The sequence below is a fragment of the Ylistrum balloti genome, unplaced genomic scaffold (genome assembly GCF_031769215.1).
Source record: "Ylistrum balloti isolate Yb309-2 unplaced genomic scaffold, AGI_CSIRO_Ybal_v1 Utg369616, whole genome shotgun sequence".
In the NCBI taxonomy this organism is placed as follows: Eukaryota; Metazoa; Mollusca; class Bivalvia; order Pectinida; family Pectinidae; genus Ylistrum; species Ylistrum balloti.
In genome coordinates this window covers 1,675,013-1,747,101 of record NW_026781889.1, presented here as the reverse complement: position 1 = coordinate 1,747,101, position 72,089 = coordinate 1,675,013, and the positions used below count along the sequence as shown (strand labels likewise).

Here is a 72,089-nt window from a genome sequence, read left to right as displayed (position 1 = left end):
AGAGGTGACTTTTATAGAGATGTGTTTGTTATACAGAGGTGACTTTTATAGAGATGTGTTTGTTATACAGAGGTGACTTTTATAGAGATGTGTTTGTTATACAGAGGTGACTTTTATAGAGATGTGTTTGTTATACAGAGGTGACTTTTATAGAGATGTGTTTGTTATACAGAGGTGACTTTTATAGAGATGTGTTTGTTATACAGAGGTGACTTTTATAGAGATGTGTTTGTTATACAGAGGTGACTTTTATAGAGATGTGTTTGTTATACAGAGGTGACTTTTATAGAGATGTGTTTGTTATACAGAGGTGACTTTTATAGAGATGTGTTTGTTATACAGAGGTGACTTTTATAGAGATGTGTTTGTTATACAGAGGTGACTTTTATAGAGATGTGTTTGTTATACAGAGGTGACTTTTATAGAGATGTGTTTGTTATACAGAGGTGACTTTTATAGAGATGTGTTTGTTATACAGAGGTGACTTTTATAGAGATGTGTTTGTTATACAGAGGTGACTTTTATAGAGATGTGTTTGTTATACAGAGGTGACTTTTATAGAGATGTGTTTGTTATACAGAGGTGACTTTTATAGAGATGTGTTTGTTATACAGAGGTGACTTTTATAGAGATGTGTTTGTTATACAGAGGTGACTTTTATAGAGATGTGTTTGTTATACAGAGGTGACTTTTATAGAGATGTGTTTGTTATACAGAGGTGACTTTTATAGAGATGTGTTTGTTATACAGAGGTGACTTTTATATATAGATGTTTGTTATACAGAGGTGACTTTTATAGAGATAGTGTTTGTTATACAGAGGTGACTTTTATAGAGATGTGTTTGTTATACAGAGGTGACTTTTATAGAGATGTGTTTGTTATACAGAGGTGACTTTTATAGAGATGTGTTTGTTATACAGAGGTGACTTTTATTGTGTTTGTTATACAGAGGTGACTTTTATAGAGATGTGTTTGTTATACAGAGGTGACTTTTATAGAGATGTGTTTGTTATACAGAGGTGACTTTTATAGAGATGTGTTTGTTATACAGAGGTGACTTTTATAGAGACGTGTTTGTTATACAGAGGTGACTTTTATAGAGATGTGTTTGTTATACAGAGGTGACTTTTATAGAGATGTGTTTGTTATACAGAGGTGACTTTTATAGAGATGTGTTTGTTATACAGAGGTGACTTTTATAGAGATAGATGTTTGTTATACAGAGGTGACTTTTATAGATAGGTGTTTGTTATACAGAGGTGACTTTTATAGAGATGAGATGTGTTTGTTATACAGAGGTGACTTTTATAGAGATGTGTTTGTTATACAGAGGTGACTTTTATAGAGATGTGTTTGTTATACAGAGGTGACTTTTATAGAGATGTGTTTGTTATACAGAGGTGACTTTTATAGAGATGTGTTTGTTATACAGAGGTGACTTTTATAGAGATGTGTTTGTTATACAGAGGTGACTTTTATAGAGATGTGTTTGTTATACAGAGGTGACTTTTATAGAGTTTGTTATACAGAGGTGACTTTTATAGAGACATGTTTGTTATACAGAGGTGACTTTTATAGAGATGTGTTTGTTATACAGAGGTGACTTTTATAAATAGATGTTTGTTATACAGAGGTGACTTTTATAGAGATGTGTTTGTTATACAGAGGTGACTTTTATAGAGACGTGTTTGTTATACAGAGGTGACTTTTATAGAGATGTGTTTGTTATACAGAGGTGACTTTTATAGAGATGTGTTTGTTATACAGAGGTGACTTTTATAGAGATGTGTTTGTTATACAGAGGTGACTTTTATAGAGATGTGTTTGTTATACAGAGGTGACTTTTATAAATAGATGTTTGTTATACAGAGGTGACTTTTATAGAGACGTGTTTGTTATACAGAGGTGACTTTTATAAATAGATGTTTGTTATACAGAGGTGACTTTTATAAATAGATGTTTGTTATACAGAGGTGACTTTTATAGAGATGTGTTTGTTATACAGAGGTGACTTTTATAGAGATGTGTTTGTTATACAGAGGTGACTTTTATAGAGAGGTGTTTGTTATACAGAGGTGACTTTTATAGATTGTTTGTTATACAGAGGTGACTTTTATAGAGATGTGTTTGTTATACAGAGGTGACTTTTATAGAGATGTGTTTGTTATACAGAGGTGACTTTTATAGAGATGTGTTTGTTATACAGAGGTGACTTTTATAGAGATGTGTTTGTTATACAGAGGTGACTTTTATAGATGAGGTGTGTTTGTTATACAGTTATACAGAGGTGACTTTTATAGAGATGTGTTTGTTATACAGAGGTAACTTTTATAGAGATGTGTTTGTTATACAGAGGTGACTTTTATAGAGATGTGTTTGTTATACAGAGGTGACTTTTATAGAGATGTGTTTGTTATACAGAGGTGACTTTTATAGAGAGGTGTTTGTTATACAAAGGTGACATTTATAGAGACATGTTTGTTATACAGAGGTGACTTTTATAGAGTGATTGTTATACAGACAGAGAGGTGTTTGTTATACAGATAGAGAGGTGTTTGTTATACAGAGAGAGAGGTGTTTGTTATACAGTAGAGGAGGTGTTTGTAATACAGAGAGAGAGGTGTTTGTTATACAGATATCGAGGTGTTTGTTATACAGATAGAGAGGTGTTTGTTATACAGTTATACAGATGTTTGTTAGTTATACAGAGGTGTTTGTTATACAGACAGAGAGGTGTTTGTTATACAGATAGAGAGGTGTTTGTTATACAGAGAGAGGTGTTTGTTATACAGACAGAGAGGTGTTTGTTATACAGATAGAGAGGTGTTTGTTATACAGACAGCGAGGTGTTTGTTATACAGATAGAGAGGTGTTTGTTATACAGACAGCGAGGTGTTTGTTATACAGACAGAGAGGTGTTTGTTATACAGACAGAGAGGTGTTTGTTATACAGACAGCGAGGTGTTTGTTATACAGACATAGAGGTGTTTGTAATACAGATAAGGAGGTGTTTGTTATACAGATAGAGAGGTGTTTGTTATACAGATAGAGAGGTGTTTGTAATACAGATAAGGAGGTGTTTGTTATACAGACAGAGAGGTGTTTGTTATACAGATAGAGAGGTGTTTGTTATACAGATAGAGAGGTGTTTGTTATACAGACAGAGAGGTGTTTGTTATTGTTATACAGATAGAGAGGTGTTTGTTATACAGATAGAGAGGTGTTTGTTATACAGATAGAGAGGTGTTTGTTATACAGATAGAGAGGTGTTTGTTATACAGACAGCGAGGTGTTTGTTATACAGACAGAGAGGTGTTTGTTATACAGACAGAGAGGTGTTTGTTATACAGATAGAGAGGTGTTTGTTATACAGATAGAGAGGTGTTTGTTATACAGATAGAGAGGTGTTTGTTATACAGACAGAGAGGTGTTTGTTATACAGATAGAGAGGTGTTTGTTATACAGATAGAGAGGTGTTTGTTATTGTTATACAGATAGAGAGGTGTTTGTTATACAGAGAGAGAGGTGTTTGTTATACAGACAGAGAGGTGTTTGTTATACAGATAGAGAGGTGTTTGTTATACAGATAGAGAGGTGTTTGTTATACAGAGATAGAGAGGTGTTTGTTATACAGATAGAGAGGTGTTTGTTATACAGATAGAGAGGTGTTTGTTATACAGACAGAGAGGTGTTTGTTATACAGACAGAGAGGTGTTTGTTATACAGACAGAGAGGTGTTTGTTATTGTTATACAGACAGAGAGGTGTTTGTTATACAGACAGAGAGGTGTTTGTTATTGTTATACAGATAGAGAGGTGTTTGTTATACAGATAGAGAGGTGTTTGTTATACAGACAGAGAGGTGTTTGTTATACAGATAGAGAGGTGTTTGTTATTGTTATACAGATAGAGAGGTGTTTGTTATACAGACAGAGAGGTGTTTGTTATACAGACAGCCAGGTGTTTGTAATACAGATAAGGAGGTGCTTGTTATACAGACAGAGAGGTTTTTGTTATACAGATAGAGAGGTGTTTGTTATACAGACAGAGAGGTGTTTGTTATACAGTCAGCGAGGTGTTTGTTATACAGACAGAGAGGTGTTTGTTATACAGATAGAGAGGTGTTTGTTATACAGACAGAGAGGTGTTTGTTATACAGACAGAGAGGTGTTTGTTATACAGATAGAGAGGTGTTTGTTATACAGACAGAGAGGTGTTTGTTATACAGACAGAGAGGTGTTTGTTATACAGACAGAGAGGTGTTTGTTATACAGACAGAGAGGTGTTTGTTATACAGACAGAGAGGTGTTTGTTATACAGATAGAGAGGTGTTTGTTATACAGACAGAGAGGTGTTTGTTATACAGATAAGGAGGTGTTTGTTATACAGACAGAGAGGTGTTTGTTATACAGACAGAGAGGTGTTTGTTATATACAGATAGAGAGGTGTTTGTTATACAGACAGCCAGGTGTTTGTTATACAGACAGCGAGGTGTTTGTTATACAGACAGAGAGGTATTTGTTATACAGATAGAGAGATGTTTGTTATACAGACAGAGAGGTGTTTGTTATACAGATAGAGAGGTGTTTGTTATAGAGATAGAGAGGTGTTTGTAATACAGTTAGATAGGTGTTTGTTATTGTTATACAGATAGAGAGATGTTTGTTATACAGATAGAGAGGTGTTTGTTATACAGATATAGAGGTGTTTGTTATACAGATAGAGAGGTGTTTGTTATACAGATAGAGAGGTGTTTGTTATACAGATAGAGAGGTGTTTGTTATACAGATAGAGAGGTGTTTGTTATACAGACAGAGAGGTGTTTGTTATTGTTATACAGACAGAGAGGTGTTTGTTATACAGACAGAGAGGTGTTTGTTATACAGATAGAGAGGTGTTTGTTATACAGACAGAGAGCTGTTTGTTATACAGACAGAGAGGTGTTTATTATACAGATAGAGAGGTGTTTGTTATACAGATAGAGAGGTGTTTGTTATACAGTCAGCGAGGTGTTTGTTATACAGACAGAGAGGTGTTTGTTATACAGATAGAGAGGTGTTTGTTATACAGATAGAGAGGTGTTTGTTATACAGATAGAGAGGTGTTTGTTATACAGACAGAGAGGTGTTTGTTATACAGACAGAGAGGTGTTTGTTATACAGATAGAGAGGTGTTTGTTATACAGACAGAGAGGTGTTTGTTATACAGATAGAGAGGTGTTTGTCATACAGATAGAGAGGTGTTTGTTATACATACAGAGAGGTGTTTGTTATACAGATAGAGAGGTGTTTGTTATACAGACAGAGAGGTGTTTGTTATACAGATAGAGAGGTGTTTGTTATACCGACAGAGAGGTGTTTATTATTGTTATACAGACAGAGAGGTGTTTGTTATTGTTATACAGTCAGCGAGGTGTTTGTTATACAGACAGAGAGGTGTTTGTTATACAGATAGAGAGGTGTTTGTTATACAGATAGAGAGGTGTTTGTTATACAGATAGAGAGGTGTTTGTTATACAGATAGAGAGGTGTTTGTTATACAGACAGAGAGGTGTTTGTTATACAGATAGAGAGGTGTTTGTTATACAGACAGAGAGGTGTTTGTTATACAGATAGAGAGGTGTTTGTTATACAGACAGAGAGGTGTTTGTTATACAGATAGAGAGGTGTTTGTTATACAGACAGAGAGGTGTTTGTTATTGTTATACAGACAGAGAGGTGTTTGTTATTGTTATACAGACAGAGAGGTGTTTGTTATACAGACAGAGAGGTGTTTGTTATACAGATAGAGAGGTGCTTGTTATACAGTCAGCGAGGTGTTTGTTATACAGACAGAGAGGTGTTTCTTATACAGTCAGAGAGGTGTTTGTTATTGTTATACAGATAGAGAGGTGCTTGTTATACAGTCAGAGAGGTGTTTGTTATTGTTATACAGATAGAGAGGTGTTTGTTATACAGACAGAGAGGTGTTTGTTATACAGACAGAGAGGTGTTTGTTATACAGACAGAGAGGTGTTTGTTATACAGACAGCGAGGTCTTTGTTATACAGACATAGAGGTGTTTGTTATTGTTATACAGATAGAGAGGTGTTTGTTATACAGATAGAGAGGTGTTTGTTATACAGTCAGCGAGGTGTTTGTTATACAGACAGAGAGGTGTTTGTTATACAGATAGAGAGGTGTTTGTTATACAGATAGAGAGGTGTTTGTTATACAGATAGAGAGGTGTTTGTTATACAGATAGAGAGGTGTTTGTTATACAGATAGAGAGGTGTTTGTTATACAGATAGAGAGGTGTTTGTTATACCGACAGAGAGGTGTTTGTTATTGTTATACAGTCAGAGAGGTGTTTGTTCTTGTTATACAGATAGAGAGGTGCTTGTTATACAGACAAAGAGGTGTTTGTTATACAGATAGAGAGGTGTTTGTTATACCGACAGAGAGGTGTTTGTTATACAGACAGAGAGGTTTTGTTATACAGACAGAGAGGTGTTTGTTATACAGATAGAGAGGTGTTTGTTATACAGACAGAGAGGTGTTTGTTATACAGACAGAGAGGTGTTTGTTATACAGATAGAGAGGTGCTTGTTATACAGTCAGAGAGGTGTTTGTTATTGTTATACAGTCAGCGAGGTGCTTGTTATACAGACAGAGAGGTGTTTGTTATACAGATAGAGAGGTGTTTGTTATACCGACAGAGAGGTGTTTGTTATTGTTATACAGACAGAGAGGTGTTTGTTATACAGACAGAGAGGTGTTTGTTATACAGACAGAGAGGTGTTTGTTATACAGATAGAGAGGTGTTTGTTATACAGATAGAGAGGTGTTTGTTATACAGTCAGCGAGGTGTTTGTTATACAGATAGAGAGGTGCTTGTTATACAGACAGAGAGGTGTTTGTTATACAGATAGAGAGGTGTTTGTTATACAGACAGAGAGGTGTTTGTTATACAGATAGAGAGGTGTTTGTTATACAGACAGAGAGGTGTTTGTTATTGTTATACAGACAGAGAGGTGTTTGTTATACAGACAGAGAGGTGTTTGTTATACAGACAGAGAGGTGTTTGTTATTGTTATACAGACAGAGAGGTGTTTGTTATACAGATAGAGAGGTGTTTGTTATACAGATAGAGAGGTGTTTGTTATACAGACAGAGAGGTGTTTGTTATACAGATAGAGAGGTGTTTGTTATTGTGACATAGAGGTTTGTGTTTGTTATACAGATAGAGAGGTGTTTGTTATACAGACAGAGAGCTGTTTGTTATACAGACAGAGAGGTGTTTATTATACAGATAAGGAGGTGTTTGTTATACAGACAGAGAGCTGTTTGTTATACAGACAGAGAGGTGTTTATTATACAGACAGAGAGCTGTTTGTTATACAGACAGAGAGGTGTTTGTTATACAGATAGAGAGATGTTTGTTATTGTTATACAGATAGAGAGGTGTTTGTTATACAGACACAGAGCTGTTTGTTATACAGACAGAGAGGTGTTTATTATACAGATAGAGAGGTGTTTGTTATACAGATAGAGAGGTGTTTGTTATACAGATAAGGAGGTGTTTGTTATACAGACAGAGAGGTGTTTGTTTAGAGAGAGGTGTGTTTATCATACAGAGGCGACCTTTATAGAGAGGTGTTTACCATATAGAGGTGACATTTATAGAGAGGTGTTTATCATATAGAGGTGACCTTTATAAAGAGGTGTTAATCATATAGAGGTGACCTTTCTTGAGAGGTGTTTATCATATAAAGGTGACCATTATAGAGAGGTGTTAATCATATAGAGGTGACCTTTATTGAGAGGTGTTTATCATATAAAGGTGACCTTTATTGAGAGGTGTTTATCATATAGAGGTGACCTTTATAGAGAGGTGTTTATCATATAGAGGTGACCTTTATAGAGAGGTGTTAATCATATAGAGGTGACTTTTATTGAGAGGTGTTTATCATATATAGGTGACCTTTATAAAGAGGTGTTTATCATATAGATGTGACCTTTATATAGAGAGGTGTTTATCATATAGAGGTGACCTTTATTGAGAGGTGTTATCATATAGAGGTGACCTTTATTGAGAGGTGTTTATAATATAGAGGTGACTTTTATTGAGAGGTGTTAATCATATAGAGGTGACCTTTATTGAGAGGTGTTTATCATATAGAGGTGACTTTTATTGAGAGGTGTTTATCATATATAGGTGACCTTTATATAGAGTGGTGTTTATCATATAGATGTGACCTTTATAAAGATGTGTTTATCATATAGATGTGACCATTATATAGACTGGTGTTTATCATATAGATGTGACCTTTATAAAGATGTGTTTATCATATAAATGATGACCTTTATAGAGAGGTGTTTATCATATAGAGGTGACCTTTATTGAGAGGTGTTTATTATATATAGTTGACCTTTATAGAGAGGTGTTTATTATATATAGTTGACCTTTATAGAGAGGTGTTTATTATATATAGTTGACCTTTATAGAGAGGTGTTTGTTATAATAAGGTGCCCTTTGAAGGGAGATGTTTGTTATATACAGGTGACCTTTGAAGGGAGATGTTTATTATATACAGGTGACCTTTGAAGGGAGGTGTTTGTTATATACAGGTGACCTTTGAAGGGAGGTGTTTGTTATATGCATGCTGCCTTTTAAGGTTGTTTGCTATAAAGTGATGATCTTATAAAGACAGGTGTTTGTTACATAGAAGTGACCTCTGTAGAGATGTGATTGTTATACATAGGTGATCTTCAACTTTGGGTGTTTGTAAGAGAAATGTACCCTTTGTAAGGGTGTTTGTAAGAGAAATGTACCCTTTATAAAGGCATGTTTGTGATAAAAACAGGATCTTTCTATTGCGATATTTGTCCCACAGAGCCGACCGGTATAGAGAGGTTTTGTTATAAGGAGGTAACATTTATAGAAAAGTGTTTATTATAGAGAAGTGATATTTATAGAAATTAATTTCCTTAAAGGACATGAATCTGCTGTTGGTCATTACTTTTCAGATGAAATATTTTTAGTAATATATTTATAGAAATTAATTTCCTCAAAAGACATGAAATCTGCTGTTGGTCATTACTTTTCAGATGAAATATTTTAAAGTAAATATTTAGCAAATTCCGAAATTTAATATTGCCAGTTATATTTCGCGCCATGTTGTAACTAGGCTTCCGGTTTCTCACAGTATGAACTACACATTTAACAATGTCATAAACTGAAAATTCTCAAAACCTGAAGGCATATGAAATAAAGTTATTGATAGGATTTTGCACCGAACGTTATCAATGCACCCATTTATCAATATTGTTTCAAATATTTCATATATTTTCCTGACGGGATACATTCTTTACATGATCATGTACCACCCCTCTATGTATGTATGTGGAAACGCGCTAACCTGGGTTTTTTTTAAACCTGATTTTTACAGAAAGTGAGCTTACCAAAGGTCCCCAAGAAAAATCGTGTCAAGCAGAGTTCCAAAACAAGAGCTAAATGTCTACAAATGTCCAAAGGGTCATAGAAAACTCGCTGACCAGAGCTATACATGAAACGGATTAAACAAAGGTCTACAGAAAACGGACGAAACAAAAGTCCATAGAAAAAAAATTAAATGGTGTCTACAGAAATCGGACTAGCCAAATGTACAGATAACGGACAGAACAGAGGTCACACGAAAACAGGCTTACCAAAGGTCCACGAAAAAGGGACTTACCAGAGGTCCACGAAAAAGGGACTTACTAGGTGGGAAGAAAACGATTGACTAGAGGTCCACGAAAAAGGGACTTACCAGGTGGGTAGAAAACGATTGACTAGAGGTCCACGAAAAAGGGACTTACTAGGTGGGCAGAAAACGACTGACTAGAGGTCCACAGAAAAAGGGACTTACCAGGTGGGTAGAAAACGATTGACTAGAGGTCCACAGAAAAAGGGACTTACCAGGTGGGTAGAAAACGATTGACTAGAGGTCCACAGAAAAAGGGACTTACCAGGTGGGTAGAAAACTATTGACTAGAGGTCCACGAAAAAGGGACTTACTAGGTGGGCAGAAAACGACTGACTAGAGGTCCACAGAAAAAGGGACTTACCAGGTGGGTAGAAAACGATTGACTAGAGGTCCACAGAAAAAGGGACTTACCAGGTGGGTAGAAAACGATTGACTAGAGGTCCACAGAAAAAAATCCTAACACAGAAAAAAAGCACTTACCAAGGGTACATAGAAAAAGTTAACCAGAGATCCGTCGGAAATGATTTAACAAAAGGTCATTAGAAATTAAGAAAAGAGCTAACCAATAATGATAAGGACATAATCAACAAACAAAGAAAATCACAAATAAACAAAGAAAAACTATCATATTTTCCAATATTGTACCATTGTAAAAAAAAAAAGTTATTTTTTTCCCCGAAGGCGGTGCCTTATGAACATTCCGAACGAATTGCTAACTAATCTTATCAATCACGTTTTGGCATATCATTTAAATAACTGTATCTCATGTGTGGTCTTCCGTTCTTAGGTAATCGTACTACTACCTGGTTAGTCAGTTTAGGAGAAAATCACTCCCTTTTATTGTATGTTATATTTGTCAATGATTTTACCTGTACCAAAATATCGCTACATACGAATTAAACATAATTTATTGTAAATTATTCACAAAAGGATCGGGCACAAGTTATTTCAACTTATAGTTGTCCTTTCCTCAATACATTACAAAACAAAAACACCACAATATCAAGTCATCAATAATTTATAGAAATATTGGCTACTATAATTCTAAAGCTACATATTCTAAACGTATGTTTTCTTTATCTATAAAACAGTTATCATAAAACCGGACAGTTTCGTCTGGTGCTTCAGAATATTTACAAAATAAACTACTAAAAAGTATGGATCAATTGATTAATAGTCAAATTTTTAATATCGTTACACTGTGCTGTTGGCTTTAATTCCCGCACCAAATTAATTACCATGATTAAAAAAACACTCATTCGCTACACCAGGTTCTCCAGACGGAACATTCTACACTAATTCTACAGAAGAAAAAATGCAATCGTCCAAATGTTAAATGAATACTGACATAGATACCTTTACGAAGACCAGTAGTTGTAATAGCTACAGGCTCGCCTAACTCCCGATAACAACTGCGCGTGCAAATGCTACGGTTCATTACACAGCTATTGACCTTTGACACGTGACACGCATATTTTGGAAATCGTTTTAAGTAGCAACACCTGTTTAGCCTTATCTTAATTTCCTTTTAATTACAACGTTATTTCACGAGCGTCTGGGGGGACGTACGGTGACACGTTAACCCCTTAATTTGCATAACTGTTAGATAAGAAGCGATATATCGGTTCCCTCGGAGATTCGCGGTTCTGCCAACGTCAGATAAAATGGCCGGTGTTTCGTGCTCAGTTCTTCGCCCGACCATCTGTTACAGAATGTCACACCGTCTGATACAATACTTAATACCGAACCTAATGGGCGACCATTTCTGGTACGACCGTTCAAATGGTGCCATTCTATCTCCGCTAACCAACGTGGAGGATGGTGATGGTCAGCGACCCTTTTATTGGACAAACATCATCCGCTTCCGAGAGATATCACATCATTTGCTTCCAAAACATGTACAATTGCTAATGAATCCTTGATAATTTGCAAGACCGTCGAGGAATACCTTTAAAATGTAAGCACACATTTGTATAAGCTCTGTAATCTACTGTTCACCTTATTTTTGATGGCTTGTTCAGTTTTGACACCAGTGTAGCTACGCAACTATGACTGGCTCCAAAGGAATCGGCAACAAGGTCCCGGTCATAAAATTTTGTTTCAGTTTGAACATTTAATACAGAAAATACACAGCGTGTTTCTGAAGTCGTTCAACGAAAGCTGACAAGAAAAATGAAGACTGAAGCACATGTCCAAATCTTCTCAGAAACTTCATTCTACCATTTGAAAACGATAAGAGAATACGTATACCGACACCGAATCACAATCATCAATCCAGCTCAAAATCGATGGAACGAGGAGAGAATATGAACACGCGAAATGAAATGAATCATTTACACGGAGAATATTGAAATCGTACAAGAAATAAAAGATAGTGTGTGACTGAGGGTCATTGATGACACGCCTGTATCACCAGCTTTTTTTTTATCTGGTTAGAGTAACAGGTACAACAACAAGTGGATGTTAAACACTTGTCATCTTAATCTAGGTTAGTCCAGTAATGACACGTTCTCAAAATGAGAGCTGGGTTTTACAAAATCTGTTTGATAATCTCTCGCTTAACAGTCACAGAGTTTCTGGTTAAAAACGTAAGATGACGAAATAAACACAAGCAACGGTCCAGCTAATCCCAGTAAAATAAATAAATAAAATAAACAAACTCATAAATATGTGTATAAGCCCACACATTTCCGTCGATCAGTTGACACCGTGTTGAATTCTCCGTTTAACCTGAAACCAACGTTGTCACATCTGCATTACATTAGAATTTACAAATTTAACAAGGCAATTTTTAAAGCTTATTCAAAACCCTAAACGACACTGCAGATGTTGGATAGAGATACACTAGAATATTATCTGATAGATATTACACCTTATAGTATATTACAATATTATTTTCTTAATATAATACACTAGATATATTATCTGATAGGTATATTACACTAGATATATATTATAGGTATATTACACTAGATATATTATCTGATAGGTATATTACACTAGATATATTAGGTATATTACACTAGATATATTATCTTATCTGATAGGTATAGGTATATTACACTAGATATATTATCTTATTATCTGATAGGTATATTACACTAGATATATTATCTTATAGGTATATTACACTAGATATATTATCTGATAGGTATATTACACTAGATATATTATCTGATAGATATATTATATTATCTTATATATTACTGATAGGTATATTACACTAGATATATTATCTTATAGGTATATTACACTAGATATATTATCTGATAGGTATATTACACTAGATATATTATCTTATAGGTATATTACACTAGATATATTATCTTATAGGTATATTACACTAGATATATTATCTGATAGGTATATTACACTAGATTATCTTATAGGTATATTACACTAGATATATTATCTATTATCTTATAGGTATATTACACTAGATATATTATCTGATAGGTATATTACACTAGATCTATTATCTTATAGGTATATTACACTAGATCTATTATCTTATAGGTATATTACACTAGATATATTATCTGATAGGTATATTACACTAGATCTATTATCTTATAGGTATATTACACTAGATCTATTATCTGATAGGTATATTACACTAGATCTATTATCTTATAGGTATATTACACTAGATATATTATCTGATAGGTATATTACACTAGATATATTATCTTATAGGTATATTACACTAGATATATTATCTGATATTACACTAGGTATATTACACTAGATCTATTATCTTATAGGTATATTACACTAGATATATTATCTTATAGGTATATTACACTAGATATATTATCTTATAGGTATATTACACTAGATATATTATCTATCTTATATTATCTTATAGATGTATTACACTAGATCTATTATCTGATAGGTATATTACACTAGATATATTAGCTTATAGATATATTAAACTAGATCTATTATATCACACTAGATATATTAGCTTATAGGTATATCACATTAGAACTTTTCCAACGTTTGAACTGATTAATTTAATACTTTATTGATAAATGAAATGACCTATGTCACAAGAAGCTATAAACATTTTTATCGTTATTTTTCGTCTGTTCCGCTTCTTTTCTGATTTCGAAAATTTGGTTATGTTGTTGACCACAGATCTGCTGTCTCATGGTTAAAAACATCATCGCTTTCGATGATGAAATTAAATTGCTTGTTTATTTCATTCAAAATATTAATGCGTTAAAGAAAAAATAAAGAAATTTGATAATGACGTATTACTGCAAATCCGCGGTATACATAAAAAAGAAATAGCATGACTACGGTATTCGTTAAATTTGATCTCAGAAGACAAATTAGACATTGGACTTCAGAGATTTCGAAATCATCCATTGTCAAAAAGAAGGCGTTACTTAGTTACTTCCCTTGTCATTCGATCCCTGCAACGCTAAACAGACAACATTAGTAAGCCATTATCAGCGTGACCGTGTTGCCCAGCAATTACTTCACTATCGCCAGTCAGCCGAGTGCCAAACGGTTCAGACCTAACCTAATCTTGGTGAAATGCATTAACGAGCAGTAGGATAAAGCCATTCCACTATTCTTCTACTCCTGATACTCGGAGGACTTGCTAATTGTCCTGTCCCCTACCCATTACAGCTATTACATGTTACCACTAGTCTGGCAAAATATTCTGAATTCCTTCTCTCGAAGGGACACAAAACACACCAGCAAACGATTTCAATTAATGACTGTAAAAACAGACCGATCATGAATACGTGTCCGGAGTTGGTGAATTTGGTCGGACAGAGCAGCCGGAACAGCCGAACTGGTCCAGGAACTATCCGTTAGTCATTATTTTATCAATCGTATGTTCGCATTTGATTTTCTTGTGTAAATCGCATTATATTTAGTATCTCTTGTATCATATCTAGTGTGTCATATCTCATATCTGGTACCTTTCATGTCACATCCAGTGCGTCATATCTCGTATCCGGCACCTCGTGTGTTATATCTAATGAGTCATGTCTTGTATCCGGTACCTCGTGTGTTTTATCTCGTATCCGGTACTTCGTGTGTTATATCTAACGAGTCATATTTCATATCCGGTACCTCGTGTGTTATATCTAATGAGTTATATCTCGTATCCGGTACCTCGTGTGTTATATCTAATGAGTCATGTCTTGTATCCGGTTCCTCGTGTGTTATATCTAATGAGTCATGTCTTGTATCCGGTACCTCGTGTGTTATATCTAATGAGTCATGTCTAGTATCCGGTACCTCGTCTGTTATATCTAATGAGTCATGTCTAGTATCCGGTAACTCGTGTGTTATATCTAATGAGTCATGTCTAGTATCCGGTACCTCGTGTGTTATATCTAATGAGTCATGTCTAGTATCCGGTACCTCGTGTGTTATATCTAATGAGTTATATCTCGTATCCGGTGCGTCGTGTGTTATATCTAATGAGTCATGTCTTGTATCCGGTACCTCGTGTGTTATATCTAATGAGTCATGTCTTGTATCCGGTACCTCGTGTGTTATATCTAATGAGTCATGTCTAGTATCCGGTACCTCGTGTGTTATATCTAATGAGTGATATCTCGTATCCAGTACCTCGTGTGTTATATCTAATGAGTTATATCTCGTATCCGGTACCTCGTCTATCTAATGCGTCACAACTCTTATCTGGTACATCATGTATCGTGCATGTATGCGTCTATCCAGTGCGTGGTATCTCGTATCCGGTACTTAGTATGTCGTATCTAACGACACTGATAACATAGCTGGTACCTCGTGTATGTATCTAGTGCGTCATGTCTATAATTATGTAATCGTCGTATCTCCATTTACATTTGCTGTCCTCTATCGTGTTAGTTATTACATTGTATACGTGATTTCAAATTTCTATTATTAGCTAACTTGTTCTCGCATTACCCATAAAATCACACAAGTGCAAAGAAAACAAACACATGTCGCATTCGGCACCTCGTTTGTCGTATCTAGTGCGTTTTATATCGTATTCAGAACCTTGTGTGACGATGCTTTATTGTGTATGTCACATCTCACGCGTCATATCTCATATAATAGTACACCGTGTGTCGTATATAAGTCATCATATTTCATATCCAGCACCCTGTTTATCGTAACTCGTAACTGCAGATGTTTTCAAACACGTCATAATTGTGTCTTTTTCACACAGAAAATATATATATACCGCATGCTATTTGGTATGTCATATGTGAGATTTTGTAGTGTTTTTTTTCAGTCATTGACCTGTTAAATACATTGCATCTTTTTTGCATATCCTATATAATATTTGCAATAGCGTTTCAAATAATCGGCGGATTGTTTTAAGGTAGATATATAAATGTTATGTATTTAATATCTGCGCATTTCATTTCAAATGCTGCCGTCTTCTATCTCATGTACCACAAAAGTAGGCTTTTCTAGATATCAGATTTACCAGCAACGTATGTTCAGCTATCATGGAACTCGTTTTTCCGTCGTGAATTCGATATTTACGAAAAAAAAGTTACGGAAATATCCGAATAGACAACGGATCGAATGGTTACATGTCCAGTCCATCTTTTCGTTGCACCCACAGTGCAATGTGCACACCATCATTGCCGCTGATGAGGGGCAATTCACTCTAGTGATTACAACAAGTCACCGTCACAAAGTACACTGTTGTTTTGATAACAAATTACAGATGGAACACACGGTGATAATGTCTGCTGCTTGCCCCACCATCAGGGTGGCGCAAACTGACAAAGGCCCATCACTGGGAAGCCATCTTGGATCTTCGTGTCATATAAAATCATTGGGGATCCAAGAGAGAAAATTACACAGATTTTACCATCCTTTGTATCTGCATGGTCAGTTTCATGATAAGTTCGACGTAAAGTAAATAAATGATTTCTTACGAACAGTTCGGCCGCCGCAATAGCTACATTTGAATCGAAACAATCAAGACTCGCAATCGCAGAATTTTGGTTCGATTCTTTCAACGGGAAATGTGTATTTCTCAGTAAGCTAGGATCACGGATCACCTTGTGCTGTTGTGCCTCGGGGCAAGATACTTTGCCTCAAGTAATAAAAAAAACATGCGGCGGATGTTGTTCAATAGAAGAGTAATTAGATACAAAATGGAGACCCCGCCTTAAAAGGTGAAAGTCGTTTCACGGGGCGACAATCCCAGAACAACAGAGCAACAAACAAGAAATACAAGTCAGAAGTCAGTCTCTTAAAGTTTGAGGGATGGTTAGTTTCACATATATGTCCTTTCCAGTAACCTCGCCGTGACCAGTTTCACCTTATGTGACGCCCAGTACCCACGCCGTGACCAGCTTCACCTTATGTGACGCCCAGTACCCACGCCGTGACCAGCTTCACCTTATGTGACGCCCAGTACCCACGCCGTGACCAGCTTCACCTTATGTGACGCCCAGTACCCACGCCGTGACCAGCTTCACCTTATGTGACGCCCAGTACCCACGCCGTGACCAGCTTCACCTTATGTGACGCCGTGACCAGCTTCACCTTATGTGACGCCCAGTACCCACGCCGTGATCAGCTTCACCTTATGTGACGCCCAGTACCCACGCCGTGACCAGTTTCACATACTGTCCTTCCCAGTACCATCGCTGTGACCAGTTTCACATACTGTCCTTCCCAGTACCATCGTTGTGACCAGTTTCACCTTATGTGACGCCCAGTACCCAAGCCGTGACCAGTTTCACATACCGTCCTTCGCACTACCACCGCTGTGGCCAGTTTCATGTACACGTAATGTGTCTCTCATCACCGGAATGTAGTCAGTCAACATATGTACAGTTGTGGTTTTAGCTGTAACTTAGATATAATATGATACACTGCTATAATCATCTGACTCTCTATGGTCTGCACCAGTTAATTCCTTCCAGACACAAGGAAAATGGACATATAGTGTGCCCAGAGTTCCGAATGGTGGCCACTACATGCATATCGAAGTCTCATCTGCGCTGACAATTTCAGTGAAAATGACAGTGTGTTTATCTATCCGCTAATCCCTCAGTATTTAGCAGATCTCACTTTCTTTTGAAACATTTCGTGCATCTAAGATAATAGAGATCATGTCAAAATAACCGTATGTACCAATAATGCAAGCTGGTCATTTTCAAATGTACAGACGAATAAATTAACAAATAATGGAGCGAACAATTGACAGAACAAACGAATGACAACTGAAATCAGACCTGCACGAATATAAAAATCACGATGTTATGAACACAATGCTATTTACAAACATTATTGCAATGCAGTTCTCAATCCCAGCCTATTCGTCCTTGATGAAATTACACACCTGCACTTGTTCCTTTTTTATCTGCAATTAATTTTCACGAAACGATTCAACATATTGGGTTGAAATAAAGAGATAATTGAGTTTATCGATCTGATGTATTACTATTATGAATAATGAAATAACTTGATGACATTTTATCTATAAAATAACATCGTAAAATTATAACGAAAATTACCATCTCACAATGGAAAAAGTTATCACGTGTAGATCACAAGGGATAAGGATTTTTTTATGTTCAGAAGACAAGCATGATAAAATGCAGCGTGCTTGATATCGTACTTTGACGGTTTAAACCTACAAAAAACGCTGAAGTACATAGACATGAAAAAGATTTTAAGAGGAGCTCAACATTATTTAGGAATCCGATGCTTTAACGTTGTCCAAAGTTACCGGTTCAAATACTGCTACCAGTTCAACACAATTGAAATCAACTCGCGAGCTTTAGAGACGAGATAGGGCTCCGAAATGCGAAGAGATAACTAGCTCTTTGGCAGATCAGCACTTGTAACTGGAATGAAACTATGCTAAAAAGTGATATTTTCACATTAAAGACTTAGCATTGAGCCGTGCAGGTGTTATGTATCCAGTTTATGTGGTGTTAAGTAATTCTGAACCTAAGTTGATATCATACTAAGTGTATATTGAGGACCTCGTAAGGGGCTCCGAGCACCCGTGGTGTCATCTGTGTTATTGCTTAATATTGTTAATAATGTTTCTTTTGTGGAGGACATTCCACTGAACAAGAAAATGCCAATGTAATATATACTTAAAGGACATTTATGTTACATCAGTAGAAGACCCTGTAATGTATCAGTAGATGGCACTGTTATGTATCAGTAGAAGACCCTGTAATGTATCAGTAGATGGCACTGTTATGTAACAGTAGATGACTATGTGTTGTATCAGTAGATGATCCTGTGATGTAACAGTTGATGATCCTGTGATGTAACAGTAGATGATCCTGAGATGTAACAGTAGATGATCCTGTGATGTAACAGTAGATGATCCTGTGATGTAACAGTTGATGATCCTGTGTTGTAACAGTTGATGATCCTGTGTTGTATGAGTAGATGAAACTGTGATGTAACAGTTGATGACACTGTGGTGTAACAGTAGATGAAACTGTGATGTATCAGAAGATGACCCTGTGATGTATCAGTAGATGACACTGTGATGTATCTGTAGATGCCCTTGTGATGTATGAATAGATGACACTGTGATGTAACAGTAGATGACACTGTGATGTAACAGTAGATGACACTGTGATGTAACAGTAGATGACACTGTGATGTATCAGTAGATGACACTGTGATGTAACAGTAGATGACACTGTGATGTAACAGTAGATGACACTGTGATGTAACAGTAGATGACACTGTGTTGTATGAGTAGATGACACTTTGTTGTATGAGTGGAGGACACTGTTTTAATATGAGTAGAGGACACTGTGTTGTATGAGTAGAGGACACTGTGTTGTATGAGTGGAGGACACTGTGTTGTATGAGTAGAGGACACTGTTTTGTATGAGTAGAGGACACTGTGTTGTATGAGTAGAAGACACTGTGTTTTATCAGTAGAGGACACTGTGTTGTATGAGCAGAGGACACTGTGTTGTAAGAGTAGAAGACACTTTGTGGTATGAGTAGTGGACACTGTGTTGTATGAGTAGAGGACACTGTGTTGTATGAGTGGAGGACACTGTGTTGTATGAGTAGAGGTCGCTGTGTTGTATGAGTAGAGGACACTGTGTTGTATGAGTAGAGGACACTTTGTTGTATGAGTGGATGACACTATGTTGTATGAGTAGAGGACACTGTGTTGTATGAGTGGAGGACACTGTGTTGTATGAGTAGAGGACACTGTGTTGTATGAGTAGAAGACACTGTGTTGTATGAGTGGAGGACGCAGTGTTGTTTGAGTATAGGACACAGTGTTGTATGATTGGAGGACGCAGTATTGCATGAGTAGAGGACACTGTGTTGTATGAGTAGAGGACACTGTGTTGTATGAGCAGAGGACACTGTGTTGTAAGAGTAGAAGACACTGTTGTATGAGTAGAGGACACTGTGTTGTATGAGTGGAGGACACTGTGTTGTATGAGTGGAGGACACTGTGTTGTATGAGTAGAGGACACTATGTTGTATGAGTGGATGACACTGTGTTGTATGAGTAGAGGACACTGTGTTGTATGAGTGGAGGACACTATGTTGTATGAGTAGAGGACACTGTGTTGTATGAGTAGAGGACACTGTGTTGTATGAGTAGAGGACACTGTGTTGTATGAGTAGAGGACACTGTGTTGTATGAGTAGAGGACACTGTGTTGTATGAATGGAGGACACTGTTTTGATATGAGTATAGGACACTGTGTTGTATGAGTAGAGGACACTGTGTTGTATGATTGGATGACACTGTGTTGTATGAGTAGAGGACACTGTTTTATATGAGTAGAGGACACTATGTTGTATGAGTTGATGACACTGTGTTGTATGAGTAGAGGACACTGTGTTGTATGAGTGGAGGACACTGTGTTGTATGAGTGGAGGACACTGTGTTGTATGAGTAGAGGACACTGTGTTGTATGAGTAGAGGACACTGTGTTGTATGAGTAGAGGACACTGTGTTGTATGAGTAGATGACACTGTGTTGTATGAGTAGAGGACACTTTGTGGTATGAGTAGAGGACACTGTGTTTTAAGAGTAGAGGACACTGTGTTGTATGAATGGAGGACACTGTGTTGTATGAGTAGAGGACACTGTGTTGTATGAGTAGAGGACACTGTGTTGTATGAGTAGAGGACACTGTGTTGTATGAGTAGAGGACACTGTGTTGTATGAGTGGAGGACGCTGTGTTGTTTGAGTTAATGACACTGTGTTGTATGAGTAGAAGACACTGTGTTGTATGAGTGGAGGACGCTGTGTTGTATGAGTAGCGGTCGCTGTGTTGTATGAGTAGAGGACACTTTGTGGTATAAGTAGAGGACACTGTGTTGTATGAGTAGAGGACACTGTGTTGTATGAGTAGAGGACACTTTGTGGTATGAGTAGAGGACACTGTGTTGTATGAGTGTGTTGTATGATGACACTGTGTTGTATGATGTAACTGTGTTGTATGAGTAGAGGACACTGTGTTGTATGAGTGGATGACACTGTGTTGTATGAGTAGAGGACACTGTGTTTATGAGTGGAGGACACTATGTTGTATGAGTAGAGGACACTGTGTTGTATGAGTGGAGGACGCTGTGTTGTATGAGTAGAGGTCGCTGTGTTGTAGGAGTAAAGGTCGCCGTGTTGTATGAGTAGAGGACACTGTGTTGTATGAGTAGAAGACACTGTTTTTATATGAGTATATGACACTGTGTTGTATGAGACTGTGTTGTATGAGTAGATGACACTGTGTTGTATGAGTAGATGACACTGTGTTGTATGAGTAGATGACACTGTGTTGTATGAGTCGATGACACTTTCTGGTATTATGAGTAGAGGACACTGTGTTGTATGAGTAGGGGACACTGTTTTGTATGAGTAGAGGACGCTGTGTTGTATGAGTGGAGGACACTGTGTTGTATGAGTAGAGGACACTGTGTTGTATGAGTGGAGGACGCTGTGTTGTATGAGTAGAGGACACTGTGTTGTATGAGTAGAGGACACTTTGTTGTATGAGTAGAGGACACTGTGTTGTATGAGTAGAGGACACTGTGTTGTATGAGTAGAGGACACTGTGTTGTATGAGTAGAGGACACTGTGTTGTATGAGTAGAGGACACTGAGTTATATGAGTAGAGGACACTGTGTTGTATGAGTAGAGGACACTGTGTTGTATGAGTAGGACACTGTGTTGTATGACACTGTGTTGTATGAGTAGAGGACACTGTGTTGTATGAGTAGAGGACACTGTGTTGTATGAGTAGAGGACACTGTGTTGTATGAGTAGAGGACACTGTGTTGTATGAGTAGAGGACACTGTGTTGTATGAGTGGAGGACACTATGTTGTATGAGTGGAGGACACTGTGTTGTATGAGTAGAGGACACTGTGTTGTATGAGTAGAGGACACTGTGTTGTATGAGTGGATGTGTTGTAGTAGAGGACACTGTGTTGTATGAGTAGAGGACACTTTGTGGTATGAGTAGAGGACACTGTGTTGTATGAGTAGAGGACACTGTGTTGTATGAGTGGATGACACTTTGTTGTATGAGTAGAGGACACTTTGTGGTAAGAATAGAGGACACTGTGTTGTATGAGTGGATGACACTGTGTTGTATGAGTAGAGGACACAGTGTTGTATGAGTGGATGACACTATGTTGTATGAGTAGAGGACACTGTGTTGTATGAGTAGAGGACACTGTGTTGTATGAGTGGATGACACTATGTTGTATGAGTGGATGACACTAAGCTGTATGAGTGGATGACACTGTGTTGTATGAGTAGAGGACACTTTGTTGTATGAGTGGATGACACTATGTTGTATGAGTAGAGGACACTGTGTTGTATGAGTAGAGGACACTATGTTGTATGAGTAGAGGACACTGTGTTGTATGAGTAGAGGACACTGTGTTGTATGAGTAGAGGACACTTTGTTGTATGAGTGGAGGACACTGTTTTAATATGAGTATAGGACACTGTGTTGTATGAGTAGAGGACACTGTGTTGTATGAGTAGAGGACACTGTGTTGTATGAGTAGAGGACACTGTGTTGTATGAGTAGAGGACACTGTGTTGTATGAGTAGAGGACACTGTGTTGTATGAGTAGAGGACACTGTGTTGTATGAGTAGAGGACACTGTGTTGTATGAGTAGAGGACACTGTGTTGTATGAGTAGAGGACACTTTGTGGTATGAGTAGAGGACACTGTGTTGTATGAGTAGAGGACACTGTGTTGTATGAGTAGAGGACACTGTGTTGTATGAGTAGAGGACACTGTGTTGTATGAGTAGAGGACACTGTGTTGTATGAGTAGAGGACACTGTTTTTATATGAGTATAGGACACTGTGTTGTATGAGTGGATGACGCCGTGTTGTTTGAGTAAAGGACACTGTGTTGTATGAGTAGAGGACACTGTGTTGTATGAGTAGAGGACACTGTGTTGTATGAGTGGAGGACACTGTGTTGTATGAGTAGAGGACACTGTGTTGTATGAGTTGAGGACACTGTGTTGTATGAGTAGAGGACACTGTGTTGTATGAGTGGAGGACGCTGTGTTGTATGAGTAGAGGACACTGTGTTGTATGAGTAGAGGACACTGTGTTGTATGAGTAGAGGACACTGTGTTGTATGAGTGGAGGACACTCTGTTGTATGAGTAGAGGACACTGTGTTGTATGAGTGGAGGACACTATGTTGTATGAGTGGAGGACACTATGTTGTATGAGTGGATGACACTGTGTTGTATGAGTAGAGGACACTGTGTTGTATGAGTAGAGGACACTGTGTTGTATGAGTGGAGGACACTATGTTGTATGAGTATGAGTAGAGGACACTGTGTTGTATGAGTAGAGGACACTTTGTTGTATGAGTGGAGGACACTGTTTTAATATGAGTAGAGGACACTGTGTTGTATGAGTAGAGGACACTGTGTTGTATGAGTGGTTGTATGAGTAGAGGACACTGTGTTGTATGAGTAGAGGACACTGTGTTGTATGAGTGGAGGACACTATGTTGTATGAGTTGAGGACACTATGTTGTATGAGTAGAGGACAATGTGTTGTATGAGTAGAGGACACTGTGTTGTATGAGTAGAGGACACTGTGTTGTATGAGTAGAGGACACTGTGTTGTATGAGTAGAGGACACTGTGTTGTATGAGTAGAGGACACTGTGTTGTATGAGTAGAGGACACTTTGTTGTATGAGTAGAGGACACTGTGTTGTATGAGTAGAGGACACTGTGTTGTATGAGTAGAGGACACTTTGTTGTATGAGTAGAGGACACTTTGTTGTATGAGTAGAGGACACTTTGTGGTATGAGTAAAGGACACTGTGTTGTATGAGTAGAGGACACTTTGTGGTATGAGTAGAGGACACTGTGTTGTATGAGTAGAGGACACTGTGTTGTATGAGTAGAGGACACTGTGTTGTATGAGTAGAGGACACTGAGTAGAGGACACTGAGTTGTATGAGTAGAGGACACTGTGTTGTATGAGTAGAGGACACTGTGTTGTATGAGTAGAGGACACTGTGTTGTATGAGTAGAGGACACTTTGTTGTATGAGTAGAGGACACTGTGTTGTATGAGTAGAGGACACTGTTTTGTATGAGTAGGGGACACTGTGTTGTATGAGTGGAGGACACTGTGTTGTATGAGTAGAGGACACTGTGTTGTATGAGTAGAGGATACTGTTTTGTATGAGTGGAGGACACTGTGTTGTATGAGACACTGTGTTGTACACTGTGTTGTATGAGTAGAGGACACTTTGTTGTATGAGTAGAGGACACTTTGTTGTATGAGTAGAGGACACTGTGTTGTATGAGTGGAGGACACTGTGTTGTATGAGTAGAGGACACTGTGTTGTATGAGTAGAGGACACTGTGTTGTATGAGTGGAGGACACTGTGTTGTATGAGTGGAGGACACTGTGTTGTATGAGTGGAGGACACTGTGTTGTATGAGTAGAGGACACTGTGTTGTATGAGTAGAGGACACTGAGTTATATGAGTAGAGGACACTGTGTTGTATGAGTAGAGGACACTGTGTTGTATGAGTAGAGGACACTGTGTTGTATGAGTGGATGACACTGTGTTGTATGAGTAGAGGACACTGTGTTGTATGAGTGGAGGACACTGTGTTGTATGAGTAGAGGACACTGTGTTGTATGAGTGGAGGACACTGTGTTGTATGAGTGGAGGACGCTGTGTTGTATGAGTAGAGGTCGCTGTGTTGTAGGAGTAAAGGTCGCCGTGTTGTATGAGTAGAGGACACTGTGTTGTATGAGTAGAGGACGCTGTGTTGTTTGAGTTAATGACACTGTGTTGTATGAGTAGAAGACACTGTGTTGTATGAGTGGAGGACGCTGTGTTGTATGAGTAGAGGACACTGTGTTGTATGAGTGGATGACGCCGTGTTGTTTGAGTAAAGGACACTGTGTTGTATGAGTGGAGGACACTGTGTTGTATGAGTGGAGGACACTGTGTTGTATGAGTAGAGGACACTGTGTTGTATGAGTGGAGGACACTGTGTTGTATGAGTAGAGGACACTGTGTTGTATGAGACACTGTGTTGTATGAGTGGAGGACACTGTGTTGTATGTATGTGGAGGACACTGTGTTGTATGAGTAGAGGACACTGTGTTGTATGAGTAGAGGACACTTTCCTGTTGTGTGATTCTAAAACGGTATGGTGAAAAATTAATTCACTTTTAAAGAATGTTGTATGAGTTGAAGATTTTGACATTGTCTAAAACATATATATCTGTGTTGTATGAGTATACCGGACTGAGAAATACAAATGTGCTATAATTCAGGTCTAGATTAATTTGTCATGAGCTTTAATCACCGGAGTCAAATGTGCTATCAATTAATCTGGCAGAAACACGCGCTCTGACAATGGGATTAATTTGAAAGCAATAACGGCAAAATGTAAATTTTAGAGAATGGTAGCGAGTTACGAATCGACCGTCCCAGCCACCTTAAGATAAAGCAGTTTCCTTTTATAATAGTAAAGAGAACACAACTTCTAATGGCAGGGAAGCGATTTTTAAAATTGGCAATGTATCTTATAAGGCTAGCAAGCAAACAGTTGGTCCAGTCTTCCATCATGTCATGGAAAACCCTTCACCGTCAATAGAGAGAAGGTTAGAACTAAATCCATTATATATATGATGTAACAGGTGGAGATTATAGTTGGTTTCGCGAGTAACAAAATCATTTGTTCTGTCAACGGCTCTTCGAATGGCAATGCATCACGTGACTAGCGAGTTATGGTCGTGTGCGGCGTGCATCTGGCTAGCGTCACCAAAACGATGGAAATGCACTCTACCTCGCACAGCACAACTGGGTGTGATGTAGATTTATCACTGACGGAAAGTGCATAATATCTGAAAACCTAGCTATTAAGAATAACTGAATGGCGACACGTGCTAAAAACCAGTAAAAACGTATTTTATCAGAAAATTGTTTATATAATATTTTTCACACCTTTTTAATTTCTCTAGAAAAAAACGTGTCGATAAACGGGATGAAAGGGCGGTATCTTTTTGTAAGATATTTCACAACAATTGCACTGGATATGACATGACGCTCCTCCCGCATGATACTCAGTGGTGTAGCCTCCCCCTCCCCGACGAATCAGTTGCGTTTCGAACGTATTGCATAATGCAGGTACATGTATATAGCGTTCATCAGGTGAGTTACAGAGTATATAAGGGTAAAGAGTTGAATCCTATATTAAGATCTTGTGATTCATTTTTTAGAAAAAGTAAACTAAACCGAGCTTGCGATTCAATCTAGCTGACACACCATCCAAGGTTATACAAACCCCGTGAGAAACCATTACACAGTTCCGTTGATATAGCTCCATAAATACTCTTGAGGAAAATGTGGGTTTTTTCTCGATTCAATCGTACATTGTTTTCCTTTCCTACAACCTTTACGTAGATTTTAAAAAGATATCTAAATAATTGCGCTTTAGTACTAATTGTTCTGAAAACAATACATAGAAATATGTGAAGTTAAGATTTCTTCAATATTTCGGAAAACATAGTCAACACTAACTTAAAAATTGTTCACACAATCCTTGAAATACTAATTACACAACGGTAAAATCAAATATGTGTATGTTTATTGCTTACGTGAAGTAATTTATTAAAATTTATTTGATTTCAAATTATTTCAAAAGGATGTTGATAAACAATAATATCGTCTTTTACATCATTATTAATTTGGTAAAAGTTATTAAATTGTGAAATTAATCAGTATATTTAAGCTCTGAAATGTATTATGGCAGTCATAGTCTTATAACTGTCAAAGATACCATGACTGTAGGCCGTACCCTAACACCTAGTTGTCTATACAAATATATGCGTTCAAGTTGTTAAGCTTTTTGTATATAATGATATTGTATATTTGTTCATTAAATTGAATATATATCACTTAAATCACTTATAAAAAACTAAATTCTGAGTTTTAAAAATGTAAACTTGTAAATATGATAATGATTTGATGTGTGGACAAGTCGGTAACGTCATAATGACTATTTATCGTCATGGTGAAGAAAATCTAATAATACCGTCTTTACGAAATACAGATTTATCTGCTCTTAAGATTGTTGCGTCATTTGTTTGTGGGAGTAACGTCATTGCAACAAGACGTTATTTTTCATGTAAACTGATGACGTAACAATCAATACCAGCTAAGAAAATCTGGAAATTTTACATTACGAAAAGGCGGGATGTGCTTATCCATTACGTTAAATTCGCATAAAGAGTACACGTCATCGATTTGTGGGTAATTAGTATCACATCTGATTTCTATATTGATGTTCAATATTTTGTCATTACTTAAACAAAGCTAATTAGCTTGATATTTACAAGTCCGCATATCAATATTTAAATAAAGTGTGGGAAAACATTATCTTCTTATCAACACTGATCAGCATTGTTTGTATTTATAATGAACACTGGTCAGAAACTTAATGGACGATAGGGCGGTCAGTGAACTGGTACCACGTGGTAAACGTGCATCGCTAAGTGCTTAGTACTCCATGCACTGTCCAAGAGTGCACGATGCCTCGTATACCCCCGGGTGGGACATGGAACACGACATCGCGTCACGTACTGAAGTGTTTCTTGTTTTTGTTGTTGTTTTTTGTGAGAGGGTGAGATGGCAGAGGTCCCTTATCGATCGGTGAAAATTAACTGCTCTCCCTCATTATAATGGCCGTGTTTTACTTACTTACAAATCTAAGTATGTTTGAGGGCTGCGATAATGCAGTACGTTATACAGAGTTCTCCAGACAATGGTTGTGTCATAGGGAAAGACAGTTTACCCTTGTTGCTCTAGATGACAGGCGCCGGGCCTCCAGTAAGTTCTTCAGTGAAGTAGATACCAGCTACCATACAATGAGATCGCTCTGTAAGATGGCCTTAGATGTCCATCGGTGATAAACCCATGGAATAAAATAAATAGTATTTAAAACAAATTATCATTTTCAAAATGTTCGTAACGGATAATGGAATTGAGGTTTACCTGGTGCAAATTAAATCTATTGAGGTATTAAAGGTTGTAAGCGTATACAAAACTTCAACGTTTTAATTGGATTTCAGTGCAACAATTTATTAAAACGTCATTTTAAAATCGCTAGATTTAAGAAATGTTTCGTCATCTAAAAAATAAGTTCACAAGTACTGGTATTCACACGCGAGTTAATTATAGAAATGAAACGACTAAAAGAAATAATAATAAAAAAATGAAAAACAAATTAATCAGTAAATTCAGTTGATGTAAGAATGATGGGAATGCTATAGATATATTTTCTCACACTCCTTTTCCCGTTAAAACTTGACCAATCAATTTTATTACAGGGATCAAAAGAGCGTGAATTCTATTGACTAAGTCCGAATGCTATAGAACCAGTGCTTTCCTTCTTGGCTGACAGCGGCTGATAAAATCAAATGGTAGTTGTGTACTTCGTACATCACTCTGTGTCTTGTCGGTGTTTTTCTAGCCTTAAGACACATCATGATCGCTAATTGCTCGTTCATTTTCCCAACCATTTCAGGTAATCGTTCGTGAACGACACGAGGCAAATCACATTTCGCCTTTTTCCCATGGGATCGTCATTAATAGGAAACGCGTGTAGGGATCAAACACCCAAGAAACGTGGAAGGGTCACGCGAGTTGAATCGCTGAGTAATAGCGATCTTAGCTTGGTTTCCTCGTCATATTAATTAAGAAAAGACATCACTTTTACCGCTTTAATTTACATGAATAATTTAGCAGTATGGTGATTTTATAAACTGTGAGAAAAGATTGAAATCATTGTGTTTTAATTTCAAAAGTACTGTTAAAGCGGATCAGTTTTAATTAAAACACAGTTTTACGGATTTTAAATGACAAAATATGAGCATGTTTTTTTAGGTCTAATCGAATTCTGATCTGCTCGTCATTGTTTTCCCGATAAAGCACGCAACAGTTTGCGGTAAAACATGGGAAAAACAACAATTGAGAAACGAACCCATTGTTTTGTAACAATTCCCAATGATTTTAAATTATGACGCTTTAAATCAAGTTTAAAATATTCAATTTTAAAACAATTTCACTAGATTGATATTTGACTACGTCGGCATTATGTACCTGAGACACTCAGCAAACTTACTTTAAACGGTCCTTAAGGTCGCCCAATCAAAAAAGGCAGCGTATTTCCATAATATGTATTTCTACTACAACAACGACAACAATAACAACAGCTATAAAAACAACAATAACTACAGCAACGTGATCAACACCAACCACCGTATCAAGTGGTGGGATAGCAGACATTTGGCTTTAATGCCATTATTGTTTTATTTCTCTTTGTTAAGTGATAATTTTATAAAAATTAAATCTTCCAATCAAGGAATAAAGCCAAGCCGCATTCAACCAAGGCGACCCGATTTCAGTTTAACGACCACACGTGGGTGATACAAAATGTAACTGGTCACTGGTTCGTACATGTAAATTTTGTACCGTATACTCCGGCTTCCCTCCGGCCTCCTCCGCAAAAGGACCTACTCCTTTTAAGCGCTCCTACCATCGCCAAGAAGAGGGATTAGTGAAAATATCATCGATGAAAAATATATAGTTTCATAAAAAAACCCAATTATTAGTTCATAGTTTGTTTTACTAGTTGTCATTTATTGCATATCGTGATGTTGTCACAAAGCTAATGTTGAAGGTCCATACCGTTTCACATCTGATGAGGGAATCGAACTCCGGACCTCTTGCTGAACCAGGTTGTAGCCAGATGCTCCATATTTTCCTTTCGACTAAATGTTGTTTTAACAGCTTTCACATGGAATGTTCACATATACTGTCCAGCTTGAGGTTTTTTTTAATGTTGTTGATAAGCACAACGATAGCTTTGAGAAATAAAGTATTGCCTGTTCGGAATTTGATTGTCTTCTTTGCGTTAAAACGTAGTTCATAACCAGCAGTAGTTTGTCTTAAAGAATATGCCAAAAACACATTAACGATTGCAAAGTCAACCCTGATTGTCTCCCTTCTTCTGTTTTGTTGTTAGTAGCATTTTATTATAGTTATTGTTATTAATATCTATTATACATTAACAATTATTGGAACTTATTCATTACTTAACTGACTAAAAAGGTTCGTTAAAACAGTAAAAAAGGTCGCGTTTTTCCTTTTGAGATTAATTCACTGATCTAATGCATTCCCTCACATTTACATGTATTTGTATTGCAATGTTATGAATAGGAAATCACTTATGTTTTGCATGGAATTTATTTCCGGGTTAATACGCGAGGAGAGACAATCGTCCATTCAAATCTCTCGCTATTACAAAAATGTATTTATGTGAAACTTTTGATGACATCATTTTTATTCCGTCAGTATCATGGCTTACTTTTACACACATTGCCGTTGAATTTATATCAAAGAAAAATAAAATATTTACGAAATCTAAGTGACTTACAGTATACATATCTCTTTTTAACCAATGGGACAGTTTTACAAACACTATTTCTTTACGTGTCATGGAAATTAAAACATATGAAAGTACACGGACAGTTCTCTATAAAGGAGGAAGAAAAACACCCTACAGGTTTGCTTTAAAAGAACTGATAATTAAACGCACTATTGGATTTTAAATTGTGTTCAAAATCACACGTCAACTGGTTACTGTTTACGGCTAGTAATATAACCAAAGGATGGCACTCATGTCCGTATAATCATGGTTTATATCAAGAGGATGTTGTCGAAGTAATATAATATATTTATAATCCGCTCATCAAGCTGTTGGTTGATAGTAATTGTCTCCCTGGTTATAGAGCTGGGATGTATCACTTACGCTGTAAGGCACGTGCGTTACATGCTCGAAATTGTGGCGAAATTGTCGGGAAAGAAATTATGATAAATAATTGCACATCGTAATTCCAATCCGTTGACGCGCAATAAGAAACACATGTTTTGTCTATCGTGTTTCGATCTCGTAGCGTTTTAAACATCACCTCGAGAACGGCGTTAGCAGCGGCCTGTCAACACTATTAGACTAGCCTAGAGTCAGCAGTGAACGTTTATTACCTCGGCTAGCCGACTCGGGGGAACAAAATACCCTTTAAATGAACATGAATGTCAGATTAAATGATCAGATTCATATCAGCGGACCAATCAGACATTCGTCGAGTGGAGGCCTTTCTTTGCCCATCATCGACAATGCCAAAACAACTCCATTATCTACCGCCGCAAGGGGGCGCCAAAAGGGCACGTGTTGTATAGTTAGGGAAAGAAACCATAAACAGTACGTAGAGTTAAATGGGATCAAAGGTTTTCTCTATTCTTTAATGTAACAATTAATTTCATGTCACTCCCAGTTTTTTTTTTAATTTGCAAATAATGTATGTTGATCATGAACTCAACAGTACATATATATATATATCTGTAAAAAAAATACTTAATTGATCATTTTGTGTGATGCTACGATTACGTCACATTCGTTATGCTCGAGTAACCATATTGTTTCATATTATATCAACTTAATGTCATTTTGAAGCCGACGAACATTTTATAAGGAAGCCTAATATACCGCGTGGATCCGACCTCATAGTCTTGTTGTATCGGCATTCTTGTTATATCCTTGTCTGACGTAGTTGTGACGTAATTAGATTACACCATACTTACGCCATACATAATTATCTATCAGTAACAAATTAGATAACGTTAATATACCTGTATCTATATAACATTACAAGGTGTAAAATTAATAACGAAATGATGGCGTTCATATAAAATTCAGCTTTGCTTCTTATGATAAGATATCCGAATTAAATCACCACGAAAAAGACAAAACACATGCATATTCTTATCTTTACTTAACGTTTGGTGAAACGAAATTTTACTTTTATCGGAAATAAATTGACCTGTTCAATTGCACTATCGTCCCGATCATTGTCTGGAAAAAATACTTGTATAAACCGACCGATGTCCCGACTCGTATTAAAAACCTTCTGACAGTATAATGTGGTGAGTGTTTCGGACCTTTATAATCCGGCCAGTGTTTCTTACCAGTATTATCGACTATTGTTACGAACCTTTATAATCCGGCCAGTGTTTCTTACCAGTATTATCGACTAGTGTTACGAACCTTTATAATCCGGCCAGTGTTTCTTACCAGTATTATCGACTAGTGTTACGAACCTTTATAATCCGGCCAGTGTTTCTCACCAGTATTATCGACTAGTGTTACGAACCTTTATAATCCGGCCAGTGTTTCTTACCAGTATTATCGACTAGTGTTACGAACCTTTATAATCCGGCCAGTGTTTCTTACCAGTATTATCGACTAGTGTTACGAACCTTTATAATCCGGCCAGTGTTTCTTACCAGTATTATCGACTAGTGTTACGAACCTTTATAATCCGGTCAGTGTTTCTTACCATTATAATCGACAAGTGTTACGAACCTTTATAATCCGACCAGTGTTTCTTATCATTATAATCAACTAGTGTTAAAACCTATAAATCCGACCAGTGTTTCTTATCATTATAATCGACTAGTGTTACGGACCTTTATAATCTGACCATTATTTGTGAATCCGAAGCGTATTTATAGCCTGTATACTCTGACCAGTATAAATTTATATAGTGACCAGTGTTTCAAACCTGTATAATATGACTGATGTTACAGATCTGTGTGATACGACCGGTGTTACAGACCTGTTTAATAAGATCTATGTTACGGGATGAATAATACGCCTAGTGTTATACACCTATATAAAATCAATCAGTGTTTCAGACCTGTATATAACGACCAGTTTTTCAGAGCCGTATAATACGACTAGTGTTACAGACCTGTATAATCCGACCAGTGTTACGGTCCTGTTATATTGCGGCAAGTGTATAATGATATCAAGTGATTCGGCTCTGGTTATGACTATCAGTGCGGACAAGTTCTATCTGGTCAGCGTCGAGAGATGAGGTGGCCACAGTATTTACTGTTTCATGCCTGTACACAGCTACTTAGGCGGAAACGTATTTCGCAATTTGAGATAGAAGCGTTTTAAATGGAACCAACACTTGTGGTCTGGTTTGCTATTTGAACATTTAAGAGGTTTGTGATAATGCCTGTATAGTGAAATCAATGTTCATGTTTTGCGTGAAGATTCGATACTGTAAGTCATCTAGTAACATACAAAATAATCAATATATCTAAATGGAGAAAAAGAGTCCATTCGCCTTTTTGAATTATCTGTGTTTTTACCATAAGAGAAATCTATGAAAAACCTGGAATTTTCTGCACTTTTTCTCAAATCATTGTATCGAAATATGACTGTACAATATCATTTTTGAAATTACATTTATTTGTCACTCATTTGTTGAATTGAACTTAAATACAGATAGTTTTGTATCAAATATTTATCATTCATTTTCAAATTTAATTTACCATACTCATTCAGTACAGGGTTTTTTTCGGTTAGCGAGATATAGAATTTGAATAATATGGCCTGTCAAAACCATTTTGCCAAGACATCTGTCTCCAATCCTCATGTCTCGCTTCACCATACCTTAAATATGGGTGTAAACTAACTTGTTCTATTGTTTACGCCTTGTTTGTCTAATTAAATCGTGGTAAGGAGTTCTTTAAGGTTAAACCAAATTCGTTCAACTTATTGAATGGGTACCATTTACCTGATTAATTAGAAACGAAGTGGAATCTGTAAAGTAAATAGTCCGTAAAAAGTCTCATTATGACAGAAAGAGGAACAGTACACGTGTTTCGTAAATGTTATCATTGTCTGAGACCTGCTACAATCAAATCCGAATTACAATGTCAGTGGTGACTTTATTTCATTCATTAACAGACCATCGTTATTTCCAGTAAATTAAGGCTGATCACTCAACCATGTCAAAAGTGTGTAGATATGTAAAACGTGTAGATAGCGCATGTTTGACACGCGCGATTTGTGATGATAGCCGGACTGGGTTTGTAGATGCCCCGCAGTGGAGAAGTCAGATAGCCCCTTAGCTGTAGACAGGACGGTGTGTACTAAATATTGATTGAAACAATTAGGTTCTCTGTACCTCTGATAATGACCTGCAATATTGAAGTCATTAAGAATATAATAATCCGAAACTGACACCAGAGGTTAAAGGTATTTGTTTATCAGCACAGCTTTATGATCATTAATTCCAAGAGTGACAGCGTTATGCCCAGGCCGATTGGCCAAGCAACGGTGCTAATCTCTTGCCGAGTGGCCCTCGCTTTACATGCTACACCAGTGGCATGCGGTTTCTCATCGAGATTGATCCAGCCCTCCCGTATACTGCTACTAACTTTAAGGCTCATTAACGGCATAATAGATTTCTATCGCTCCCTCCCCCCTCCCCACCCCTCTACCTCCCTCCTAAGACGTTTTCATTACGATAACGATAGTTGCGGTGTTTGGTTGTTCTTGGAGTTGTACAAATCATCCAGTCTTAATTGAAGAGAATTTATTCATTAAGTGGTGAACGCCAGACAAGGCACGTCTCGCAGAGGTGGTAGCGGTAGTAGATAGAATTGCCGGAGACTACTTAAGCGGCAGACTAATCGGTATCACTGTAACGGCTGCTGATGTTGTGTCAAGGTGCAAGAGACAGGTAGCTTGTCACGATGGACTCCGGGGATGTAGCTCTCTGTTTACCAATCTACAATATGTAATAGTTTTTTAACCTATTACAGACAATTTTAACTCTGGTGTTTCCGGACGTTTGGATACAATTTATCTTTCTATTTTGCGTCTGTCCCTGGAGTTTCGAAGGTTTGGAAACATCGTGTGCTTTGTTTACTTATTCATCGAAATATTGATGGACATTTTCATATGTTTAAGACTATTAAATTATTCTTACTTATTCGAGACATTTTATTTATTTTGGAAGAAATTGTTCAAAGTGATTGAACAAACCAGACAAGACTTTAACAAGTTGGTAAACAAGGAATGGATTGCAGTATGAATTCAAGACATCACAACTCTTTGACATCGTCTTGTTATTCTAGAGAAAGCGCTTTTTTCACGGCGCCTAGAACGTGGCATCCTCACATTTACGAGAAAACGCCCAAACAACCGACACCTCACTTCATCTCGAACATCTTAGGTACGTGTTATGATAAGGACAATGTGAAAATTGAAGAAAAGAGATCAATTCACTCCCGCGGTGACGAGCGACGACATCGTGGTTATGGGTACGATTCCAGTGGTGAAAAGGAGGTCTACGCTAAACACCGGAACGGTGACTTAGACGGTTACATATCTGGACCGGAAAACTTAGAAAATAGACATCATGGTACTAGCCTCGAAGGTATGTATCGTATCTTTATTTTTTTACTGTTGTTCATAATTTTGTTTCCGTTTTCCTCCGTCTGTTTCTATAATTGTGTTTGTTTTGTTTGTCTGTTTTCTTTGTTTTTTTTTCCCCCTCGTTTCCTTTTCATTTTATCAACATGAAAATATTTTTATTCAATAGACCAGTGATCGTACGCTGTTAACTTTTGGTTATCTGTTGAAAATGTATCGATTTACAATTAGTTACAGGTGACATAAGAGGGACTCATCAGTAATGAGGCTATGCGTCATATCAATGAGAAATTGTACACGATGACAAAATAACATTAAACTCTGGGTTTTTTAAAAATAAAACCTTATACCTTTCAAATTCAATAACTGATTGGTCAATTAAGGCGGAATTTTCAATTGGCTACAAAATTGCCATTAGAAGGAGAATATCTTCTAATATAATTTAAACGTATCCATTGTGAAACTGTAGATGAGAGGTTTGTCACATGTTTACAGTTTATCACCACTATCTACCAACAATTAGACATGTACACTACAATAGATAAGCTAAATAAATCGAATAAAGTTATCACAATAACTCTGTACAAATGAAATCAACCTTTTACAGCCAATATTATCTAAAGATATTATGCTCATACATATGTTTAAAGATATCTGTATGAAAATCTGCAGTCAGCTGTGATTTTCCAAATAAAACCATTTCTTATTCAAATTTCACATTCTAATATTGAAATTATGAATTGGAATATTTCTTTCATTAATTAAAAACTTGACACTAAAGATAATGAAAGATATTCTCATAAGAGTTACTACAACTACACAATAACAGACTGTATAATCATATTTAAATGCTGAAGTTAACGGTATATAATACCTAGGCGTTGTTTAAAAAAAGAAAGAAAAACATGAAAAGGCGAAATCATAACGAACGGAAATTAATTTATCTTTACGCATATTTTAATAGCCAAATATTTTATCAGGCGAAAACATATCTGATAAAAGTGTTTTCAAATGTGTGGGAAAGAGTTTTGGGGGATGTAGATGATAAATATTACTATTTTGGATGATTATAGAAGTTCTTTTATCGACAAGCAGCTATTTCCATGCACTTTTCCCTGCAGTGCTATCAGAAAGTGTAATTCGAAACTCATAAATCTATAAGTTGTATCAACTAAAGTATAAATAACAGAATCATATGGCTCGTGTTTATCTTGTAACTTTACCAAATCCGGTCATCAGACGTCTAGTATGAATGTTCACCAACCCTAGTTATTTTTTTATTTTATCTTTATTTTTTTAATATTGGGTGTGATTTTTTCTATCCTATTTAGAAGTTTTGCTTGTATGGAAAAACATATCAAAATCCAGTACTTTTTAAAAATATAAAAGCATATTTTAAATGTACATAAAAGTGAAAAGTATCGAGTTAACAAAAAAATTGTTTAGCTTTGCCTGAAAATTACACAAAGAAAGGTTGAGAGAAACACAAAACATCTCTTCTGAAACATATTGTCAAGCTTCAGGAATAAATATTTCTATAGACGCACTGTCGAAACAATGTCAACAGTTGTAACATTTAACAGTAATGCATTAAATCATTGGTCGTATGATAATCAGTTAGATATATACGGTATTTTTGGGTATAGGATGCACCTATCTCTGACTTACTCGCGGCTAATTACATTAATAAATATCACGTTATATTATATAGATTACAGAGAATAAATTATAAAATAAATTTCAGCATGCAACGTCACCGTTATATTATTATTCCAAACTCCTTGTCATTTTTTAATAACCTTTATTATAACATTGCAAAGTAAATGACACGTAAAGATCTCTATGCATATTTTCTATTCAAAGTATTATTATCATTTAAACAATACTTATTAGATAAATTGTCTTTAACATTGATAAAGATAATTCAGCAATGAGGAAAATATTTCGGGAAATTGAAACTCTAGCATATAATCCGTGATTACTTATATTTACCTAGATATACGTCATAAAAGAAACACAATATACATCATCTAGACTTTCAAATGATCACAATGAAAAGTTCTACAAAAATATAATATTTCTGAAAGAGAAAGAAACAGGCTAAGTGTATTTAAAAACCGTGTAGACATTGAAGTTTATATAAATATAAATAATGTTATTGATAATCCGCTCTTCTTTCTTGTAATTTCTATCACGTTGATACGGTATAGGAACCAGAACAAAATATTTGTAATTTGATTCCACGAATAAAACGAAAGCTTTAAAGCTAAAACTTCTAATTGCCTACAAAAACGTGCCTCGTGAAATCAGCATGACCGGAGTGTTGACTAAATACAAAGTGGGTAACGTAACACGTATTACGGAAAGAAAGGGAAAGGCTTCGTAATACAAGAAATGAAGATAAAAAAAATAACACAGACAAACAAACAATTTGTCATACTCCAATTCTAATAATTAGATGTACATTTTAAATAATACAGACGCTACTTATCTTTTGTTTTCTAAGTGATTGCGGTAAGGTAACTCTACAGATGCACATGTCTCGTGTTGTTTATCATCTGTATTGGAAATCTAACTTTGTTTCATGGTTTCGTCGTCCGTGCATACTTCAAAACGGTGTCAGAGTTCACTTAAGAGCAAATGACTGATATCAAAATTGTAGAAAAAAAATATAGCAATTGAAAAAATTGCAGAAGAATGTCAGCGAAATGGTTGTATCACGAACGGGTTTCTTCAATAGGGATCAAACTGAATGAAAAGTAATTATTTCGTCTTGAAATTAGGTTTCGAGAATATTTCCATAAGTATATGTCTGTGAGGAAACTAGATTAGAATAAAAAAAAATCTCCAATATATTCCTGAAAAAAACATGTCATAAGAAACAATATATCATTTTAGTAATATACAGAGTATACTGTAAACGCACATAATTTAGCGGTAATTCCATTTTAGCCGTTTTGTCTCTAAATTTTATTCCGCTAAAAGTATGATTGCGCAAATTCCGATTCCTGAATCTTATTTATGCATCAAATACTGTGGGTGCGCTGTTTCATCTGTGCGCCAATAAGATAAAATTTTATATCACCAATTAATTAGGTTAACGGTATACTTTAATACTATTTTATCGCGTGATGTTTTTTTTCTCTATTTTCGTGAGTATAATAAACTCGCAAAAATATGTATGTACTATGAATCTCAAATTGTTGGAGAAACTATCGCCCGTTTGTTGACTTAACTGATTTTTTTTAATTCGAGGTTTTTTTTTTCAAAACCGGTAAACTTTGAACCGTCGATAAAAGCCCTTTGCAGAATTAGGGATAGTAGCTGATACAGAAAGTACGTGTACTTACATGTAACGTACCTGGAAATATTTCAACAGGAAATCTCTTTGTCTTCATCATCAAGTAATGAGTAACTGCCTTGTAGGATAAAAAATGAAGATAAATATCAATCAATTAAGATGTATACCGCCAGAATACGGAATAAATATTTCTTTTGTTCTGAAATCAACGAAGTTTATGGAGGTTGACATTAAACCGATATGTCTGTTTGCTGAAATGACCTGGCATTGTGAATATATTTCTGAATAATGACAGAGAATGTAGAGGTATTGTTGTCTAACAACGATTGGTCTATATATCAACGAACTTCCGTACAAAAACGCGATCTCAATATCATTAGCATATATGGATGAGTAAAATAAATAACATTGATAGTTTTATAAGATAAATATAGTTTATAAAAGCCATTACAAACCGGATAAAGGATTTCTACACGATAAAAACACCAGTGATATCTTAATACAATAGTAGTTGAAATAACAAAATATTTGTAAATAGCATTAAAAATCACATTTAACAATATAATGTTAGTATCAAATAATAATGTATTGAAATAATACATCTGGATTAATGGAGAAAGAGAGAAAAATGTTGCCTCATTAGACTAAAAACTGAAATAAACACCAATTTATTAGAATGGAATTTTTGGTAAACAATTAATTTCAACTGTTATGAAAAATGAACATAATATTACATTTTAAATTTACATTAATCTAATGATAAAATCGTCAAAGTGTGATCAATTTAAAGTAATGTTATAATTTTAATTATTACTAATGTAACACGGATTAGAAGTATTACAACTAACTATTAATTTACAGAGAGGATATTGAATTATCTTCTATAAATGCTGGCAATAACTGGGCATTGGTGACACCAATAACAGATGATCAGTCTGGATCAGAAATGTTATATTAGGGAGAGGGGAGGGGGAGGGGAGCGGTGCATGCGGTAGTGCCCTGGCCATTAACACTTGGTTTTGAGTGATTAGGTCTGGAATGGGATTAAATGACGAAGGCTTTAGGCTTTTGAGAGAAAATTAATATCGTCACACAGGGTATAGTGTGTGTCACAACGCTGTCATAGTCAGAAGGCTGGCAATTACAAATCAGTGCAACTAAAGCAACTAAAACAAATTAAACACATTGTTATTGTGTACGTGTATTCTGCTGAAATTTGCCTACTTTTTTAATTGTATTTTTATAAATTTCTTTTAAGAAATTGAATATGACGACTTGATTGTATTTTCGGCATCGGCAGTATTAAAAATCGAACGATTTTGAGACAAATCGAACAAAACGCTTATAAACAGTAAAATATGGACACTATTTGTTACATATTTCTAAATCATTCTTGAGCAAACGATATCACAAAGTCAGTACAACTTTGGTCTGTATAATTAGGACAATTATTCTAGCAAAAGGTGTAAGAGATATACAGAAAGAATACTAAAATGCAGACGAGAAAATGAGAGCGAACATTAATGTAATAATTAATTGAAGTGATATAAGCGCAATTACTGCAATAACAGACTCGTTTAAGTAACGAGGTGACATTTGTATACACATGGAATTACCACAGTAAATTGTTATGACGTTATAACGGCGTGCTGGTGACCTATGATGAAATGCATAGCGTTATGTATGATAGACGCCCTGGTAACAATTACTGCGCAGCGTCATAGACAAGTGAACTATAACACTATATCTAATATCTCGACAATTACCATCAATAAGCCCAGCGTGAGATGGTATGTATTAGTGTAGAATGTAATACAGTGTAAGCCAGACAGAGAAGGGGGACTTTTAACACGTGTAAGACACACCGCAGTGTTGATGGCGGTTACGTAGATATATAATTAATTCGGCATCGTGGTGAATTTCGGGTTGTCACCTGATAAATTACTGTAACATGATATAATTTCGCGTAGCACAAATTTCGTGGTTTAAACAATCCCAACATTTGAACTTGATTTCGTCGATAAAAACCGTACTGAAAAACACACCCGTGCTTTAAAAAATATGTATATATCCAACAATTGATTTATAATCTGATGCACAAATGATTAATTTACTGATAAAAGGTGTTTACAAAATCAACGGAAATAGATTTAAAAAGAGTAAATATCAACACGGAAATTAATTATTTGACAGTAAGTTGGCTTATCAACATGTAAACTGTGTAAGATCTATCACATAGCAGTGTCAGAATTCGGTAGCTGTGATATGGTAAGTCTTTATCGTATCGGTTTTAATTGTTCTTATTAAAAGCATGTGAAGTTTTGATCTAATCTCGGTAGTTTGATACGGGATGGATATGAAGCATGTAAAACGTCATATACAAACAGTTACAAAAAACAGAATGTTTTAAAATCTGTGTCAAACTATTTTAAAACTTTGCTGAACCACTGAAAAATATCGTTATTCCAAAATAAATGTTTTAAGATATTTTTTTTGTTAGAAACTTGGATAAGTGTATATTAACCGTCTGCTGCAACTTGGTATAATGTATAAAATTGCTCCGAAATACTCATTGAGATAAACTTATCAATCCCGAATGCTATTATGACAGCGATATTTGTTAATAAATAAGAAGATTGTACAAAAGAATAACAAGTTAATGTTATAATTCAGAATCAAATAACGAATGAAACATGCAGCATGCAGCTGTTTCGTTCTTTTTGGATTTGTCAGTGATGTTAAAGATTCTAATTTTAAAACAAAGGAGGCGATTGAGAAAAACCAAAATTGAACGAACGAAATGTCAAAATTAAGATGTGAAGGTACACAAACCCCATAACTCAATTTTCGTATACCTGATAATTCAAGAGAACGTGAGTTGATGTGTAGATATTGTGAATTGTGCCACTATTTGAATTAATTTAACGCTAAGAGAAGTTATTCAGCCGGATAGCGTCGTCCGAATACAACCGGATTTTATACATTCATATATATTGTTTGTTAAATAATATATCTATATATCTATGGTCAAGCCTGGTCATAATATCTCTATACAAAATTGTTGAAAAGAGCGTTAAAACACATGTTTTATTCATTATAAGGCTCTATCTGATTTTAAATTAATTCCTATTCAAAAATGTTAGTAGTCTTTACTTTTGTGTCCTTTAAACGATCTGGTTCCAACTGAATGTAAGGCCTGTGCTTGGTTCTCACAGGTCAGGGCGAATCTAGGTCACCTAATATGTATTGAGGGGTGGGGGCGGTTTTTATTTCCCGATGGTCAGTTCTCACCGTTTGTTCCGGCCATACATATCACAGTGGTAGATGTCAATCTATACCACAGGAACCAGACATTACTTACCTATTGGCCGGCTTTACTTGTACTTAAGAACACATGCCATATTTTTTATACAATTCTCTAACATACGTTTATTGGAAATAAGAGGGTCGTTAATGGTTGTTGTGTTACCACGCAGGTAATTGAATGACCACTGACATCGACAACGACATGTCGATTTCATACTTACTTGTAAATACGTGGTAGAGAGAAAAGTTCACACCCCACTATCACTCTCTGTTGTCTATGCTTCATTAATTTGTGGAGATAATTGTTTCCACTAATTGTTGTTGTAGCTTCTGTTATAATGTACATGTTATAAATACATTACTTACTTAAACCTTGATTTGATTTTGCGTTATTTTCGAATATATGAAATTTTAAAAAAATCTCCTGAAAATAAAATTTATAACGAAAAAGAAAACAGTTTCATAGCTTCTTGTGAAAAGCAATTCCTCCGCTTCAGATATTTGTCAAAGTCAAGAAATTTTGAACAATCGGAAGAAAATCTTTCCGGCATTTCTTTCCGTGTGTTGGACAAAGTGTGGGGAAATTGTTCACACATTCCAGAATATTGACTTTAGATATACTTTGATGATAATTAATGTACTAACTCTCTGATAACCTCAGGTAAACATTACTTATTAACATGGAAACATGTATCGTATTTATTCCAATAAATACACAGACAAAATCAGATGTTTGTGCGTCTGTTGTACAATCTTCAAGGTTACAGTTGGTAAACACTGCTGGCGGACTGAAGTCCACGAGCTTTGCCGTTACATCACCACATGGCACGTTTTATTCACACACGCGTACTTGACGTTCTTCTGAAATAAACAGAAATTTGAAAATTATAAAATTTATTTTGGTTTTCCTCCGCCGACTCCTAAGTTTCAAATCATTAGGCCCTTTATATCACCTAGAAGGACGAAACAGCTTTATCATAAGGCCCCTTTGTATCACCTAGAAGGACGAAACAGCTTATCATTAGGCCTTTTATATCACCTAGAAGGACGAAACAGCTTTATCATTATGCCCTTTGTATCACCTAGAAGGACGAAACAGCTTTATCATTAGGCCCTTTATATCACCTAGAAGGACGAAACAGCTTTATCATTAGGCCCCTTTGTATCACCTAGAAGGATGAAACAACTTTATCATTATGCCCTTTGTATCACCTAGAAGGACGAAACAGCTTTATCATTAGACCCTTTGTATCATTTGTATTAAAAGTTGCCTTATGGGTCTTTGGTAAAATCTGTTAACAGTTCAGCTAATTGATATGTTTGAAATGTCAGGATACATATCTATCACTGTCGTTGTGGTAAGATAATATTCTGACGTCTTTAGCTGGAGTCCCACTACAAATTAAGACGGATATTTTCGTCTTATTTATGTTTTTGTAGTAAGGGAAATATTTGGTAGATCTGAATGTTTTATATGTCACTTTTGCAGAAGAGTGCCATATCAAATTATTCAATAATGTCTGTTTATCCGTGGATTACTGAAGTATTTTTCTCTCGCTAATGAGGCGAGACAAAAAGTCAGTAGATATCGCGCTAAGTAAGAAATGCTTACTGTAACCTGATTGATAAATTGATGTGTCTGGATATTACACGTTTATGGTAGTCAATGTGAATTATTTTATTTCGGTTTCTTGTTAGTTGAAAAGGCTTAATACAAAAGATTATATTTCCCTAACAGTGCTGAATAAATTGGAAAAAGATAAAAGGACAACTTGCCAGGACGAGTTAAGGCAATGACAGAAAGAGTGATTAAGATAATAAAATAAGTAAATGAAGAATTGATATTGAAAAAAAAACATTGTAGGCCAGCTTTGTCATATTTGGAGAGAAAAAAAGTTTAAGATACATTTTAAAATAAGATATTCAATTTTTTACAAATCGATTTGCATGATCAACGTGATGAGTGATTTTAAATTGGTACAATGACCATACTGATACGTGTAAATCAACAACCAAGACATTATAATGTCAGTTGAGTTAGATGGTGATCTACACTTCACATACAATCTGCACTCTTTTGTCTGGATACCAGTTCTTTCTAAAACAAAGTAACATAAGAGTGCCGATAAGTGCACGCCACAATTTAAAAAGACATATTCTCATAATTTATCAACATTTCCCGGTTATGTTTAAGTTCATCAGTCACTCATTTTAATAAATCATTTAATAATTATTTTGCGTTGTTGTCTTTATTTGTATCTTTTGTTTAAGCAGAGAAAGTTATCAACAATTCTTTTTTATTTATCAGGTTCGTTTCGTTTTATATTTGCGTCAGTTTGGGGTTTGCACTGGTAGTATTATTTAAATCCATCTATCAGCTAACATCAATTTCCTTTAATTAAGGTGACGGAGATACGAAACAGAAACGGAAAAGTGAAGATGAGGACTCTAATCCTGACAATCAAGCCAAGAAGAAAAAAGCACGAACCACATTCACTGGCAGACAAATTTTTGAACTGGAGAAACAATTTGAACAGAAGAAGTACCTCTCGTCAGCTGAGCGAGCAGAAATGGCGGCCCTGCTTAACGTCACAGAAACACAGGTACTAATATTTCGTAATGATTTTGACACTGAACCAAGAAATCAACACGAATTATGATGCCGAGAAAGACCAAAGCTAGACGAATAAAGTATTTCCTTATGGAATATTAAAGTGTGTTATCTTAGGCTGAAACTGTTGGTTGATACTTTTATTTGACCAGAAGAAAAGAGTTAAGGATAGAACATATTTTGTATCTGTTCTTTTTTCAAACTTATCATTTTATTTTCTCCGAAAGCAAACTTATTATTTTGGAATATTTTTTTAAAGTATTGGATATCATCCTAGAATATTTAATTTATGTAAGAAGCATTACTAGATAAATTACAAAATTTAATTGCAGAAATATTTAAAGCTAGTGACGCCGTTTATAGTAAAATATATAAAACAAAATTAAAATAGAAATTTGAGGTTAAAATTTCAACCATGTGTAAGATTTCAATACCAGTATAAAATAGATTACTAAACACGTTGCACATACTTTTCATTTAAATTGCACTCTCAATTTTTTGTCATTTCTTAATTAGCAAAGTAAGAGCTATCAAATAAGAAGTTAACAATTATTGGGGAAAAAACGTACTAACGAAACAAGCACTTTGGATCAGTTTTTTTTTATCTAAACCGACAAATGAATACTCAAATATTTTAATTGTTATACCATGAGTCTGGATTCAAATGTGTTCATGAATTCCTATGTTTTATTTAGAAACACGACAAAACACCAGTTTTCACAAGAAACTGTTACAAAAGACACAATTGAATATTATCTTTCAATACAATTTTAGATAAGATACAACAGAGCCAAATAATGAACTGGAGTGCTTTATATCGCTGTTTCGTTATCGATGTTGAAGAACTAAATATTTAAACCTGCGAAGCGACTGGAAAAATCAACGATGATAAGAAAATTCAAAATCTGAATATACCAATAATTACATTAAAAGATAAAACATTGACATACGAGATATCAGAATGGGTATTCAGTTGATTCGATTCAAATAAGTTTCATATGAATCTTTCATTCAAACATCTTAAGAGAAAACAAAATACGATTAAAGATATATATGTCAAAATTGGAAACGGCATTTAAAGATTGCATTCAGAAACACAGAGAACAAATTTGTCGGAAAGTGCCCGATATATATTGTTCCACTGTACTTATCGACATGTAACTTAAACACAAACTCGCAATGTATCTGTTTTGAATAGCTATATGTTCTCATTTTCTGTTGGAGGTGTCACTAAGAAATCCTGATGTATTTAACAGATGGAAGTGATTAGCGTTGTACCGTATACTAATACAGTTTTCAGAGATCACTTTGTACCCTAATACCTGTTTCGTGGTGTATTTTGGGCCGTTGACTAACAATCCGTGATGAATGGAGGCAATCTATTCTTCGTTTACAAGCTTCTGCATCTTTTATTTCTAGGTAAAGATCTGGTTTCAAAACAGACGAACAAAATGGAAGAAACAGGAAAACATTTCCAATGCTGAAGCCGCAGAACATAAAGTACACGTGGACAAAACGCACGACATGGCACGTGCGTCTGTTAACACAAAAGCGATAAAGTCGGAATCCCTTTCTGTGCCCGTGGTACAGATCTCTTTAAAACAAACAGTTTTTACACCACAAATAAACATTGAGGATGATATTGTTAAACCATCAAACGATTCCCCCATTCCAACAAACCGTTCGGATACTTCCAGTCCCATACATGACCCTTTATCAGAGTGTGAAAATTCAAAAGACTCAAATGTTCATTTGGAACAACATGACGCTTCGGAACCTTGTGTTGACGTCGACGTCACTGAAACCCGTGTACCCGAAAGTAATGACGTTTTAGACGACGAATCATCGAAGGATGTGCCAGCAACTATTTGTTCACAGCCGTTCCAATGACATTATGCCACTTAATCATTTATATTCATCATAATCGTTATTTCGTCATGTGTTTATTTATAATCAGTCACAGCTGACGTTTTCTTGACAAGTGAAATGAAACTTGCAAAGACACCAAACGAAATCAAGCACAAATGACACTTTGTATGAATAAAAGTATTTTGTCTTTCATCCGTTGTGTTTTCTAACATTAAATTTGTGTAATTTTCGTGACATTTCTACTGCATTAATAGAATCAGGACAACAAAAAATCCAAAATTAATTGGACGGCGATGAATTTTACAAAGTTATGGAACATGAAATTTCTAGGCTGATATTTAATGGGAAATCTCAAGTAGTCAATTTCCTATTCGTCGTCTCAGAATAATACATTGAAATAATCGCTCACCATTCCGGAGTTTTTATAAGTTTTATAAACTTTTGTCTAATCTTTCATGGATTCTATATTTTCTTAGTATGAATAAACTTATAAAGGTGTCTGGTTCAGATATCGTTGTAACATGGTGTTACATATATGATATTACTTTTTTTGTTTACGCACAAATTACATGTATATGAAAGTTCGTGAAATCGTACATGACATTTTGCCATTCAATATTGTATTAACTCTGAAACAGTTTCCAATTGTGTTCCGAGAACATTTTGCAATGTAAAAAAATCCTAGAAAGACAATTTATCTGAACGTGAATTGTGCCCACGTCGACCGAGGCGAACGTCTGTAATATCCCGTGGTGGTCACTTAATTGACCACACACGTCAATTGCACTGGACCAATCGCTTGAAGGGAAACAGATGATGAACCAGACAGTTTGTAAGCGAGTCATTAAAAGGTAATGACGCTTTGTTATAGGTCTCGACAACGTTTTACTAAGTAGGGAATGTAACGGAAGGTTAGATATCTTTACTCTGGGTCAAAGAAACGTTTAACTTTGTAACATTGTGTATTTTGTATTTGTTGATGTTTACGATCTTTATGTGTTGGCTGTGTATTGTTTCACACTAATAACAGAACAATTATAAACAATAAAAGTGCTCAATGAATTTCTCGTGGAAGTCTTTTTTTAATCTTTTATTTCATATTGTTGCATTAGATTATATATGTAGTATTTGGATGTTTACGGATTTTGACTTTTTGTCATTTGGTCAAAGGATGATTAATTCAACATTTTGAATTTAATGTGATACGAAACTTGAACATATTTTTTTATATATTTGAATTACTGATGTTTTACTTACAAACTTTTTTTTACGACATTGATGCTTATGTCATTACTGTAATTTTCGAGGGGATTTCAAATTACATGAACTAAAGGGAAACTGATTTTATTGATACATCATAAACCTAGTTTCTAGTTATAGCCACCATTATTAGCCGCGATACTTTTATCAAATCAACTGCAGACCGACTATAGGTAATATACTATCATGTGTCTAAGTAACGGGACAATCTAAGGATAAAGAAAAAATCCCCGTTCTCGGCAGATCATTGTACACTAAGTCTATTTGCTTTTACACTGTTTACATAGTAAACTAGATTTTAGTATTATGTTAAGTCTTGCTTTTTAAAATTTCATGAAAAATTACACACTCACACATAGAAAAAAACTTGTATTAATTACATAAGTGTGCAACTGTATTTATTACTATTTTTATCTGATGAACTTCGATGAAAAAAGGAGATTAACTTCATGATTTTCACTATCACATTATCAGGAGAAAACTGAAGAAGTACATTCATATCTTAGAAAATCCACATACTCGGGTGTAAATAGAAAAAAAAATCAATATCTCTTTAGATGGTGAAATATAATGGTCAAGTTTGATGGTATAGCGATTTAGTCACGAGAAGAACGTCCATTTGACCTCTCGCCTGTTCAGGAGTGGTCACTTGGATTGTTGGCCACTTCCAGCAGGTGTTTCCTTCAAGTCCAGACTTAAATGAGCATAACCAAGAGGAGCGTTGGTACGGGTCATGTAATAGGTGATTAGGCTAGAGAACTACCAACTTTTGAATCCCTTTAGAATTCAATATATGATTTGAGCATAATTTTAAACTTTTTAAAAAAAGAATCTGTGTACATTGATAACTATTTCTCTATAGATATTTGATTGTGATGATAATATGTTACAGTGTAATCGACGTTTGCAATTCATCACTATTCTATTTCTATCATAGTTTGTCTTTGAATAGTGATGATGTATATATAGATACACAAACGTGATTCCATCACTCAGATTTATGATGCCTATATTACCTACACGTGCTTACAAAGTAAATGTGCATTTAATAGATAATTTCAATGACAGGCAACAGAGAAGAATTCATAAAAAATAAAACAGTCTTCTTTGATTTTAGTTAAATGGTTGGTTAAACGGCACTAAAAACTGTTTTCGATGAACTGAAAAAAGATATTGGCTATTCAATATACAATGTAATATAAGCATGCTGTCACCCATAGTCTCCCATAAGATCTCCATTGTTTAAGCTACCAAACTCTTTCATTTTCTTGCTGTCCTCAGTCCAGTTCTAAAAAACAAAAAGCATGTATATCAGTATCAAATTAATACTTTTTATATTTTGAAGACGCATATTAAACATGAAATTTCATTCTAAACGATATTTAAACGGATGTCCCTGCAAAAACTCTAACTTACATACCATTAACAGTATAGATGTTGAACAAGAGTCCACGTTTGCACCATGCAATGATCAAGAAAATATGCGACATCCCTCTCAAAATCAACCTCACTGAACCATGAGACAACTATATAGTATTTACTTGATACCCTTCTAGAAAATCAAAAAAATTAATGATCGCAGTAAATGGATTAAAACAGTATGTAATTATATTAGTACTACGATTATATCTCGAAGTGAAGTCAGAGATTTTGTTGTTAAAGTTCAAAACTCTTATTTGGATTTAAATTTTCTGATTAACACTGACAATGAAAAATTTGGTTTATTGGTACCGCGCACTTGTCACCGAGACGACCTAAGTGCGATTCACAGATGAAAATGATCCCCTTGTGCTTCAATTATGACAAACAAAAATATTGATATAAGCTTATTCATATTTTTTATAAGTGTGATGACATATTAAAAAGGAGGACTATTTTTTCAGTAAGTTCCAGTTAATAAACACACTGATATTAATCATATCAAAAAACATACTAATAAAATTCAGCATATTTCTGATCCGCGTGACTTTTATCAAATTCTGCGTCCTTAATACGCTAAGGTGTATATTGATTAAATTCATGTTTACAGTAAAAAAGACATCAAATACGGTTAGCATTAATTCATGGTGATATACCATACCTATGTTTTAATGGAATTGCATTGTAATATTGTTTAATTGTGTAAAATAATGTATAAACAAATATTTTTCAATGTTTCACGTACCCTTAATACCCGATGCCAATTTGTTGCATTTTGAATATGTCAGCAGCTCGCAGCCAGTCATGCACGGGACTTCTTTGAATGGTAATTTCTGAAGGCGTTTTAATGTTTAAAGTGTGACTTTTTACACGCGCACTGCTGTTTTTCGTGTTGAAATGTTTTTATTGTCTTTTTATGTGTCCTGATATTCAGTACAAACATTTAGAGTATTTGCCGTTCCTCGAGAGAATCAGCACATTTTACGAGCATCAAAACAAGTATATTTAGCAAGATAAATGTTTAACTTAGGATAAAATTTGAAATATGAAGTGAAAGATAAGATAATAATAACATTGCTCACCATTTGTTCCTCAAAGACGAAAATTGAGAAGTTAATATTCTCTTTAAGAGCGTAAAAAGATCGCACTTAAATACATTTTCCCTTGTCTAAAACGTTTTCTCTGCGCCCAACAAAATTCAAACATTGATTTTGGAAGGAAACAGTTACTGTCACTGGAGATGAGATTTCTAAGAGAACTTGTAAAGTAATACTGAGGGAAGGGCAAGGGTAGAGAGGGTGATAAATGCCTTCAGTTGGATTCAGATAAGACCGAAACAGCAAAAGGGCATTAGGAGCCACTTAGGAAAATAAACAGTTTAAAAATGAGAAATCAAATACGGCATTCAATATTGTTGAGTTAACCACGGGATATTTTATGAATATGTGTATGATTCGCACAACGCTAGTCAGTATCAGAATAAATATCAAAACAGTATTTGTATGTTCACTACTGACCGTTAAGAAAATAATTTGTCTTTTCAGTCTTTATTGTCATCGGTCTACAAAAGCGATTCAACAAAAAGAAAATATAGCAAATCTGTTGACTGATTTTTAAAATATTGCGTTAGAGACACAAGTGAATATCACCTATTAATACACACGAGTATCATTGTAGTATTGCTAAATGAAGAAAGTACCTCCCACAGCTGTTTCGTCCTACGAGGACTCGTCAGTAACGCTATGGATCTGAATGGTTGAAATGACTGAGAAAAATCTAAATTGGTCGAAATTTATTTAAAAAAAAAACTTTGAAAGCGAGGTTCTGAAGTTATGTTTTCTTAACACAGAAATCAATTCCCTCAACCTTTAGTATTTATATAAGCAATTATTGTTAAATCATTGAAGAGATTTTATTTAGTAGAACAGAAACAGGATAATATTCTTTATGAATTTAACTTATTTTGGCCAAGCAGCTGTCATGAAAACATTTTTTGTTTAAAGCATATCATACGAGGTAAGAGGCAACCTGTTATTAATTATGAAACAAACATTTTGATTGTTTTAATACAGATGTCAATTTCAAAATTGATCATACGTATTTTAATATATAAATCAGCAAATTGATATTCAATGAAAAATTTCGTATCAGTTTGACTCACGTAAAATATTCTAAATATATTTGAATGAATTCATACATGTATCAAATTATTTAATCATATCTGTGGAATGTATTCTATACATTTTTGTTATTAGGAGATGATATAATTAAATATGGAAAAGCTCATGGTATTTCCTATTTTGAGTTTCTTCAGTAGCCTCCTTGATTTTAACAAGCTCGGCCCTTAGTATCACTGACGAGACCCAGAAGGACGAGAGAACTATATGATGTAGATTAATTTATTACTACTGTATCAAATTCTTCTAAAAAATGTATTGAAAAATGTTATGCCAATCTTTGATATTTTTTGTACAATTCCTGAGTCTTTTGTCTTTAATACACCATCGAATTCAAATTTATTTCAGTCATGCTAGACAAGAAAACTGATATCTTTATGCAAAAAAAAGAGAATACTTTTTTAGAGGTATACAAAGTAGTAGACTGAAACGGGCAGCACTTAGCTTTTACCTTGATCTATATATTATTATGTCTTTGGCCAGCTGTAAAATACCTGTAATATAATTTACATCTTCACACAAACCCAAAGCATCGCTATCATCACTAAAATCAGCCACAATGATATAACACATAGTTACAATCAATAGAATACATTCGGCTAAGCGGGTTAATTAAAGAGTTATAAGTGGAATCAATTTCATTGTGACAAATCAATAAAACTTTGGGGCCTGTCTTGTGTTCGTGTTTCACACAATGTTTCAGCACCAAGTCTCACTACCCTTTTTCTCCTATATCGTGCATTTGATTTCATTAGATTTTAGAGATAGCAATTAGTAGCTAATTTGTCGCTGAAGCTTTTAATTCTGCGCCATAATTCATGTTTCATTAAGAGTGATTCAATTGAGCGAGCTAAATCGTTTACCATTAAATAGGGAAGATAAAGCGACATTGAATCGGATCGGGTTCTCGTTCACATCTAATGTTACTTGCGGAGTGTGAAAATTTTCGTGTTACTTTCGTATTGCGTGTCTGAGAGCGGTAATGCCACTCAAAGAAGGGAAGCTGATTGAGTGAAGAAATGAAGCAGAAACAAAGCCAGTCAGTATATCGTGAAAAGTCTGGGGTTAAAATGTAACTTTTTCCTACGTGCTCATCCAAAGCTATTATACTCAAGTGTGTGTCTATCGACCACGTAATAAACCTACTATTGTGTCTATAATCATTTAGGCAAAGCGACACCCTGCAATACGTGCTAAATGTTTTCTGGTGTTAAAAACATCTGCATACCGATTTATCTTTTGCACGTATTCCGGATATGGCTTGCGCGAATAGTCATCATTAGAAAGAATACGGTGATATCTCGCGGTCGTTAAACCAGGCCGAAAATAAATGGCGATAGAGAGACTCGGAGTGTTCCAATATAAAGCAAATTACGCGTGTCGACAATATCCCCAGCGTACATTATCTGGTCATTAGCGGATGGGCGATAACTTAATACAGGACTTTACCTACAGTGTCGGTCTGAGTCGTGTTTGTTTATCACAAACTGCTTTGTTTATATGTAATATTTATTGAGTAATAGACATGCAATTAGGATATTGGATACTGTACTATCGGATTCATCCAATGAAATACTGTTTACGAGATCACGTGTGGAACTTATATATTCGATCCTCGCACCTGTACCTGATACGGACGATGTGCCATAGACGCTTTCCCTCATAAAACGTCTTCACCTGACGGCCAATATACACCTCATATTTCGGTAAATATTTCGGCCGTTTGTAAGAAAATTTGTTTTGTTGGGTATGCAAAACATAATATGGTGGTACGTGTTTTTTACATTATTTATTTATATATTTATCAATTTTTTACTTATTAGATGTAAAGCTCCATTTTTTGTCCAGTCTATTCCATAAAATGAAATATTTTCTCTAATCTTATTATTTTTTCAATGTACACCTCACCGACATGAAACAACCTTATCTTACAAATGGGTGCATTCAAATATCTTTCTCCACCCCCTATCCATGCGCTATCTGTAATTCTTTTGGCTCGGTCGTAACGAGCTTAACACAAACCAGTACTTGTGGCTGGCTTCAGGCGTATTTTGTGTTCTTACATACACCAAATCTGATAAACACTTATAATAATCCAAAGGAATCCAGTGCACCTGCAATACAACCAAATAGGTTATCTTTTAATTCGATTTATAAATTATTGGTTATCAACAGAGAAAAAGACACGCAAGTTAAAAGTACTTATTAAGAGGGGGAAGACAGGGGAAAAAGAACAACCCACATCTTTTATTTCTCGTCCTGTCTGTCAAATAAATAAAGACATCAATGAATAATTAAACAAATAAACAATAATGACTCACACACCTTTGAGCAGCAAATCAGGACATTTTTATCCAAAAACAATGAAAGAATTCTTGTTTGAATGTCTGTACTAGTTAACAGACATACTTTATATGACATGGTGAAGACATCCAATATATTGGGTATCAGCCCCGAAGTCATCTGATATTTGGAGTATAATATGATAACTGTATAATATTCACGAGTTCATATGATATGTTTGGTATATAATGACAAATGTATTTCTGCCCCGGGTCATGTGATATGTGGGGTATGTTATGACAGCCCCGATGTTTTGGATAGGGGGTGTATGATAACTATGTTACAGACCAGTACATCTGTGGGATATATGATTACGATTGTCTATGAAAACAAAAAATATTTGAACGTAATTCTAATCCGACTAGGGCAGAATATGTACAAAAGAAATATCTTTTTACTTCTCCTGAAAGAAAAGAACAAGAAGAATAAGACCAGATGTCCCGGAAGAGCTTGCGCGTTTTGCTTCATCGACGACACCCGCCATGTAAAGCTTGATCAATCCAAGTAAGTAATGTCACGTTCTCAAATGAGAACACGGTATACAACAAGGACCATTAAGCAAGCTAAAACACGTCCAACTTCCCACCGCAGAAGCAGGATGCAGGGATGCTGCTACCAAACATTGAAAAGTTTACCATAGGAAAATTGAAACCAACACGATGATCATACAGCTTGGTAAAATGCCGTCCTTGTTGACGTAGTTGCTAGAAAAGATCAAAATATCTCCCAAAAGTGTTTTATTTGAAACCGACATAAAGCTATCCAACATGAAAAATATGTTCATTTCCAACTGTTTCTAAACAGAAATATTTTCCTGTAAACAAATATAAAGAACTTTAAGTTGTAAGGATTTCTAATTAACTTCTTTTTAATTGGTTTAATCAATTTATTAAACCGATATTAAAAAGAAATTCAAGTCCGTTAAACCACAAGAAAGCCTTTAGGCAGACAGCCAGTAGGGACAACGATAAACATAAAAGGACGTCGGTAGCAGACCCGGACAATTACACCACATCAACAACATTAGAGAAAGGAAACGTTCAAAAAGGATAGAAATAAAGAAGAAGTAATCGGGCTTCTTTGTACAAGACAAATCTGTTTAATCAAGACTGAGGGATACTGTGGTTTATACATTTACAAGTAAACGTTATCAATTCTGTCCTTCATAAAACCACAAAAGTGTCACATTTACAACCACAACGGGATATCGAGTCACATGCGGGATTCAATTAATAGAGACGATAATAATGAAAATGCTTGCACCCTCTAAATCACCGCTCATCTTAATATAAAGGAGCGAAGAACGAGAAGAGACAACCGTTTTTGATTGGCGCTTTCACGCCTCGTCAGCGAATCAACACTACCATGATTGAACACGTAAAGGTTATAGGGGTGAATGCTGAATATGGAGGGTGAAAATTGTAAGTTTTATTGGGGGATTTAATGGAATAGTAATTCAACGTTTAATCCTATTATGTGCCTCTATTTCAGTGGCAAAGCATTTCGAGATCAACCTGATACAGATCATTTGATAGATTTTTTTTTATGTTTTTTTCTCCATTGGAGATAGATGAAATATGAACAAAGAAGTGTTTGTTTATTTGTTTCGGCTTGCTTAATATCACAAATACTTTAACAACTAGTTTCATCTTGTTAATACATTGATAACTAGAAAAACATTTTGATAACACCACAAAATTAATCTTTTGGTATTTACATTTTAAGGAAATATATTTGTATACAGTACTTATTTCATCATGTCAACATGACATCATATCACATTGTAACGTCACAAGAGAACCAGTCTAATGCTTAAAATTATTTCGTAAAAATGTCCCACTCTCACAGACTATGGTGTATAAAGTTACTATTTTTAAGGTATTATCTATAGTACCATGTACACTTATACGACTGTGAACAATACCGAAGTGTATTTTGTGAAGAATATCTCCGAAATCAAAGAAGAAATAGACAGAGGAGAAATTGTTAACTGATAAAATGTTTGATAACAAAATCATCCAACAGATGGGAACAACTGTGCCCCTGTTTGTTTGACTTTTTTATATTGATGATGTCAGGTCTTTGAATAACGAGAAATTTATTGACTTTGCCTATCGTGTTTACCCACATGAACTGGAAATCAGAGACGCGATAGACACTTTTACATGCGCCGCTTACTTCTTTTTTCCCTTCAAAGTAGTCAGTAGGATAAGCTTTCCACCAAGTCGTAATCATGACGCCGTCAGTTTTCCTTTTTATGCATTTTTTTTTCTTCAATTTTTTGGAAAGCAACATCCCCGCAAGAAAATTTCGATTTCCTTTTGCGATGTGAGTGTAGACTAGTATGGTACCCGTTAGTATACCTTAAGGTTTCGTTGCTGTATGCCGTGTTCTCATCTGGGAACGTAACATTACTTTCTTTGATTAAGGAAGCAGAAGACGCTTACTTTTCGCGAACACCTGGTTTTGTTCTTTTTCTCCTTGTAATTTGTCCGGATTCTCCGTGTAAAAAGTCAAATAAGTGATTAGCATCTTTTAATACAAATAAAATGAACAGAAATGAGATTAAGTAAAACAGTTTTTTTCCTTCAGAAGAAAATCAAGATTATTTTGGATACTCATAACGCAAAGAATCACGTTTTTATAGATATATACAAGGGGTGTGACATGCAACTGTTTTCGTTGCGATCACATATACGCTCAGTGTCTAGAAAGCAAAACATACCGAGATTGATATAAAACATTTTTGATATTTAATCACCATCTTACTTAAAACATCTTGGCATGTTTTTTTTACCGTTATAAACGGCCTTCGGCGTCCATCGGCCGAAGGAATTATCGAGACACTTAAATTTACACGATGTATGTGATGTAATTTATGTAATACTTTTGTCTTGACAAAGGGCCAGGTTGCCTCGAAAATTTGACAAAATTCGCTTGTCCGTGCTGTCGTCATTACTTCATTGATCATATATATGAATTGATCTGTTGGGGTAAGTGGCGTGTATTTAATATAAATAGTGTGTAGGAAAAAATTGCTCTGGGGGAAAATAACATTAAAATTGTATTCATGAACATGGTGTGGAGAAGGAGAAACCTCCTACGTAACGTCATGTTTCTGTTGTTATACATGTCTTTAACAATAAAAAAAAAGATTTTAAAAAAGTTATCAGACAGCTCTGTAAAACAGGATGGTCAAACTATGATAGACAATCCCTATACGTGAAGACAGATACTCAACTTTTAGCAGACAAATAAGAATAGGCCTCAATGAAGAAACAAATAAAAAAAGTAAAAGATTGACAATTTCAAATATGTTATCTCTAACAGTGGCCAAACTTTCAAATTTCTGATACACTTAGTCAAATGTCAATAACAATAATATAATTATCATGTATGTATAAATAATACCTCCGTGGAACTTCACATTTAAACAATGAGAAAATTGATTCTTTAATTATCTTTGAGCCAAAATCTTATTATCTCCGCATAAACATTATAAAATATATTTCATAATTATATGTTAAACAATGGTTTAAATTTTATAATATATATGATTGTATCGATGAAGTTAACAAATGAATCAGAAAAGGAAAGCGTTATTATTGAAATATTGAGCAGTCTGTATTCGTTTCAAAGAGAGGGCGACGTGAAGTGTTTGTGACAGATGGTCTGATGTGTTCCCTTTCACTTCATTCAGGATAGCAACCTAGACGGGTGTCAGTAAGATGATGATATTTCAGACAGATGATTATTATGCAAAATGTTGTCGTTTTTCAAATAAATTAAAAAAAAAATAAACCAGATACCAAAGACAAAGAATTTCTGAGAAGTTTTCTACTTAAATCTTTGAAAAAATATCTTTTTTTCATACTGGTCACGTGACCTGGTACTGAATGGCAATTATATGTTTTGCGATCACTTATGAACTTCTCAAAAATATTTCAAAGGAGGAAATTTTAAAGCTATAGCAAATTTTCTTCATTATTAGATTTAATTTTCCGGAAAATCGCCTCATTCCAGGGGACTGAATGAAGGTATTACGTGATCCCATCTCTTCGTTGGTCAACCATGTGGCTAAGTCGTCTGGACGTGTCGCGCTCCGAACATGACGTTTTAGTAACCGGAAGTCAATCATGTGTCATGGAGGAAAATAAAGCGTAATTGATGTAAAAATACATGGAATGGAAATAATTCATATCAGACAGCGTGATGAAGAGATAGACTGACGTCATTAAATAAACGCCACAGTGACACAGATGCTGCGGTCCACTATAAATAGGAAGTATATAAAATTTGTAAATGTTGGTGTACTTTTGATATGATTATTAACGATTTAGTTTTGAACGGCAATATAACTGCTTCATCATGATAAATAATAGACGTAACGAATTAGGCGAACAGCTCAATCTTGGGACACATGTGGACGTTACGTCAATAACAAGCGGAGTGTTGCCCCTGGTTTACCAAAATCTTTACATGCAATCTTTTCTCCGTTTGCAAGAACTGATACTCGAAGAGACCAAAATGATGCTAAATGTTCTTTTTTTCAAAATATTTATACATGATTGGTTAATAGTTTGACTAGATATCTCAGTAATTGTTTCAGGAATACGATCTGGAAGCATTTAAGTAAACAGCACAAAAACAAACATTTCTATAACTCCATTGCCATGTCAAATTAAAAGACGTTACTTAGAATGGTTTTGAAAGTCATAACGAGTCTCTATTTACCAATAATCCATATAAATTTTAAAACTTGATTTGTTCGAGCTCTCCAATTTAGAAACAAGAAAGAGTACAAAGAATGCAATACTTCCGGTTATTAGACGCCGCAAATCGTGTTCGCTGCTCTTTTGTAAATCTCGCTACGTCTGTCACGATAAGATGTCATTAGGCATTCGTTACTGTGACTCTTTGTTTTCGTTTGTTGAAAAGAAGATCAAGACATTACTTCGTTGTAACTCTAGCATGTATGTACTGAAAATTACCGATACATGTGTATATTGATGAAATAGATGTCTTAAGAATTTTTCCTTACTCCTTTATTTTCAATTTTCATGCAAAATCCTATTTCACAAACTTGATTAATGAACTGTTCTAGCATGCGTATTATCTCATTGTGTTTTCACCTGATTGAAGTAGTTTTTAGCATGCACGCATTTCCGTTTATTAAGAATCGTTTTAAATTACTTACTACATTTGTTCGTGGGAAGGAAAATGTTCACGAGGAGATCCCCTTGGGGAACAATTAAGAAACCAAAGAAACCGATTTCTCATTAAAGCTAGCGTAGTGTTTTGATAAGGGATTACTGCTTCTCAGGGTAACAAATTGCCACTTGTCTCTCAAGTATGATTCATCAGTAGAGATTATATTTGTCGGTCTCTCAACATTGTGATTTCATTATTACTAATTAGCGTTTGTGGAGAAAGATATCATGATGGATGATTTGTTACAGTCGACGTACAGCCTTGTAATTGCCGCAAGTCATCGGTTGGAAGATAGAATCATTTGTGTAGGTCGTCCTGGTGATCGCTTTCATCAGTATATATGATATTAAGTCAAAATATCACAATTTTGTCAAATGTTTAAATGCCAATTAAGAAATTAGAATAATATATTTTAACATATTATTCAACATTAATATATAAATTGACATATGTACCAATGACATTGCTTCCATACAGATAATGCAATGCCAAATTGTTCGATATAACATATTCAAATTTGAATCACGGCCATATTTTTAAGGATACTAATTAAGAAAAAAAAAGAAAAAGCATGCTTTGCTTATGTCACTTAGTCAATATTAAATAAAAAAATAATCTTTAAAACATGCTTGATTTACACAACTAAGAAGTATATCAAAACAATTAAACAGATAACAAACATACTCCTCTCGCATATCTAATACATTTTTAATGTCACGATCAGAAGTTAAACTTATCATATACTGTAAGACGCTGGACTGCTATGGTGGACAATGTCACAGTCCTGTGGCCTATTTCATGCTCCTTCTATTTGGGTGTATTAAAATTATGACATTGTTTATGTTGTAAATATGTTTGAACAGCATGGTTGACATTGTTGTTACCATGTCTGCCATGTTATTCATCATTCAATAAAATGACATTACTAGATATATTTCTTTCTTTCTTGTTATTGATATATAACATACCCACAATGTAGCTCAAGTCGTGACTCAATTATCCGGATGGAAATTATAACATAAAATCTAGTATCATATATTATAGCGGTATATAAATATACAATGTAAGTGAAAGGATTCAGAACCTAATACAAAGTACTTATACTTACAAAATAACAGTTTTATATCATGTGCCGAGATAAAGGATGAAGTGGGGTTCCTACTTGGATGGTGCGGAGAGGGGGTTCGTAAAGTCATCAAACATATCGCTGTATTGTTACTGGATAGGTAAGCATTCAACTCATTCAAGACCACTTCATACTTCAAAATTGTTCGTATTTAAATTAAAACAATCCAGGTTACTAGTAGTATTATTACACAAACTAGATACTTCATCAATTTAGGAACTCTATTAAACACAGATGATCCTGACTTAACTGACACACAGACGTTACATTTAAAGACATTTAAAACTTAAAGACATTTCGATATGTTTCTTTGGAGTAAATGTCTTAAGTGTTAAAAATAGCAAGACAATACAAACTTGTCAACATCAACATACATGTCACGTAAACCTCGTTCAGTCCAAGTATAGAATGCCACGTTCCAAAAATGAGAACTAAGTATACACGGTATAGATTTGAGCATAACAATATTATGAAATATCCGCTGTTAAACCAGAACACAGAACATATCTTCTTAACATCAAAAACGTAATTTTGATAGCCTCCCCTCAAATGACAATTTTCTGTTTTGATGGCCTCAGTTACTACAGCCTCTTATTGCAGATGTATACTGCATAATTCGTTGTTTTCGTGGAGACCAAATGTCCTGCTTTTTATTTTCAGTACTATTTGGTGGGAACGTGATTTTGTTAATAAATTATTCTCAAGACATGTTCTATTATTGATTTATTTTTCATTTTGTTTCAGTTTGATAGATTATTGACTTGAATTAACGAAAATGAAACATCCACGAAAATCAACGGTTAAACAGTAAATTTATCAAAAGTATTGTCATCTTCCTACATCATTGTATTTGTATCTTCTAGGATATTCCAATACTGAACTGTACAAAAACAAACAAGAAAAGCATAGCACCTTGAAATACAAATGTAGAATAAGATACAGTAGAGCCAATAATATATTTAACAGCATCATACAAATGCTACATCATGCTGCTGTTTCATCCTTCTAGGACTCGTCTGTGATGCTACATCATAACAGCTGTTTCGTCCTTCTAGGACTCGTCTGTGATGCTACATCATAACAGCTGTTTCGTCCTTCTAGGACCCGTCTGTGATGCTACATCATAACAGCTGTTTCGTCCTTCTAGGACTCGTCTGTGATGCTACATCATAACAGCTGTTTCGTCCTTCTAGGACTCGTCTGTGATGCTACATCATAACAGCTGTTTCGTCCTTCTAGGACCCGTTTGTGATGCTACATCATACAGCTGTTTCGTCCTTCTAGGACCCGTCTGTGATGCTACATCATGCAGCTGTTTCGTCCTTCTATTACTCGTCTGTGATGCTACATCATGCAGCTGTTCGTCCTTCCAGGACTAGTCAGTGATGCTACATCATACAGCTGTTTCATCCTTGTAGGACTAGTGTCATTGATGCTAAGGGTCTAAATTGTTGAAACCTAGAAGCATGTCAAAAATCCGATGGGGAGGAGTTACAATGTTCGGCGTGTTATGATTATATATTAAATATTTTGTTGTCTCCATTAATCTTCTGTTTGTCAGTATTAAGATAATTTTGTGGCGTGCATTGTGGTTTTCACAAATGGTGATACCATATATCGTTGATATTATCTCATTTAACACAGCATTGATATATTTTGTTTACATTATGTAAATAACATGCTTTTTATGTTGTTGTATTTATGTAATATGTTTCGGCAATGCTAGTTACCGATATTTTACATTATAAAATGACATGGAAATATGATCTTTGTTGAAACCAATAGAATACCTAAATTACATATATCTTTGTTTTGATGCATGATAAAGTTAAATAAAATGTACTTATCGTGGATACAATGTTGCAAGGTTTTTATGTTGTGATGTCCACCAGCAAATAAGATAAAAATCTTTAATTTCGATTGTGCGATGATGACGTATTACCATTGTGACTTCACATATTTTAAAAGCCAAAACCCGAGAAAATGCACACATGTGTATGTATCAGTATTTCAAAAGCATCAGGATTAATGCAATATTTTTTTTTCGGAAAACAAAACCAAATATTTGAAAATAAAGTAAAAATTTCAAAACCATACATATACGTATTTACGTTAAGTGAGAATATACGGTAGTTTTCTCTTAATGATTACAAATTTTGTGTACAATTGGTATCATTCCGTGAAATCAAAACGTAAGGCATGTGTACTAAAAATAGAATTTGTCTAGTGCAAATACACATTTCTGATTGGAGGGCAGATATTACGTAATGAGACGGTTAATCCTCACAACCTACAAGAATTATAACGTCATTCTATTACCTCACAAACTCATCTTTATACAAATAAATGTTTTCACGTGTAAAGGATAACGAAAACATTTGACTTGGTTTAGCTATATTTTATAAATTTTGATTCATATTCATGAAAGCAAATGTCAGAAATACTTATCAATGCTGTTATGAAATTGCTCGTAACACCAAGGCAAAACTCCATTTTTTCGTGGTCGCTTACGGTCCTGAAATCCAACCCACACAGGACCGCTGACATCAATACAAAATATCAATTTGCATGTACTGCGAGTGAGTTATTCAGAGGGGATCATTTAACCAGTCCTTCAAGTCTTATCCCGAGTAAAAGCTCTTTCAAAGTTGGCAAAAGATAACGGTTTAAATGTTGGTGTTTAAAAAGCATCGTTTGATCGTCATTAGGAGCAAACTGGCCGCCATGGTGACAAACACTATATTTAAATGACGTCGATAAAGATTCTCCATCTTTTTATAGCCCCCATTGTCTGCATCACACGTCAACGTACGTCCCAACGCTGATGGCCTACATATTAGTCAGCTTAATAATTTTTTTTTTCAAATTTTGTTCGTTTAAATCCTTGATGCTTCAAACATTAATATAGTTTATTTGGAACAAATTCAAAGTATGAATTTTTTGCAAATATTGCAGGGTTTACATATTAAAATCGATCCTCGGAATTCTATTTGTTAATATTTGTTTACATTTTCCAAATATTACGATACTTTAGGCAATTGTAATGTTATGAGTTGCTATCGTCGGTGTTTTGTCAGAAGGGACACATAAAATATTAGGAATATCTACTCGCTGGACACACGTTTACAGATAAGTTAACGAAATGATAAACTATCACTTTCCGAAAACAATAAAAACATAACGCTGAATAACTACTACATGTTAAACAACTCTCAAAATTTTACACCCTTTCCAATAGCCGTCTGGTCCTCTCAATTATCCACAGCTGAAGTATGATAGAAAAGAGTTAAAATGTATGATTACTCCTTACATCACCTTTTTTATGTGCTGTAAATTGCGACTATCTGCATTTGTGTTATCAAATCGAATATTGATAAATATACAAAGAAGCTGTCCTTGGGGACACAAACAACATCATCCTTCACTCAAATAAAGCAAAGCAAAACAAAAAAAAGCGCAACACATCAGGACATTCCAGCTGCACTTCCGGTGTCCAGCAGACGGTATTCACAGTCAATAAAAATAATAGCTTGGTTATAAAAACAATTCGGAGACAAAAATTATAAGCAATGCGACTAAAGAGCGACACTGAAGTTTTTATATTGGTATTCACGTCCCTTGTTTTATCAAAATATAATTATTTATATAGATAGATAGTTAAATAGATAAGTTATTGTTTTCCAAATAAATATCACGAGGAAAGACTTGAAGGAATTTTTTGTGTTAATTGATTACTTTTTATTTTTATGGTTTAGTTTATACTTTAATAGCAAACATTTTATTTAGATATCAAAATTTTACAGAAATCAAACATTATATTTAGATATCAAACATTGTATTTAGATATCAAAATTTTATTTAGATATCAAACATTATATTTAGATATCAAACATTATATTTAGATATCAAAATTATATTTAGATATCATGTTTAGATATCAAACATTATATTTAGATATCAAACATTGTATTTAGATATCAATCATTGTATTTAGATTTTACTTAGATATCAAACATTATACTTAGATATCAAACATTGTATTTAGATATCAAACATTGTATTTATATCAAACATTGTATTTAGATATCAAACATTGTATTTAGATATCAAACATTACATTTAGATATCAAAATTTTACTTAGATATCAAACATTATACTTAGATATCAAACATTATATTTAGATATCAAACATTAAATTTAATATCAAACATTGTATTTAGATATCAATCATTGTATTTAGATATCAAACATTACATTTAGATATCAAACATTATATTTAGATATCAAACATTATATTTAGATATCAATCATTGTATTTAGATATCAAACATTACATTTATATCAAAATTTTACTTAGATATCAAACATTATACTTAGATATCAAACATTGTATTTAGATATCAATCATTGTATTTAGATATCAAACATTATATCAAACATTACATTTAGATATCAAAATTTTACAAACATTATATTTAGATATCAAACATTACATTTAGATATCAATCATTGTATTTATATCAAACATTATATTTAGATATCAAACATTGTATTTAGATATCAATCATTGTATTTAGATATCAAACATTACATTTAGATATCAAACATTATATTTAGATATCAAACATTACATTTAGATATCAAAATTTTACTTAGAAATCAAACATTATATTTAGATATCAAACATTATATTTAGATATCAAACATTACATTTAGATATCAAAATTTTACTTAGAAATCAAACATTATACTTAGATATCAAACATTGTATTTAGATATCAAACATTACATTTAGATATCAAACATTATATTTAGATATCAAACATTACATTTAGATATCAAAATTTTACTTATCAAACATTATATTTAGATATCAAACATTATATTTAGATATCAAACATTACATTTAGATATCAAACATTACATTTAGATATCAAAATTTTACTTAGAAATCAAACATTATATTTAGAATCAAACATTATATTTAGATATCAAACATTACATTTAGATATCAAAATTTTACTTAGATATCAAACATTATACTTAGATATCAAACATTGTATTTAGATATCAAACATTAAATTTAGATATCAAACATTATATTTAGATATCAAACATTATATTTAGATATCAAACATTACATTTAGATATCAAAATTTTACTTAGATATCAAACATTATACTTAGATATCAAACATTGTATTTAGATATCAAACATTAAATTTAGATATCAAACATTGTATTTAGATATCAAACATTAAATTTAGATATCAAACATTATATTTAGATATCAAACATTATGTTTAGATATCAAACATTATATTTAGATATCAAACATTATGTTTAGATATCAAACATTATGTTTAGATATCAAACATTATATTTAGATATCAAACATAATGTTTATATCAAACATTATGTTTAGATATCAAACATTATGTTTAGATATCAAACATTATATTTAGATATCAAACATTAAATTTAGATATCAAACATTGTATTTAGATATCAAACACTATGTTTAGATATCAAACAATATACTTAGATATCAAACATTGTATTTAGATATCAATCATTGTATTTAGATATCAAACATTAAATTTAGATATCAAACATTATATTTAGATATCAAACATTATGTTTAGATATCAAACATTATATTTAGATATCAAACATTAAATTTAGATATCAAACATTTTACTTTAACATCAAACATTATATTCAGAGATCAAACATTATATTTAGATATCAAACATTTTATTTAGACATCAAACATTTTACTTAGAAATCAAACATTATACTCGACATGATATACTATATATGATATATTAATACGGCACCCTTCTGAAAATAAAAAAATAATATCAATTGAAGGCATTCCACTAGTTAGTGTACAAATAAGATACTCCATTACAACATTTTCTATAACAAAGGCATTTTATAGAATCTACATTAAGGAAAACTACTCTTATATCACGACAGAATCATAGCTCTTCTATCGCGACAGCGTCCTAGCTCTTCTATCACGACAGTGTCCTAACTCTTCTATCACGACAGACTCCTAGCTCTTATATCACGATAGTGTCCTAGCTCTTCTATCACGACAATGTCCTAACTCTTATATCACGACATAATCCTAGCTCTTCAATCATGACAGTGTCCTAACTCTTCTATCACGACAGTGTCCTATCTCTTATATCACGATAGTGTCCTAGCTCTTCTATCACGACAGCGTCCTAGCTCTTCTATCACGACAGTCTCCTAACTCTTCTATCACGACAGACTCCTACCTCTTATATCACGATAGTGTCCTAGCTCTTCAATCACGACAGTGTCCTAACGCTTCTATCACGATAGTGTCCTAACTCTTCTATAAACTTGACAGTTTATTAGTTTTGTTATTAACATATAATTCCCCAAAGTTCAGTTACTCATTCAAATTTCCCGTGTTTTTTTCTTTCGTTCACTATTCCCTCCGGTATCATACCGACTGCAGTTCCTTTGGTCACTGACATCCCTCCAGTATCATACCTACTGTTGTTCCTTTGGTCACTGATGTCCCTCCAGTATCATACCTACTGTTGTTCCTTTGGTAACTGTTGTCCCTCCGGTATCATACCTACTGTTGTTCCTTTGGTAACTGTTGTCCCTCCGGTATCTTACCGACTGTAATTCCTTTGGTAACTATTGTCCCTCTAGTATCATACCTACTGTTGTTCCTTTGGTAACTGCTGTCCCTCCGGTATCATACCTGCAGTTGTTCCTTTGGTAACTGTTGTCCCTCCAGTGTCATACCGACTGTTGTTCCTTTGGTAACTATTGTCCCAACGGTATCATACCTACTGTTGTTCCTTTGGTAACTATTGTCCCACCGGTATCATACCTGCTGTTGTTCCTTTGGTAACTGTTGTTCCTCTAGTATCATACCTACTGTTGTTCCTTTGGTAACTATTGTCCCACCGGTATCATACCTACTGTTGTTCCTTTGGTAACTTTTGTCCCTCTAGTATCATACCTACTGTTGTTCCTTTGGTAACTGTTGTCCCTCCGGTATCATACCTGCTGTTGTTCCTTTGGTAACTATTGTCCATCCGGTATCATACCTACTGTTGTTCCTTTGGTAACTATTGTCCCACCGGTATCATACTTGCTGTTGTTCCTTTGGTAACTGTTGTCCCTCTAGTATCATACCTACTGTTGTTCCTTTGGTAACTGTTGTCCCTCCGGTATCATACCTGCTGTTGTTCCTTTGGTCACTGTTGTCCCTCCGGTATCATACCTACTGTTGCTCCTTTGGTCACTGATGTCCCTCCGGTATCATACCTACTGTTGTTCCTTAGTAAGTATTGTCCCTTCGGTATCATATCGACCGTGTTTATTGGTTATCATATATTGTCCTAGCGTTTAGTGTATTCTTATCGTCTTGGTTTTGATATTTGTTGATTTTAAGAATAAAACATCTATTTGCTGAAATTTGATTCCGTGAATATTCCAGAAAATTGAAGTCCCAGGAAAACTGCTGTGAATATCAATGACTTAACAGTAATATATGTGGCTACACCATGGGCTTGTTATTTCTTTTTTACTTATCTAACCAAATCTTGTCCTATCTACAGTAAGACACGAGAAAGAGAGACTCCCCACGAAGTGCTCACACGAGCCAGTCAGTGCAAACCAGTTGACATAGCTATTGTGAATGCGCCTTCGTGAGCCCCCGGGGTTACACAATAATTACCGTGTGTGTAGACAGTATCTGATCTACAATATCGTTAGACTTACATCACAGCAATAAACACACAAGCCAACATATATACCCTCACGAAATACCCATTTAATAGTTTTCACCTGTGTTCTTATTGCAAGGAATAGTAATCCCCTCAACACCGATAGTCTGTCATAACATCATATACACATAAATATGCTAGTCTCATGGTATCTTATACTGAATGTGTTACATAATTACTTAAAGAGACAATTAACGCTCAAGGAGAACCAACAATTTGGCAATCGGTAAGGTAGATACAGGAATGTGCAAATATCGGCGAGGAAACATTCTCAGTTGTTTCTACATCGGTAACAGGTCAAATGTACCGCTAGAAGAGAGGGTTTTGGACGCTAGAACGAAGGGTTACAGATAACATGCAATTATCAGCCAGCATTGCTGAGACCTTAGTACAGTGCGCAGATGTGTAGGATATTTGAACCGTGCCTATTCCATGAGTTATCTGCTTTATATGAAGGCAAACGGAATTTAATGAGTGCACATGGAAAAACTTTGTAACAAAATACTCCAGATTCATACCGCACGAAGAACTGTAACAGACTCAATACCGCTCCCTGTAACGGATACCGCCATTTTAGAAGCACGATGAGATGGCCTTGTGACAAAAGTGAAATATGAGTTTAATTATCAAAACTTTTAAAGACTTTGTTTTATGAAGATGAAAGTTATTTCTTTCTAACAGCTTAAGTGAAGATATCTTGTTATTCACATTCGATAGTAATGAATATATAGCATGAACGTTACTAGTTACTGTGAGATCATTTTTTGCGGGGGGTGGGGGATTTTCATTGAGTTCGTGGGTACTCTTTATTCATGAATTCATATGACTTCAAACTGTTAAGTAGCAATATCGTGTTATGAAATCATGTGTCCATGTAATAGATTTAAACCACGATTATTGAGACCCACGAAAATGAATGACGTTACAGCATCGTACAAAAGATATAGAATAATATTAACATCATTTTATAAACATTAAACTTATTTTGAAACAACAACAACAAAACAGATGGAATATCTTTTATACAATATGATTGTTAAATACTGCCGTTAGATTTGAATGAAAATTCCATGACCATTCAATACTCAAGTACAAAATATTAACAAAACTCTGTCGTGAATATCAAAAATTAAAACATGAAAATCAATGTGTTACAAAAAAGAAAAAAACTGGTATAATAAACATTTAAAATCAGTATGGATAATACATATGTATATAGAACAATATTAGTGTCATTAAATTAACTTTTTTATCTAATATACACTATTTACCTCTACATGACTAGTAGATTACTGTTAAAAATCAAAAGTGTGACAAACATCAAACATTAATGGACCAAATATTAAGAATAAAGTGACTACCAGTAAATGATTCATATTAATCGTACAAAATATAACATAGATGAAGTTACTATCGTTAAAATGACACATTAATGGTACAAAATATAACATAGATGAAGTTACTATCGTTAAAATGACACATTAATGGTACAAAATATAACATAGATGAAGTTACTATCGTTAAAATGACACATTAATGGTACAAAATATAACATAGATGAAGTTACTATCGTTAAAATGACACATTAATGATACAAAATATAACATAGATGAAGTTACTTTCGTTAAAATGACACATTAATGGTACAAAATATAACATAGATGAAGTTACTATCGTTAAAATGACACATTAATGGTACAAAATATAAATAATGAAATTAGTTCCCATAAATATTACACATTAATTTTAAAAACTATAAAAACAAAATAATTGGCGTATCTATTTAATACTAATGGACAACATCAGATATAGATATACATTGATATGTCGTCAATGATTTATGTACAAGGCATAAATAATGAAATCAATTCCAAATTGTGTTGGTTGAGTACGTGTAAACCATTGAACACTAATCGCTGTAGTATTGTTTTGCTTTGCTTTATAATAAATCTGTATGTTTGAAGTATAGTTAGACGCTTGCGTCATCCCTCAAAATCATCACTTCGTTTCCTAAGTTCAAGTCTTCAGTTAAAGAATAGTAAGACGCTTGCGTCATCCCTCAAAGTCATCACTTTGTTTCCTTAAGGTCAAGTCTGCATGTTTGAAGTATAGTTAGACGCTAGCGTCTTCCCTCAAAGTCATCACTTTGTTTCCATAAGGTCAAGTCTGCATGTTTGAAGTATAGTAAGACGCTTGCGTCATCCAACAAAGTCATCATTTTGTTTCCGAAAGGTCAAGTCTGTATGGTTGAAGTATACTAGACGCTAGCGTCTTATCTCAAAGTCATCACTTTAAAAAACATTTTAAGAATATGAATATTCGTCAGTTTGACGGAGAGAAATTATACCAAAAGTACTCTGGTAGAGCTAGCTAGATATTTAGTAACCCTGAGAACTGATTTCTGAATGGTTGAATAAAACATTGTTCAACGTGCTTACTTGAATTGGATGAAGCAAAAGACGCTTACCCTTCCCGAACACCTGGTCTTGTTCTCCTTGTACTTTTTCCGGAGTCTCCTTGTAAGTCGTTTGTTCATAGATTGTCCTAGTTTTAATACATCTGTGTTTAGATCATAATTCTCCCACATGCATTTAATATAAATATGTATATGTGTGAATATATCATATTCGTACACATTTCATATGTATACATATTTACATTTAGCTTATGCGTACAGATTTAAGTTGAAATCTTCTGTCATAAATATTCAGACATACCACGGTATATCAATAAGATTAAGTTACGTATAAATATTGATGAAATGCTTTATTTTCATAGATATTTTGTCCGTAAAATGCATCATCTTCTAAAGGCGGTGTTTTTTCCCCGATCGTTCAACATTTCTACTGCTTTAACAAAACTGCAAGAGGAATAATTTTATGCAGAAGTCTTTAGAGTCTTCCATTTATTTAATTTTCAGTTTATTTTAAATGTATAAATATATTCCGTTCTCGAAAAATGTGTATACCAGAAACTTTCAAAAAATGACAGTCTTCACAGTAAACACTTGCTCTTGCTGAAACCAAACAGTGTACTGCGAAATCATAGATATTCGTGATTTTTTATTATTATCATTTTCGTTCGTTTCGTTGATATACTTATTCAACGAATCGATATGTCCAGGAACTCTTAAAATTAGTATAATTAGAATGATTACTCTATATTTCTCCAAGAAATCAAAGGTTGTACATACATTCTTTAATTACCTTTCAAATCGTACCCCAGCTTTCAAGCTATTGTATTTATATCATATAGATTTAACGAAACTCGCCAGCAAATCACGTAAGCCAGGGAATAATTCCGCATTCTTCTGTGTCTACGGGTGCAACATCCTATACTCCATAACAAGCCGTCTAAACGACAAAGTCATTACCATAGAGTGACCTTGTCGGAGGCACGTCTATAGGCTAAAATATAAATTTCGAGTTTTCATGCTGTCTTAGACTACTTAAACATAGACGCAATATAGAAACCGATTCCGAATAGCTTTAATGTATCGCACAGTTAACAGAACCATAAAAGTCAAACAGTTTAATTGAAATATGTTCTTATTGCTGTCCACTTCAAACAAAAGTACTTACAACTACAACAAGATTGTTATATTTTGTTAATATTTGACGATCCGTTCCAAAATCGGTACATGTCTACGATAAAATGTCTGTTCAAATTGTAATCGTAAGACGAACCCCACCCCCTTCCAATATAAATGACATAAAATTGACAAATAAGTTCCCTGATACCTTTTTCAGCTAACTCAATCAAGGAGTTATCTATCATTCTGGTTCTAAAAGTTAGGCTTGTATCAAAGATTGCACAAAAGAAACAAGTAAGTAGTTTATATTAATGCGAAGTTAGAATAAGATACAGTCGAGCCAAGCTATGATTTAAACTGCATCATACAGCTATTTCGCCCTGCTTGGATGTGTCAGTGATGCTAAATTTGAAATCTAAGAGGCGATTGAAGAAAATTTTTAGTGTTTGAAGGAAATTCCTTAATGTTTACTGTATATGCAGATGTCTTTTGTAAACAATATACAGATTTTGCCAATGAAATTGAAATAAGAATTATCCTTAATGATTGTTAATCTTTGCTACAGGGACAAGATAATAGTTCGGCTCTAATTGCTTCTACACCAGAAATCCGACA

At 34.7% G+C, this 72,089-nt stretch overlaps 1 protein-coding gene across 1 annotated transcript; it reads left to right on the top strand.

The window, feature by feature from the left end:
* The first annotated feature begins 34,527 nt into the window (after window positions 1-34,527).
* Window positions 34,528-47,684, top strand: LOC132548736 (homeobox protein engrailed-2b-like). The gene is made up of 3 exons (XM_060212621.1): window positions 34,528-35,539; window positions 44,546-44,745; window positions 46,173-47,684. The coding sequence occupies exons 1-3, from the start codon at window positions 35,179-35,181 to the stop codon at window positions 46,641-46,643; spliced, it is 1,032 nt and encodes a 343-aa protein (XP_060068604.1). The 5' UTR covers window positions 34,528-35,178; the 3' UTR covers window positions 46,644-47,684.
* Window positions 47,685-72,089: the final 24,405 nt, after the last annotated feature.

Coding starts and splice junctions, on each gene's coding strand:
- LOC132548736 (XM_060212621.1), top strand. CDS start 35,179: ATGGATTGCAGTATGAATTCAAGACATCACAACTCTTTGACATCGTCT. Junction 35,540..44,545: donor TCATGGTACTAGCCTCGAAG/GTATGTATCGTA, acceptor CCTTTAATTAAG/GTGACGGAGATACGAAACAG. Junction 44,746..46,172: donor TTAACGTCACAGAAACACAG/GTACTAATATTT, acceptor TTTTATTTCTAG/GTAAAGATCTGGTTTCAAAA.